Source organism: Solanum dulcamara, chromosome 3 (genome assembly GCF_947179165.1).
Source record: "Solanum dulcamara chromosome 3, daSolDulc1.2, whole genome shotgun sequence".
Lineage (NCBI taxonomy): Eukaryota > Viridiplantae > Streptophyta > Magnoliopsida > Solanales > Solanaceae > Solanum > Solanum dulcamara.
In genome coordinates this window covers 4510439-4582527 of record NC_077239.1, presented here as the reverse complement: position 1 = coordinate 4582527, position 72089 = coordinate 4510439, and the positions used below count along the sequence as shown (strand labels likewise).

At 31.7% G+C, this 72089-nt stretch overlaps 6 protein-coding genes across 6 annotated transcripts; 5 read left to right on the top strand and 1 right to left on the bottom strand.

The window, feature by feature from the left end:
• The first annotated feature begins 906 nt into the window (after positions 1-906).
• On the top strand, positions 907-2001 carry LOC129881988 (uncharacterized). The gene is made up of 4 exons (XM_055956098.1): positions 907-911; positions 1042-1268; positions 1490-1638; positions 1720-2001. Exons 1-4 carry the CDS (start codon positions 907-909, stop codon positions 1999-2001), a joined length of 663 nt encoding a protein of 220 aa, XP_055812073.1.
• A 15717-nt stretch (positions 2002-17718) lies between these two features.
• Positions 17719-18717, top strand: LOC129881478 (uncharacterized). The gene has a single exon (XM_055955673.1). The coding sequence runs from the start codon at positions 17904-17906 to the stop codon at positions 18513-18515; it is 612 nt and encodes a 203-aa protein (XP_055811648.1). The 5' UTR covers positions 17719-17903; the 3' UTR covers positions 18516-18717.
• An 11646-nt stretch (positions 18718-30363) lies between these two features.
• Positions 30364-34229, top strand: LOC129881477 (uncharacterized). The gene is made up of 7 exons (XM_055955672.1): positions 30364-31983; positions 32111-32201; positions 32298-32455; positions 32888-32939; positions 33031-33110; positions 33197-33290; positions 33383-34229. Exons 1-7 carry the CDS (start codon positions 30364-30366, stop codon positions 34090-34092), a joined length of 2805 nt encoding a protein of 934 aa, XP_055811647.1. The 3' UTR covers positions 34093-34229.
• Positions 34230-35703: 1474 nt separating this feature from the next.
• LOC129882236 (uncharacterized) lies at positions 35704-48137 on the top strand. Its single transcript, XM_055956440.1, has 5 exons — positions 35704-36377; positions 37307-37364; positions 37442-37559; positions 37660-37777; positions 47625-48137. Exons 1-5 carry the CDS (start codon positions 35793-35795, stop codon positions 47679-47681), a joined length of 936 nt encoding a protein of 311 aa, XP_055812415.1. The 5' UTR covers positions 35704-35792; the 3' UTR covers positions 47682-48137.
• A 1348-nt stretch (positions 48138-49485) lies between these two features.
• LOC129882237 (uncharacterized protein At3g17950-like) lies at positions 49486-52352 on the top strand. The gene is made up of 3 exons (XM_055956441.1): positions 49486-49969; positions 50411-50536; positions 51811-52352. Exons 1-3 carry the CDS (start codon positions 49958-49960, stop codon positions 52297-52299), a joined length of 627 nt encoding a protein of 208 aa, XP_055812416.1. The 5' UTR covers positions 49486-49957; the 3' UTR covers positions 52300-52352.
• A 3351-nt stretch (positions 52353-55703) lies between these two features.
• On the bottom strand, positions 55704-59884 carry LOC129882235 (putative E3 ubiquitin-protein ligase XBAT31). Its single transcript, XM_055956439.1, has 8 exons — positions 59559-59884; positions 58960-59019; positions 58716-58787; positions 58515-58636; positions 58192-58332; positions 58008-58115; positions 57656-57914; positions 55704-56477 (listed from the first exon to the last, which is right to left on the bottom strand). Exons 1-8 carry the CDS (start codon positions 59745-59747, stop codon positions 56055-56057), a joined length of 1374 nt encoding a protein of 457 aa, XP_055812414.1. The 5' UTR covers positions 59748-59884; the 3' UTR covers positions 55704-56054.
• Between the last annotated feature and the right edge of the window lie 12205 nt (positions 59885-72089).

Below are 72089 nucleotides of genomic sequence, written 5' to 3'. Positions count from 1 at the left end.
TTGCTGTGTGTTTTTTGAAAAAATTATCTTCATTTTGTAATGTTTCTATTCCCAAAGCATCAGAATAGATAACTTTGTAATTTCTTGTTTGTGAGTTAATCGAAAAAATTCCATTTTTTTAATTATTCAGTGTCTTTTTTTATTCAACAAATATATATGTAGGGAGATATGTATCTGTTTGTATATGTAGGGAGATATGCCACTTCTATCAGGTTTAAATATTTTATTTTTTTTCCTGAATAACTTTTAATCTCATATTTAAGGTAGACTTCTTTTGGCATGTAGACATTTCTTTCTTTCTTTCTTTCTTATAGAATATTTGAGAATAGTCTTTTGCCTTGTGTTATAATGACAAAAAGAGAAAAGAAATCGCGTATATGAAAATCTAAAAATTCAAACCTTGCCAAAGATACTTTTTTAAGAAAATAATTTGAACTAGCCTCGACACCAATCCCTTATGGGCAATAAAATATAATCGGTCAAAATTGGTTTTATCAATTTTCTTTATTCAAGATCTCTTTCATTAATCTCAGCAAAAAAAAGGGACAGCTGTTGATATTCAATTGTTGAGCTTTTTCAATTTTAAACAATCTGAAATAATTACTTTTAATAAAAAAATATATATTTTCAAGTGTATTTTTTTTAAATAAAAATTTAATTATTTTTATAATTATATAATATATATATATGTATATATATATATATATATATATATATATATATATATATATATATATATAATTATCAATATAATTATTAATTTCTATAAATATTCAAAAAAATGATATAAATCGGGTAATTATTATATAAAAGATACCAAAGAATAAGTTATGGGGGTAAATTAAAATTTAATGCAAAATTAAAGTGAGAAAGGAATTGTTAACTTTATAAATAAATAGGATAACTATGAGGTAATAGATGCTAATTAACAAAATTGAATGTGAAATTGATTGTTATCCAAATCTTTGATCGTTTGTGAATACATAATCATGTCGTCGCCGCCGCCATCGCCGCTGCCATCTAATTATGGAGGATCCTCAGCGAATCAGATTGTCCGCCGTCGTTGAAGAAACAAAAAGTGGATGAGGAAGAGGGAAAATCCAACGATTACGAAAGTCTGGATCCTTTATCCCCTCTTTCAGATGAAAGTTGTCCCAACTATGATTTAGAAGAAGCATATGAAGATTGTTATCGCCCCATCGATCCCAATAATAAAAAGGTGGATAAATCTGTTTGGGATAGGTACTTCCAACAGATCTGTGAGAGTGAGGTATCTTTTTTCTCCATTGATGGATAACTATTTATGTTATGGAGAATTTCAGATTCATATCTCTACTTGTTGCTTCTGTTTGTTGCCTTTTCACTGATTATTTTATTGTCCGAAATACTTTATTGGGAAAAATTGTCCGAAACACTTTATTGGAAAAAATACCAAGCTTACTTCTTACCAGAACAGCCATATTTGTTTCTAATTGATTGAGTTTTTGATAAGGATTTGACATTAAATATTATCCCGGTTCGTGTCCACTGACTACCATATTCCCCATGGTAAACTACTTAAAAGCTCCTGCTCGTGTCGAAAATGAAATGTTGAAGGGTTATGCTGCAAAGGCACTTGAGCAGTACAATAACAAAAATGTAAGCTCTACTCACACTTGCCATTGTTTTTCTTTTTCCTTGTTTTCTCGCTGATAAGGTTCCTCTATATTCATATTTTAGGGTACTAAATATGAGGTCGACCATATTCTCAAGGTTAATGTATGTCCCGGTCGATACTGCATATTTTATATTACCCTTTCGGTCAAGAATGGCGAGGAGGGATATTTTCAAGCTAAGGTGGTGCGGGATATAGATCAATCTTTGGATTTTCCAGTCGTTAGGCGTAATGATATCTTCCTTCTTGTTTTCTCTTTAAGTTTCTTAACTTTAAATATCTCATATTTCTCTTCTTCTAGCTTTGTGTCTATCTTGGTGACTCAATTTGACATAGGATTCAGTTAAAGATATTAATTTGATTAGATGTCATGTATTTGTGGTCTCCTTACTCTCCCCGCTTTTAAAAGATTTGATAGATGTCTTATAACTTTATTCAAGAGCTCGCTTTCCTATTAGGTAACATTTGAAATCTCCATGGATCGATAGAATGTTTTTGTGTTTTCAGATAATTTGTACATGTTGTTAACCTCTTGATTTTCAATAAAACACGGTCCCAAAATGGTTTTGTTAACCTATCACATTATGAATGCTCATTTTTGCTTTGTCATTATTAATTTGTTATGTAACTTTCATGTTGGCAAATTAAATAATTTGTCATTCTTCCTCTGGTTGTTGTTTTTCCACGTGTTGTGCGAGAAAATAAATATAAATACAATATTGGTTCGAATTAAGCTTAAGAAAGGAACCTGGAAATTGTTTTGGAAAACCTGATCTATTTCTTGATTGCTCAAAAAATGATTAAGTTTCACCATTTGCAAGTTACTAACTCTCTTGTGTGCTTTTATGTAAGTGAAGGGAGGTTTGGCCATATAGTGATGTGAAGTCTCTGCATTCTTTTGGCTTTGTGTTAACTTTTTTTGATTTTGGACAACATTAATAGTAAATTGTCCTCCTTAGTTAGTTTGTCGTTATGGTTTAGTGCAAAGTTGTAGTGTTTTAGTTGCAATTTAGTAGCTTTAGACAGCAGAAGGGTGATTCTAACAACAACTCAGGTTGGGTAATCACTTGAGTATAAATATTTTGACCATGCATTGATATATGCCCTGACCATTTTCTTGGTTTTGTTGAAATTGTTGTCAAGTTGTTGTCCTTTTGTTGCATGTCAGTGGCTTTCGATCATTCACTTATAACTGGTTCTCGACCCGTTGTTTGATATTTGGTTGACCCTTTTCAATTCTATTGTTGAGGCTGTTGCCAAATTTTATTTTTTTAGTTTCTGTAGTTTAGAGCCGAGAAAGCTAAATTTACCCTTTAGTCTAAGCAACAAATGGTGGTGATAAACGGTTAGAAAGCTTATGTAAGCATGCTTTGAAAGGTGCAAGCTTTACCATTTACAACATAGATTATAGTGCAGGTCATGATTATATAGGCCAATCGCGTGCACCTAGTGGTAGAAACAAGATTTTAACATCTACATGAAAAAAATTAACCTTGTATAAGGTTAGGATGAACCCCCTTCCGTCCCTCTAGCTTTGTCTGTGGGTGCATTAGATAGTTGGTTCATGATATACTGGATCTACCGCTAATTGGGTAGGAGTATTTGGAAATTTGTACTATCCAAATACAAAAAAAGATTATTTCTATTTTTTTAACTGATTATAAATGTGTTTGGTATGAAAAAAAATATTTTTAATTATTTTTTTCATGATTGGTCAAATTATTTTGAAAAAATAAATAAATTCTTTCTATAAAATAATTTTCTTAAAAGTAGAAAAGATCGAGACTTGTTTGATGAAAATAGGAAAGCCAAGAGTTTCGTAATATGTGACATTTCAAGTCATTGTTTCTTTCATTCCTAGGGGCAGATCCGCAATTAATTGCTTTTGTCTAGATCAAATTTATTCATTAAGAAATTTTCTAAATATCTATAATTATTTGATTTTGAACTTAGTTATTATTATATATTGACTTAAGATCATTATAGAAATTCATGAATTTCAATTTCTAAATTCGTCTCTATCCCTGCTTCCCGACCCCACGACCCTGTATGTGCCCACTCTCCCCATTGTGGCCCCCATCCCTTACATCAATTTCCATCCAATCCTACTCCCACAATTAGTATTTATATGGATTATGTGTTCGGTATATTTTCATGGGAAATATTTTCTTGGTAAATAAGTTGGTTTCTAACTTTCTCATTTTTAGTTTGTGAATGGAAAAATATTTTACAAAAACTATTTTCAAGTATATGATTGTTGAATGAAAAATATTTTCCATAAATTATCTTTTATTTTTTTCTAGAGAGTAAAAAATACTTTTTTCGGAAAATAGTTTCTATTTGGAAACCAACGATAATCGATTTGGGATCCGATCTCGATATTCAAATGGGAACACCACCCAAACGACCGATCAGGGATCTGACTCCGACATCAAATCTGAGACCTTATCCTAATACCTAAGTTGAGACCTGACCTCAACTCCCGACCTAAGATTTGAGCTCAACTCCCGACCTGAGACCTGACCTTAAACTAGGACCCAATTCCGACATTCGAGCGGGGATACGACCTCAAGACCCAACCTAGGACCTGACTGTCACGACCCAAGCCTAGGGCCTAGACGTGACATGGCGAATGAGAAACCCGAAAGTACCTCAAACAAGCCTCTTAGCATTCTTTTAGCCTTTCATAGGTAATGATGATAAATAAACAAGCGGAAATCATAATAAATCTTCAACTTACATATGTCCAACAATACCTCTAACTATTAGATTTAACGGGGCTAAGACAAGTCCCTAGCTCACCCTCAATCATAATAGAAGAAATTCCATAGTAAAATATCTTAACATATCATAAACTAGAAAGATAAAGGAGTATTGTTCCCGGAACATGGGAACTCACCAAAAGTAGTCTTCAATGGAATATCAACTAGCCACGTGGAGGAGAATGAGGAGGAGAACTGATCCCTACATGGTGATATCATGTAGGCAAAAGAGTATGCGTTAGTACTTTGAATGTACTAAGTATGTAAGGATGCATGAACATTGAGAAAATATTAAAACATTTATGTAATATGGAACATAATTTAATGTATGCATAATAAATCATATATATATCCTTTAAAACATTCATTTTGTGGGAAATTAACCATAACCGACATTTAAGACCATGCGAGCTATTACATGGAATCCAACATAACCCCCTACGTTGGCCGGGGAGACTACTTGCCAGGTAGAACTCCGTCAACTTCATTCATTTCTTTAACTTTAACTTTAAGGGCTATTTATGGATCCATTAGCCTAAGCCTACAAGGGCTCCTATGTTGGCACATAGTTAATGAGACAAGGGGTTGCTACTAGGATTCCCTTATCGAATCCCACCTCAATGCCTCATTCGGTGCTAAGTCAATCCCACGGAATAGTTTAATACTTCAAAATATTTATAGCATATAACTTGAGAATTCAAACATCATATTCGGTAGAATAGCTCATTAAAACATTTGATAATTCAAATATGCAAGAATTGTCCTTATTGCATAAAGAATCCATCATTCATTTCATCATTCTTTCATTTCATAAGACTCCCTTTTTGATCATAGATATTGCTTTCATAAACATTTATTTGGAGTCAAAGCTTTCAAGTCAAACTTTATTAAAAACATAGTAAAACTAGGTGGGTTCAAATCACTTCAACTTGCAAATATGTATGTAAATAAATATACATAAATACTTTGAAATCCATTAATTAAAAATCATGCTTTTAAACAACTCACCATGAATTTCAAGAACCTTTAAATAGATAAATAGAGGAATTACTTGTAAACCATCAATTCATACATATATAATTATGTTGCATCAAAATAGACCAATAATCATTAGTTTAACCATGATTCATACTATTAAGTAAAAATAAGAATTAACATAAGAAAATATTACTTGAAATCAAGATATTTAATTGAAAGAATTTTTGGACTACATGGGTGGAAGAACCCATGGACAAACACTCACATAACTTAGAGTAAAGCTTAAAGAAAATAAACATAATTTATCATATAATCAAAATAATTTAGACATGAGAGTAGAAGGAATACTCTCATTGAAACCTTATATACCTGGAAACCGAAGCTTTAGTTGGTACCGAAAGACTTAATGACCACTCTTGAGTCCTAGCTTCTCTCCTTGCCGGAACGTTTTGTGTACTACCCGGAATATATGAATTACCGGAATAGTATTTCTTCACTACTAAGAACTAAAACTATATTTGAGAATGTGTAAAGAAGTGTATAGAGAGAAGATTTGCTTGAGAAAGCTTGATGAATAAAATGAGGAAATAAGGTGGGTATTTATAGGTGAAAAAGAGGACCTAACAATAAATAAAATAATTATAAATAAAAATCTGAAAATTTAGTGGAATATATTGATGTCATGGATGATGTTAAATGGAGGACAATTTATGTAATGAGTGATGTCAAATGTATCTAGATCTTTCTATGGTAGGTGAAATGAGTTATCTTTGACAGAATATTCTTTTTGGGAGCTACGTTTAAATAAGATAAATTCCTTATTAGGATTTGGTGTCTCATAAGAATTGTAGATATGGAAGTCTAGTTTCATATCGTTCAAGAATCAACCAATTTGGATAAACCTACAGTGAGATATGATTTTTCTTCTATAAACACTCATTTCCGTCACAGCATCCTACCTTACAAAGATTAATTTATTTGACCTACTTAACCTCCGAATCTTAAAATATGCTTTTCATAAAAGTTGTAGGTAATGATCTTGTGGTTACTCAGAAATTTGAATCACTCAATTTGGATATTCCTATGAAAAGTTATGACCAAAATACAGAGGCTGTATCATATTTAGGCAAAAATTGAAACATCGTATACAACGTTTTTAGGGGATGTTACACTGACCCTGACTCTTGATCCAAGACACAACAATCGAACCTGAAACATGACCCAACCCCGACATCTGATCCTGAAACACGACCCCGACAATTGATTTGGGATCCTACCCTAAAATTTGACTCAGGACCCACCGACTCGAGACTCAATATTTGAACTAGACTAGACACGACACCCTACCTTGATGAATGATCCGAACTAGACTCGACACCGATACCTTACCTTGATGACTTTATAGTATAAGCCATAATGATTTTTAATTTAAAATATTTATAAGATATATAAAAAATGGAATTGTTTGAATCTTGAAATGCGAAAGGTGTCACATAAATTAAGACGAACGGAGTATTAACATGTAGGTCAAGTTTTACATTTAAAGTTGAAATTATGATCGCAAATCGCATGTCCACATGCTAATTTTATGTCTCATGTCCAAACACTGCGCAAGTTTAATTCTTGGGAAATAAGTATTAATGGTGAGAGTAAAATAAAGTAATAAGTAAAAGTAAAAAATCTATATTTCAAAAATAAATACTGGACAAATAAAAAAGTAATATCCATTTATAAGAATCATGCAGAGATAGTCCCTTACACCTTTTAGCGTAACGACATTTCCTTCACTTTAGGCAGACAGAAAAAGTTTTTGTTGGAGCAGAGTTCATAACTATTGTGCATCAGTGCACTGTCACTGCTACCAGATTTGAATAGTTTATTTTTTTCTTGAATAACTTTTAATCTCATATTTAAGTTAGACTTCTTTTGGCATGTAGATATTTCTTTATTTCTCTCTTGTAACTGTTTTTGGATCTAATGTTGACTTAAAAGTGAATATGGCAAATGTTAGAAAATTTTCTTTTATTTTATTGTATAGCATATTTGATAATAGTTTTTTGCCTTGTGTAGTCATAAGAAAAAGAGGGAAGAAACTACGTATCTGAAGGCCTGAAAATCCAATCCTTGCCAAAGATACTTTTTCCAAGAAGGTAATCAGAACTAGACGCGACACCAACCCCTTTTGGCACGATGAAATGTAGTCGATCAAAATTGGTTTTGTTAATTTTTTTCGTCCAGGATTTTTTTCATCGACCCTACCCAAAAAAGGGACAGTTGTTGACACCCATTGTTTGGTTCGAATTAAGCTTAAGAAAGGAACCTGGAAATTGTTTTGGAAAACCTGATCTATTTCTTGATTGCTCAAAAATAATTAAATTTCGTCATTTGCAAGTTACTAACTCTCTTGTGTGCTTTTATGTAGGTGATAGGAGGTTTGGACATATAGTGATGTGAAGTCTCTGCATCCTTTTGGCTTTGTGTTAACTATTTTTTGATTTTGGACAACATTAATAGTAAATTGTCCTCCTTCTTAGTTAGTTTTTCTTTATGGTTTAGTGCAAAGTTGTAGTGTTTTAGTTGCAATTTAGTAGCTTAAGACAGCAGAATGGTGATTCCAACAGCAACTCAGGTTGGGTACATCACTTGAATATAAATATTTTGACCATTTATTGATATATGCCTTGACCATTTTCTTAGTGTTGTTGAAATTGTTGTCAAGTTGTTGTCCTTTGGTTGCATGTCAGTGGCTTTCGATCATTCACTTATAAATGGTCTAAGCAACAAATGGTGGTGATAAACGGTTAGAAAGCTTATGTAAGCATGCTTTGAAAGGTGCCAGCTTTACCATTTACTACATAGAATATAGTGCAGGTCATGGTTATATAGGCCAATCGGGTGCACCTAGTGGTAGAGACAAGATTTTAACATCTACATGAAAAAAATTAACCTTGTATAAGGTTCGGATGAACCCCCTTCCGTCCCTCTAGCTTTGTCCGTGGGTGCATCAGATAGTTGGTTCATGATATGCTGGATCTATCGTTGATAGGGTAGGAGTATTTGGAAATTTGTACTATAGGGGAAGTGTGTTGTACTAGCATTACTATCTGCTGCATAATTGGAATCAAGATAACGCGGATGTGGTTGTCACTTGTTTGAAGTTAACCACAGGCTGATGTAAAAAGATAAAGCGTTTGCTGTTTACGAGCACTAAGTACTTTAGGGAGATGTGTACTGGTTTTAGAGACCCGAAAAAGAAGAAGAAATTAATAGGACTACGTATCAATTTCTTCAGAAACTACTCGAGACTGTGTTGAGTAAATCTATTTCATGACTCTTGCACCCCATATTCTAGGAAGAGTCAGCTGCTAAATCCAATCTTTGTTTTGCTTGGTAGCATCCCTCATTCCTTGAGGATGAATCTGTCTGAGGATTGAGTCGAGTCGGGCACGATGAAAGTTTGGAGGTTTTAGGAAGTAGTGTGCTTAGGCTTCAAAACGATGACTCCAATGATAGATAAATTAGATGTGAAACTTGATTAAGTAGGGTAGCAATTACAGAAAAAGGAGGATGGGGAGAAAAGATCTCCTTTGAAATTCTTGGAAGCTCAAGCAACTGTTTTATATATACTGAAACTTAGAAAATATCAACCATACATACATGTCGTATATTCTCACACTGCATCTTTACATCAACTGTACAAGTCCAAGTTACCCAAAGGGACAGACAAGACTCAAAGCTTCTGCCTGTTACATTTGCATGATGTACATCTTTCATTCTATACCAAAAGTTTTAACTATCAATTGTTGTCCTTTGTTTGTAACACTATCTGTTGATCCTTTCTAGCCATATATGCATACTCCAATTGTCCAAAAAAAGGTTTCATCTTTTGTCCTTGTTAGCTTAGCACTGCCTCCTTCAAGGTCCTAGGCGTAGCCCATTGTACCCCAAACAAGTTGAGCAGCATGCACTAGACTGCTAGACTTGTTTGAAATGCAAGATGGTGAATGTTGACTGGGAGACTTTTTCTAGAGTGTTTTTCTGTTTCAAGGACACTTTTTTTCATTGTCCCTTGGCTGTTCAACAATTTATAGCAAGAGTTAACTTTCTTGTTTTTGATTTCCACCATAGCTTATCTGTTTCCATCGATAAACTTTTCTCGAACTTTGGTCCAAATTGAAAAAGAAAATATGTTTTCATCCATATACTATTGATGCTTCCTCTGTTTTGAGTAGCCTCTTTCCCTGATTATAATATATACTCCCAGCAGTTGATTATATAGGACAACAGTTTTTCAGCAGAGCCTAAAGCCTACATCTGAAGAGCTTGCGTTGTGCTTAGATTACTCAGTCTTGGCACTCCCGAACCCAATTTCAGTGGTGGAGTTTCTGGAGTTGTTTTAGGGTGCCTAGCTCGTCGGATTCCTTTTATGTTGTTCATTCCAGGTTGTCATTATTCGTGTTATTTGCCTAGAATATTATTTTTGTGTGCTAATTTTCCCAACAAATGATGCTCAAAATCAAATGGAAACTGATAGCAAAGTTTAGGAGAAAAGATAGAGAGTTATGGTGAAGTGAAATGGAGTTTGTTCCTTCTAAACTATCATTTTTTTACGAGTTTCATATCGTCCCAAACAAAATGAATTTTACAGTAGCCTTTTCGTAACAAAGAGGATCATAAAACTGGAAGGTAAAATCTGAAAAATGTAGTGAAGTTACAGAAAGGATAGTGTAAAGTTTAGGGATTGGAACATGATTGCTGATTTTTTTTAGTATCTCGCTTGGTATTTGTTATCTTATTATCTATATCGTGGCCTAATTAAATTTGAATATGCATAATGACATCTGTATGATTTTTTTTGTAAGCGGAATCGATATTTAAAAATAAATAATTATATTAATAAAAATTATTTAAAGCATATTAATAAAACTTCAATCAAATAAACTATTACAACTCTCTTTAAGTTTAAGTTTATAACTTATTATTGTGTCCAATTCTTTTATCCTAATTAATTTGACTCACAATTGGAGGTTTGAGGTTCGAATCTCAACAACATTACGCTTGTTGAGCCATTAAGGGAACCAAGGAGGCTCATTTGTTCGAGAAGTGTCATTTATATTATTTCTAGTAATATACAATTTTTTTCATATATATAATACTAAAAAATTTCAATGAAATAGTGCCGATTTTGTCGGATAACACCTTTTTACTTAGGGTACGTATCGTAGGATTTATTTCTGAAGCAACACTCACAATATATATAAATTTAAATTTAAATTTTTTAATTAAAAGTGATCCGATCAATCCACCACCGCCCTTGCTATCTTAGGGATAGGAATATGATGGTTGGCCATAGGGGGGAAATCATCGTCCAAATAAATGCATAACATATAACGATGTCTTGTGAGTAATTTTTTTTTCTTTCTCTCTTATTTATTTATTTGTCTTTTGTCTTTTGAAGTCTGAACTTGTCACGATCCAAAATGGGATATGAGTGACACCCACACTTAACCCCATAGGTGGGAGAACCAACGATACATACCTCAACTAATAAATATGACAATAACGCGAATGTTTAATTAAATACGTTTTCCCAAAACCTGAAAGTCATCACCTCAAGGACATCTAATTCTAAAATAGTGGGTCTGAAAATATCATACACTAAAATAAATAAATAACATAATGTGTCTGAAAACTAAGGACATCATGCCATATTCGAGAAAATCCAACACGAGTTGGACTGAATAGCTCACCCTAGACCTGATGTGCTGGAGACTGACTAGAGCTGAGGTCGAGTCGAAGTCGGTGGAACACTCGCTGCACTCCACAAAATAAAATAAAGAAAAATACAAGTAGGGGTCAGTACATGACAACATGTACTGAGTAGGTATCATCGGTCGACTCAAAATAGAAATCAATATATATAAAGTAATAGCGGGAAATCATCCATACCACTTAACAGGCGGAAACCAACAAGATCAAGGTCAAGTGACAACAAAATGAACAATTACATAACCAATCGACAATATTAAGATCATACATGAGGACTTAGGCCTCCACATCACGCTCTTTGGGAAATGAGTTATTGGAGATTGGGTAGCATTAAGTCATTTTCAGTTGTTTTCCTTTAATATTATTGTGTCGGAACATGACACCCGATCCAATAATACCGTGTCAGAACGTGACATCCGATCCAAATATACCGTGTCGGAATGTGACACCCGATCCAAATATAATTAATTTATCATTCTTTATTATTACATTTCACTTCATTAACAATATTTCATCAAACCTTCTTTATTCAAGGCACCATTTTTGATAGAAAAAGTTCAAGATTTTAGATTTCACGGTCTTGAGATTTCAGACAAATCACAACAACATACCAACCATCCAAACAACAACATTTAAATGCATAGTAAACTTCATGCATTACTCAATGACTATCATTCACTATTAAGAGTCTATCAATGATATAGAATACACCATAACCTACCTCAACCGAAGAACTGAAGTCAAGCAAGCTAATTCTCCAATGCTTTTGCTTTTCTCAATGCCTCAAAATGTTTTCAATCTACCAAATATACAATATTCGTAAGCAAACGAGTCCGTAGACACCCATATTACAATATATCTAGTCTAGACCCAAAACTCACCTAATTCTATAATCAATTTCTTAAATCTCAAGCCTAGGGTTAAGTCTTAACTTCTACAATTAACATAATTCTAATGGTATTCATACAACACAATATCCTAATATTTAATTACCTATCTCAATATATCAAAACTTGAATTATAATGTGATAACCGAAAAAATTCAACCCGAAGTCCGATTATTGCACCAGTACCCTCAATTGTGAAAAAGAAAAGAAAAGAAGAAAAACTATATCACAAAACCCAATCCCAATAAAATATAATAATCATTGTTCTGCCAATGATTAACTCCTCCTTAATTTCACAATTAATTTTTCACCCGTGCAACAATTAGTACACCTATAAAAATTAAAGCTTCCAAACTAATATTGTAATATTAAAATACCCATCCATGCAACCATCAACATATGCATGCAGAGGAATATAATTAGGCGAAAATTTCGCTACCTCAAGCCGTTCTCGTCGTTCTTCTCTGTCGCCGCACAAGTAAGGTTTTCTCTTTGTTATTTTATTTTTTTTCTACTTAATTATGTATCAAAATTAATAAACCTTATCCTTTTCCTTTAATAATTGGTATAGAGTGTTAAATAAATTATCAACTTAGCCTACTAATTAAATTAGTTATTTAAATTTACCCCTCAACTAAATAATTATAGTTATCGAATAGTCCAAATACCCATTAAAATTTTACGGAATGAGTCTTTTATAAAATAAAAAGTTTTAGTTCTCAAAATGACCTAATAGGTCGTTACAGAACTACTCCAAATAAATGGATACAAACTAACATATATATTATTTTAATATATTGACCTCTTTAGTCCTATATAGTTGGAGTTTCTTGGTGCCTATTTGGCTTAACTTGTGTAAAATAGCTTATAAGCTAAAAAAAAATAATAAGTTGGGATAGCCCAATTTATTTTTTGGAGGCTTATAAGCTGCTTTAGATAAGATAAGCCAAACAAATTTAGTTTTTTTGGACTTATTTTAAGCACAAAATAACTTTAAGTTGACCAATCAAACACTCAAAAAATGTTGAAAACAACTTATATCTCTATTATTATTTAATTGATTTGAATATGTCCTTATTACAAATGACTCCATAGATGGCATAGGCTTATACGCATTTAAATTAAATATGTATTTACAGTACGTGTGGTGATGCATCACTTCCCTAAAAATGTCGATTATAACAAATACGGTAATTAAACTACTAATTAGACTTCTAATTATGATCGGTTAGGTTCCTTGTGAAATAAGGATATTTAGCACAATAAATTATCAATGAGGGCATAGGTAGATCAAATATTAAACGATGGGCGAATATTATAAATTTTCAAGTACTTTAGAGGTATAGTTCTGATCTTTTTCTCAATTTTCCATTTTATCTTTAATCACAAGTTTTTAAAATAAATTTTACATAGTGATTCTTCCCAATTACATTCTATCCCTACTTTTTAAAAAAAATTACTCAAAATTCTATTTTTTGGTCACTTCTGGATACATTACGTACGTCCAGTGGCGGACCCAGGATTTTTAATAAGGGGGTTCAAAATCTGAAAAAGTAGACACACGAACTAGTCAAAGGGGGTTCGACATCTACTATTTATACATAAAAAAATATTTTAACCATGTATAAATAGTATAATTTTTCGCCGAAGGGGGTTCGGATGAACCCCCTAATTACATGCTAGATCCGCCCCTGCGTACGTCCTGATGTATCTGACTGATACATCGCATAAAGTGATGTATCCGGCATTCTTGTACATCATGTAAATGATGTATCCGACCGATACATCACGTAAAGTGATGTATTTGACGTCCTGATACATCACGTAAAGTGATGTATCCGACTGATACACCGCGTACAGTGATGTTAAGAATGCCGAATACATCACATAAAGTGATGTATCAGAATGCCGGATACATCACATAAAGTGATGTATTTGACGTAAAAGTGATGTATCCGACTGATACATCGTGTACAGTAATGTATTAGAGAATAAGATTTTTATAATTTTTTAAAATGATAAGCAATTTTAGAGAATATTGTAATATAAGTTCTATATTTAGGTAATTTTTCCTTATTAGTAATACACCAACATTATGACATATATAAAAGTTAAATCTATGCTTATTTATTCATAAAATCATTTCAACATCTAAAATATTTTTAAAAAATAATTGTACCTACTACTAGTATTAGCAAAGAAAAGAGCTGGGAAGGTATACCAAATATTAACGGATTCCATTTTCATCGCAGAATCCTATGCTTTATTTCAAATAAACGATAGGTCATAACTACTTAGGGGCGGAGCTAGAGTAGACGTCTACCGATTCGATCAAACTTAGCAGCTGTAGTTTAAATTTTAGGAAAAAATGGGCCTCAAGCCATTTCTTTCGTTGCTTATAGTTAAGCAAACCTTGATGTTGTGTACATAATCTTATTTCTATCTTGTGAAGGTAGAAATATTATTTCTGATTCCTCGACTTTAGTAATAAAGCATATCAAAATCAAGTATATGGAAAAGAAATATAATAGTAATTAAAAAGTCATGTTAAAAATAAAAAAAAAGATACCAATAACAAACAATATGGTACCACATCGAAATATAAAAAAAGATATGTACATACCAAACAAAAAAAAAACGAAATTCATCATATTACCCTATATGTTTAATTGAAGGGGAGCCTTGGAGTAACTGGTAAAGTTGCTGCCATGTGACCAGGAGGTCACGGGTTCAAGCCTTGGAAACAGCCTCTGGCAGAAATGCAAGGCAAGGCTGCGTACAATAGACCCTTGTGGTCAGGCCCTTCCCCGGACCCCGCGCATAGCGGGAGCTTTAGTGCACCGGGCTGCCCTTTTTACACTATATGTTTAATTATTTGCAAGTTAGGACTTAGGTACACCATTTCCACATATTTTTCAACAGTAGGTGAAATTTTTTAATGACAGCTAAAGACTGGTCAGTAACATGCATGATTCAAGATGTGATCAATTATTTATATTACTCCTTAATATGCTAGTTTTTGTTTTCTTAAAAAAATAAATCCTTTTCCATTCTTCTTGTTACTGGAGATACACCTTCTTCTTTTCGGTATGAAATGATGTACAAGAAATAAATGCTCAATCTGAGATATTTGATAATGACATTGAAATAGTGAATCTAACGATACCCCATATCATATTAATGGTATATAATTTTAGACCTAACAAACGATCTAGTAACCTTTCGGAAGGAGAGATCGATCCTCATTAGCAATAACCACGATAGTAATTGGGTTTACTACTAGCCATGAGAGAATAACAAGTTTTCACTTTGTTCGTACTGAATATAGGTAATTCCCCATCACTTGCCAAACATTTTAATAGAAAAATTGATAAGCCTAACCAAAAATCTCCATTCTTAATTAGAGATATTAAGTTTGAGACTTTGAAAATAAATAAAAAAATCTTATTGAGAGTGTTGTCCCCAAAAATGAACCCCACAATATATGAATTTAGATCTAATTATATCTCAATACGAATATCGAAGATCAAAAGATCGAATGGGAAATAAAAGCATAAACAATTTTTTTTGGATAGATCAGTTTAGGTGGAGATCTAAGGAAACAATATATAGCCAATTGATTGACTTCCATTTCAATTATTTGGGCCTCACAAGGCATTCTTACTGTTTCATTCAATATGTAAATTACTCCTATTCTTCGTTTTAATATATTTGACAATATTTTTTTAGTTCATTTCAAATAAATAGCTTTTAAAAAGTTGAAAACAGTCTAACTTAGAGCATGTTTGAATTGATTTATTTTAAGTGTTATTAAGCCAAAATAGCTTATAAACACTTAGTTTTAAGCTAAAATGGTAAAAATAAATCAAAAATCATAAGTTAGAATTTCTAACTAATGAATTATAAGTCAAAAGTCAATCCAAATAGACTTTAAACTCTTCATTTTCCCTTAATGACAAGTTTTTAAGAATCACACAAAATGTTATAATTTTATGACGACAAATTTCAAGAGTTTAGTCACATAAATGTCGTTACATATTTAAGATCACAATTTTAATGATTCTTATTTTTTCTTATATTTCGTATATATTCAAATTTTACCACATAAATTGAAGCGGAAAAGGAAGGAGTATATATATATATATATATATATATATATATATATATATATGTATGTGTGTGTGTGTGTGTTTTCAAATGGTTGAACGGTCTGTTTTTTAAATAAAGAAAAAAACAGCTAGTTCCTATGGGTCAAATGCAATGAAAAGTTATACTATTTGTAACTCATGATGAGCAAATGCATTGAAAAGTTAGAAAGTACGTTACTAAAACATTTAAGTCGTAGTAATGACTCATAAAAACAATTAAAAAATAAATTATTTATTCTTCTTTTAAAATTTGAAAAGATATATTAAAAGGAAATTTCTCATGCTATATTAGCCAATCGTTGTATGAAATTATCATTCACAATGATCTTATTAATTAGTACTACTAGATTCAATTTCTCATGCTCAAATCTAATGCGAATGTTGATTATGGTAGGTTTGATCAGGAGAGGTAGAGGTAGATCGAAAATATATTGAAAAGAAATAATTAGACAAGATATGACACGTGTATATTTACTGTAATTTATCGAAGACATGACTCCAACATAAAAGGTTATAGAGGTCGAAGATTATGATAAAAATTTATAGATAGTCGAGTGTCGTCTAATTTTTCTAATTCTCTGTATTATTAGTAATACTTTTTTATTATCTTATTTTTTGATTTTAGTATTATCCCGAAAATCACGTGCCTACTTTGCATCAAAGTGCGTAGCAAATCAGAAAACCAAACGAAAGCTACCTATCAACCCTCTTTCTCCAAATTAAAATAAAACTACCTGTATTTTTATTTGTCATATTTTTATTTACAAGAATTAATTTAATTAATTTTTTAATTTAAATTTAAATTAAATTAATTAGATCAATACTTAAAATATAAAACTTAGACGTTTGAAAATTATATGAAAAATATTATTTCTTTTGTCTCAATTTATATTATTAAGTTTGACTCTACACAAAGTTTAAGAAATACGAGAAGATTTTACAAATATTTTAAAACTATCTTAAAGTAAATGAATTTTTAAATAGAATAATATATGTTTGTGGATATTTTGCCAAATAAGTGAGAAAGTAAAATATTTATAGAGTCATTAACTATTTGTCAAATAAAAAATATTTCATTTTATTAGGACCAGCTAAAAAGAAAAGTGTCATAATTTAGAATGTGGAGTATAAATTATAATTTTTCTCATGTTAATATATCATTAAGAAAATATATTTTTAAATATTAATTGAAATTTATATAATTTGAATTTCGAAAATAAAAAATATAAGGTAAAAGTGGACGAAAGGAGTAGAGGAAGTAGTACTATGAAAGAGACTACTAAAAAAGAAGAATTTTATGAGAGTTTGTGTGCATTGGATCCTTCACCCAAAACTTCAACATTATACACCTTAATGTAAGATGCAATAATTAATTTCCTTCTTTTATTTTCCCCCTCCTTTTCTTTTCTTTTCCCTTTCCTCTTCAACTTATGAAACTATACACACAAATTACAATCATAATATATTTAGACCTACTAAAAGGTAGGTCCAAAAAATTTGGTGACTTTTATTAAATCAAACACTCTTCTTTTCTCCTAATTCTAATGTAACTACTACACCTATTCCTATTCTCCTCCTTATAATACACATTAACAAAAAAAACCCTATTTTTAATTCTTTGAATAGTTCTTCCCTTTCTCTCTCCTAACTCCTCTAATTTAACCCCACGACTCTTTCTTGTTCAAGATTTCATCTTTGAGTATACATGGATATGTCAAATTCTGATGAGATAAATTCATGTGAAAACCAACAACTACCCACTTTTAAAGATCCAAAAGGGTGTCTAGATATTACAACAAATCATCAAAAAGATGATGATACCAAGAAAATTGTAATATTGAACCAAGATCCAAAAGGGTGTCAAGATATTACAATGGGTCATCAAAAAGATGATCCAAAAGGGTGTCAAGATATTACAATAGGCATCAAGAAAATTGTAATATTGAACCAAGATTCAAAAAGGTGTCAAGATATTACAATAATGGATCATCAAAAATATGATCATGACACCAACAAAATAGAAATATTGCAACAAGATCATCCAAAAGGGTGTCAAGATATTACAATGGATCATCAAAAAGATAATGACACCAACAACATAGTAATATCACACCAAGCACTACAACCAGAAGATGATGATGATGGATTTAGGACACCAACTTCTTTGGAATCGAAAATTCCAATTTTGACAACATGTCCACCAGCACCAAAACACAAGTATAGTGGCATTAAACGAAAAGCTTCATCACCAAGAAGAGGGAAAAGAAATATAAGAGTATGGATCGATTATCGCCGCCGCGATACCGGTAGATTTTGACCGGAAAATCAAGAAACCAACAACACCATACCAAGAATTTGAGGAGGTGAGAATTATTACATATAGCTTTTTGTACAAAATTAATCTTTAGTTAGCTATTTTTATTTTAATATGTCGTTTCTTAGACCATATACTAGTCAATATGGTATAATCTTTAATTTTTTGGATAGAGAAGAAATTAAACGTATTCTTTCATTTTATATGATACAATTACTATTTTGAGAGTTGCACAGTTTTTTTTTTTACGTCTTTTAAATATTTGTTAATTATATATTGTAATTTCATTACTTTTTATGTAAAAATTTTTAAATATGTAAAATTTGTTGCAAAAAAATTGAAAATTGTATATCTAAATTCATATCAAAAGTGAGATAACTCAAGCCTTCGGAGCCTGAGTATGGATAAAATTTTGTTGGGTAGGCCATCCCGAATGAACCTATAATGTGCAATCCAAATTTAGTCGGGACTCCAATATGGACACCGAGTGAAAAACTAAAAAAATTAGGAAAAGAAATGTATGAGGGGGTGGGGGGTGAAGTAAAGACCAAGAAACTATAAAGAGGTAGGCATAAACATACAACTTTATTGTATTGTCACCTGTCTTCTTTTGTAATCAAGGTGTTATGCAGTTTTATTAAAAGAAATGATTCCCAAAATATAACGACTCTTTCTCCTTTTCACTTTTCATTTTTTCTCTAAAAGGTTTTCCTATAGAAGTAAGTAGGGGTGTCAAAAAAATCTAAAAAAATCAATTGAACCGATCAAATTGAATCATATTGAATTAGATTAGTTTTCCATGATATATATTTATTTTGTATATTCAATTATAGATTATTATTATTATTATTATTATTATTATTATTATTATTATTATTATTATTATTATTATTTTAAAATAGTTGCTTTGGAAACCTCTATGGCCAACTATATATAATAAAACATTTACAATCTTACTTGACAGAATAATAATCATGTACGGTCAAAACAAGCTTCCACATTACAAAAGATGTCAAACAGTCAAAGTACACAAACTTAATTGTTCAAAAAAATTAGTTAATTATAATTTTCAGTTTAAATCTAATACAAATTTTCATATGCCTCCTCTTAATGAGAGTAGTACATCATGTGATTATGATAAAGATAATGAGTATATTGCTTCTACTAATTGACATTGTAGGATATTATAAAGGAAAAAAAAATCATTCTATGTTATTGTAACTTTTGAATTTTTAATTCTATTAAATTTTATAAGTTGCAATAGACATACATTTGTATATAGTGAAAGGGTAGTCAAAAGTTAAATGACATTTAAAAAACTAAAAATTAACCAAATCGAAGAGAAATTGAGACGGTTTTGAAAAGCCTAATTTTGATTATACATGATAGAGAAATCATCAAAAAAAATGATATGGTACAATTTTTTTAAAAATAACTGATTGAATCTAACCATTGACACCCCCTAGAAGTAAGCTTAGATAACGTAATTTAAAATATCTTAATTAATATAAAATGTCATTTATAGTTGATTGACTCAACTCTTAAAATTTTCTTATTTTAAATTTTTTTTATCGAAAATATATGTTTGGAGGTAACGGTTTGTGTTTGAATAATCAACTAAAACTACTTTTTTCCTCATATTAATGATTAGAGCACCAATATGTGCTTGATAATACGAAAATTCATTATTTAATTCTTTGACAACATGAAAAAAAATCAAAAGTTCTGCCCTCCCTTTCTATCTATCCAAAGAATGGATGGATAGAGGTCTTTAAAGTCTCAAGAATTGAGGCTTCAGAATTACTAGCTAACCAATATAATTTTCTCTCATACCTTTTCTTCGTACATAGCATATAGGAAGGAACCACATCAATTCGTTCCAAATTTGATGGTTAAATTCTACTGCAATAATAATACTATAAGAAAGGTCCTATGGAAAAATAATTCAACGTTCGAATGATAAAAGCTTAATATCTCTCATTTTTATTATTTTTTCAATATTAAAATAATTTTTTCTTAATAATCATCTTATTTCATAAAGCATTTATTTCCTTCATAACAAATTGATCAAACACCTAAATTCTCTAAAATAAGTATTTTTGATTTTCAATATGCTTGCTAAACATGTCATTGGCCATAAACAAGAAGTCAACCTAGCTAGTTAGCTAGTTCTTGTGAAGAGGATTTTTTTTTACGCTATCCGATATGTATATTAATGAGATGTAATACATATTTGGTGTAATTTGTTTAAGGTACGAATACAAGCTAATCTAGATAACATAATTATTGAATAGTACAAAAGTATATTTGACGCTTTTCCGTTTTGAAAATTGTGAATGACAAAAGCTACATATGCTGGTGTTTCTTTCGTGATCTTCACATATGCATATATTCTAATTTCAAAAACTTGCACTCTCAGTTTATTTTATTTGTCATGTTTTATCTTTTGATAATTAAATAATATAAATTTTAGTTAATGTATATTTAGAAATATATTTGTTATCATATTAATACGAAAAAGGTTATAATTTATAATATTTTTTATATAATTTTAAAATATTTAAATTTTAAACTTTAATTTAACTTGAAAAGTTAGTTAAATTATCTATCATGAAATGAAATGTGACAAGTAAAAGTAAACGAAACGAGTCCAGAAAGGACAAACATCCTTCATGATGATTCTTCACTAGAAGATAAATATAGATAATTTCAAATAAATATTTCTAGGAAAGACAACCCTAATGTCCTCTTATTACAATGCTACATCTGGGAGGCCTCCCAGGTTTCCTATTCTTCTCAAGAATTATTTTGTAGTATTATAATATTTCCTACTAAATATTAATCCTGTTAGTTATTTGACTAAATAATTTTGTCTCTTCAAATTACTTTTACATATTATTTATTTGAGAATTAATGGTAAATTTGAAAACATAATTTGATTAAATTATTTTTTATTTCCATTTATTATTATTTTGGAAAAAGTGATTTGGCAGAGCGTAACACATTTTTAATTTAACAGGAATATGATCTTAGACATGGAAATATGATTTCAAAGTAGGATATAAGATTAATTTATAGATAGCGCGAGTTGCGAAATAGATTTGGTGCACCATAATTTGATTAAATTATTTTTTTATTTCAATTTATTATTATTTTGAAAGAGGTAATTAAGCAGGATATAATATATTTTAATTTAACGAGGATATGATTTTAGGCATAAAAATATGATCTCAAATTAGCTAGGATATAAGATTAATTTATAGATAGGGAGAGTACTTGTCTCGCTTCCTTGTGAGATAGACCTGGTGTTGGAGCACCATATATACATATTTCTTTTTTTATATCAGTAATATTAGCATTATTCTAATAATGTCTTGTTCTCCAATTTTTGTTACTACATATTATTTCTTGTGATTTAATTATCACATTATATATATCTTCTCTATTTTTGCTTCTCTGTCTTCTATATAGAGCTTTTCCTATGATCTGTTATATATATCTTCTCTATTTTTGCTTCTCTATCTTCAAACAGCTTGCTTTGATATATGTTATTTAAGTTGTAGTCTTTTGAAAATAATTTTTTTATGAGGCAAAAATAAAATTTGCATATAATCTAAATTTTTTTAGATTTTATCTATGAAATTTCACTAAATATATTGTTATTATTATTGATAAAACTGAAAATTTTAATACTATATATCTTGATTTTTTTTGAATGAAAAAAATTTTGAACCAATTATTTTTAATAATCACGATATGTCGATAACTTTTTTTTTTTAAAAAAAGTGAGGGAGTAGCATTTTATTCATGGCATGCTTCCGTAATTGGTGGCTTATATAGCATGTTTATCATGACACGTATTTTACCAAGAGTATTAGAAATAGTCTAAGAAAATGGAAAAGGTTACATAGGTGTATAAACAAGAGCTCATCGTATATAAGTTTAAACGTAGAGACTAGAAAGAGTTGTTCAGGTGATATATATAAGGATGTCGTCACGATTCAAAATGGGTCATGAGTGGCACACACGCTTAATCTTTTAGGTTGGAGAATCAACGATACAAACCCAACTTATATTACTTGTTCAACTTATGAAATACGATAATAATGCGAAAGCCCAACTTACGGAAGTAAGAAACAACAAACCACTGGGGTCTATTACATACGTTTTCCCAAAACGTGAAAGTCATCACTTCAAGGACATCTAGTTCTAAAATACTAAGACTGAAAATATCAAACATCAAAATAAATAAATAACATAATGTGTCTGAAAACTAAGGACATCATGTCATACCAGAGAGAATCCAATACGAGCTAGAATGAATAGCTCACCCTGGAAGCTGATATGCTGGAAACTGCTAGATCTGAGGTCGATTCAAAGTCGATGGAACACTAGCTACACTCCACAAAATAAAACAAAGAAAAATACAAATAGGGGTCAGTACAGAACAACATATACTGAGTAAGTATCATTGGCCGACTCAAAATAGAAATCAATATGCGTAAAGTAATAGCGGGAAATCAACCATAGCACTTAACAGGTGACAACCAACAAGATCAAGATCAAGTGACAACACAATGAACAATAACATAACCAGTCAACAATATCAAGATCACACATGAGGACTCAGGCTTCCACATCACTCTCTTTTGGAAAATGAGTTATTGGAGATTAGGTAATATTAAATCATTTTAAGTTGTTTTCCTTTAATATTATCATGCCGGAATGTGACACCCGATCCAATAATATCGTGTCAAAACGTGACACTCGATCTAAATATATCGTGCCAGAACATGACACCCGATCCAAATATAATTAATTTATCATTCTTTATTATCATATTTCGCTTCATTAACAATATTTCATCAAGCTTTCTTTATTCAAGGCATCACCTTTCATAGGACAAGTTTAAGATTATGGATTTCACAGTTTTGGAATTTCAGACCAATCACAACAACATATCAACCATTCAAACCACAACAATCAAATGCATAGTAAACTTCACACATTACTCAATAATTATCAATCGTTATTAAGAGTCTATCTATGATATAGAATAAACTATAACCTACCTCAACCGAAGAACCAAAGTCAAGCAAGTTAATTCACCAGTGATTTTCCTTTCTTCGATGCCTCAGAACGTTTTCAATCTATCAAATATATAATTTTCATAAGTACACGAGTTTGTAGTAATATCTAGCCTAGACTCAATAACTCATTCAAATCTATAATCAAATTCTTACATCTCAAGCTTAGGATTAAGCCTCAATTCCTCCAATATCATAAATTTGATGGTATTCATATAATACAATACACCTAATATTTAATTAATTAGCTCAATATATCAAAACTTGAATTATAATGTGATAATTATAAGAATGAATTAAAACAAAACTAACTGAAACTAATGTGCAGGTGAGAACAACTGGTAACCCAAGTCATAATATATAATCATTATGCAATGATCACATCACCACTAATTTTTCAAATCATTGACCCAATCATTTTTCTAATTAGCCACTACATATAACAACTTACCCTATCAACTATATGACCACGTTGGTAGGAACCAATTCTAATTTTTAAAATCATCCAACCTATACCATTAATAATTATACAATGATTACTAATATATATACAACCTAACCTAGTAACGAATATGCAGAGCCAACAAAAAAAATTCAGCAGTTACCTGAAGGACTTCGTTCCTCTTTGTTCGTTGCCCAAGTTCCGTCCAAATCCTTTTCTTTTTCTTTTAAAATTCTTAGATATTGAAAGTGATAAATACCCTAAGCTTATTTTAATACTATGAGATAAGTTGTATAGGATATTAAATAAATTATAAATTTAGCCCACCAATTAAATATCTAAAGTTACTCCTCAATTAAATAACCATAGTTGTCAATTAGTCAAAAGTACCCATTAAAATTTTATGGAATAAGTCTTTTATTAAATAAAAAGTTCTAGTTGTCGAAATGACCTAATGGGTCGTTACAGATGTTCACGATTTGATTTTGATTAGGGGTGTTCTAATTTGTAAAAAAATTGATCCAAATCAAAAAATTAATCTAAATCAAAAATCGAACTACATCAATTAAATAAATTGATTTTATTTTAGTTTTTCTTTTTACATTTTTAAAAACCAATAAATTTAATTTGATTTTGATTTTTGTTTAAAAAATCGAAGAAATAATCGAACCGAACCAACCGACGAATTACAAATTATATACATAGTTTTTATAATATATATATATATATATATATATATATATATATATATATATATATATATATATATATATTGAATATATTATATATGTTTCATTCAAAATTTATTTATAATCTAGGGTGGTGCTGGGGGTTAATGGAATCAATTTGGGGGCATGATCTATTTGATGGCTCTTTCGGATTTTGATTTCATTTTCTCTACTGTCAGTGAAAATTCAACTAAAAAGAAAAAAAGTACATTATGGTGGATGATGTTGACAGATGTCTGTTTGTTAATTAATTTGTTTTTCTATTCCTTCGCATTACTTTTTAATTTTATTTTTTATATAATTAATAATCAAATCGGATCAAAATCAATAACAATCAAATTAATAAATTAAATTAGTTTAATTTTAATTTTGAATATGACATGAGTGAATTAGGGTTAGTTGAGATTAGGAACTCCATTCAAAGATTGTGAAAACCACTTAATAAATACCCTTGCAAACTTGCATTATTCATTAATCTGCACAGCATCTTATTTATTTTTATTTTTTTCAAACGAAGTCTTCTTTGATCTTTGATGTGCAAAAAGTTACAATTTTGAGTTTGGCATCCCAAAATTTGTACATATTTACTGAGTAGAGACTAGAGCTCTAGATACTATCAAAAGGGGAAAATGTACTCAACTCATGGGGGATCATAGACAATATGAGATGGTATGATTTTTTTCTGTCTAAAGGCAAGGAGACACCATTTGTTCATATTAACTAACCCTCGAATGTTGCTAGGAAGACTAGAGAAGAGGGTGAAGACCTTGATTTCCTCAATTATGTGACTTGGCGAGGCTAAAGCATTAGTTGGCTTGTTAGATTCCCTAAAACAGTGGACAATGTTAAATTTGTGGACATCTTATTGTCGACAAACAATATACTCGTTTAAACAATCAATGGGTTCGAGCTATTACAACTATAATTTACATGGTGATATGCCTCTATATATTATAGCTATAATAGCTCCTCGATTTCTTTCTAATGGATCAAGAATAGATAGTTGTCTCATCAATAGATAGAAATAGCAGATTTCCCCTTATTCTGGATTGACTCATCCACCAACCTCGGTAGCAAGATCGATCATTACGGTGGCATCGAAAACAAGATGGTCGTGTGCGAGTAGACTGAGAAAATCCAAGCTTAACACGTCTTTCTTTTATCTTTTTCATATCTGAATGTCTTTATCGAAGCAGGCAGGGTGGTGACCTCGTCTTAAGATAATAGATATAGGCAATAAGACTTTAAGTGCACTTGAGCGCCTTTGCCATAGAGAATATTGGGGACGAAAGTCTTTGGGGGGGTTCTATGGAGCAAGTCTCCCATGGCTTTCGCAAACTAGTGGGGACAACCCCCCAGCTCCGTTGATTGTTCATATGAGTATATTCTAGGGCTCTCAAAATGAGCTCAAATACAAGTGACTCGCTCACTCCATTTATCATTTTTTGGTGTGGTCTTAAGATAATTTAAAAGTGCGTCAATCTCAATCCATTCAATCTCTTATAATCCATTTTAAAAGAATCTTCAACTGAGCTCAGTTTAATCTCTAAGCTCAACCCGTTTTTGGAACTCTTTATTTATATTGGTGCATTATATATTACCATAATGAATGTATGAATTACTATCTATTTTATATTTTCTAGGATTTATCTATTCATTCTTTCCATTTGTAAATTAAAATTTTTCTTTTCTGGGACTAAAATAACTGAAAGAAATTAAAATGTATTTTTTTATTGAATACATGTTGAGTGACTAAACTTAAATATATGTTTTTCTGGTTGGTATAATTAATGTTTGGTGGCTTTCCTCTTTAAAATCAAGAACTTATTTTTTATTTTCTTAAGTTGAAATTAATATTCTTGAGATTAAGCAGGTCAAATTGAGCGAGTCATAACACAACTTGATTTTTATTTTATTTTAGCCCAAAGTAAATTTGGATGGGTCGTGACCCAATAGTTCAACCCATTTTAATCTCTCCAATTTCAGTTCAACCCACTCATTTAACACCCCTAATAAATTCTTTGTCGACATTAATCAAGAAACCATATTAGGCTGATAAAATTACGTTGAGTTGTTGACGGTGTTGTATTAGAAAATGTATAATCTTTTTTTTTAATTTCATGTTACGTGATATTTTTCTTATTAGTATTAATTTGTAAAGAAAAAAATAACACCTGCATTTTTATATTTAGAAATAACGTAACTTTGTCACATGACATGTGCTTACACTTATACGCAAAGCGCTCTTCGTTTTATTATCACATGTTTACACCTATGTTTATCTTTGAATCAGTTGAGTAAATAAAAAAAATACTAAGGAGGCTCATGGCCAAGCGGAAAAATATTTGAGTAACTGTGATTTTGGAATGTATTAATTATGTCAGAAACAATGTTCATAATTATAAAACATCAAAAGATATATCCAATATTTCCTTTTTTTAAATAAAAATAAAAATATATCCAATATGTTGTTTAGAATATTGAAAAACCCTTCTTTACAATATGATACGATAAAGAATAAATAAATCTGGAATAATCAAAACATTAAAGGAAAATAATAAGTTGACAAAAGTACATGTATCGATTATATGGATCGTTCAAAAAATCAATATTACTCACATATTAGAATGCAGAAGTAACTTCTAACGACGAAATATTTATAAAGCTTAAAGAGGTAATCCTAATTATGTTCGAATTCAGTTTCCCTAAAAATTAAAGGAGCAAATTGTCCCATAATCCTAATTCTGTTCGAATTTAAATTTAAAGTCTTTTTTTTATTTTTTAAACTATGTACTTAGTTAAAATCAAATAAATAAATTGAAATGAAAGTTTTTTATTTTTTAGAGGAAATCATTGTCTACAACTTTACATAATACAACTCCATATGTATCTTTACTTCTTTATTATTTGCCATTATTTGTGCTTTAATGTGAACAAATATTTGCATAGTTGGTGTTGCCCGTACTCCAATGGGTCTTCTTTTACGTTGCCAGCGACAAAACTTGAAACAATAGCCATTGCGGGTAGGACTTTAGCTATTGTTTCGTAGTTATTTTATAATGGAAAACCCAATTGACTGGCAATAATAATTTCTAGATCTCTGTGGAGATCAAAAATGGTGTTTCATCTTCCTAATCTTTGCTAATATGATTTATGCATCTTCAATGATATCAGTAAGCTTATATCTATTTTGAAGGTCTTGGTAAATGATTTTTCACTATTAAAATATTGAGTTGAAAGATTTAAAAGTAAATTGATAGGGGTAAATGTATAATTTACTATTTTAATCTATGTATAACTAATACCCTCATAACTTATTCCACATTCTACCCCAAATAAAATTATACATAGATTTTATTATAAGTTATGTGAATATTAGTTATGTAAAATTACAAAAATACAACCAAACACTGTATGAAATCAATACAAGAATAACTTTTATACAACATTTGGAAACATACCAACCAAACATTGTATAAATTTAAAGCATGAAAACCAAACATGGTATAAAATTAATACATGAATAACTAAGTTATTCATGTATTAACTTTGCCCTTATACAGTAACCAAACGGCCCCTAAATTTATTAATTTGATTTGATTTGATCTTAAATTTCTACCTTATAGGGATAAGGTTTGCGTATATAATATCGTCTTTTAGCTTCACTAGTATGAATTATATGGAGTATGTTGTTGTTAATTCAATTTTCGATTTTTAAGAAATTTGAATTTTCTCTTTCATCCCCTCCCCCTACAATTACAAAAGAATTTTTAATCTTTTTTCAACTTATAATCAGTCACCTAATGGTGGTTATAACTTTTTTTTTGATTTATGAAGAAATGTCTTAAAATCTACAAATTTTGATTAAGTAAATGAGTGAACGTGTAAAGTTCACTACATATTAAGGATAAATATAATTTTGATAAAAAATATACAAAGTATTTAACTTTTTTTCTCACAAAAGTTAATTAATATTACATATATTGTACATAAAGTTGGGCAATTTGATTGGAATTTTATTTTTTATTAAAATCAAATCAAATCAAATATGGTATTAATAAGCTGATTCTATGTAAGAATATTTGAACGAAAAATCGCCACATAGTTTAGTTATAATCACAAACTTTTATAATACATGCAAATAATTCTTTTGTCATTTGTAGACTTTTCCATTAATTTATTTATTAAAAAAAAAATTGTTAAAACTTCGTGGTACAAATTATGGCATCAACACTTGGACAGCTATATTAAGCTAATAATACAATTATTGCCTACATCACTACCAACATCTTCTTCTTTCTTTTTTTAAACAAAAAAAAAACTTTTTTAATGCACGATCCTTCCAATTCCCCATATCCTAGGCACATCATATAATAAAATAATAAATGGTATATGATTGGGTTGGAATAAAAAGAATGTCAGAAATTTAAACCCAAAAAATCAACAAATGCAAAGACATGAGAACCTAAATGCCAACGTGAGGAGATGTAATCCTATGTTTTAATTTATTTATCTGAATTTTAATTTGATATAAAAAAAATTTAAAAATAATTTTAAATTTTATGATCTTAAATTAAAAAAATTAAAGAGATGTTTGATAGCTAGTTAGAATTATGTAAATATTTATAAATGTAAGAAATTAGTTATGCAGATATTAGTTATTTCACCTTTTATCATGTATAAAATTATATATAGCCCTCATAATCTATACATGTATTAGTTATGCAAATTTCTAAATTGCAAATGAAATACCGTATTAATTTTATGCATGAATAATTTACTTCCTAATCAACTATCAAACATGGTATTACTTATTCAACAGGATTTTCACCTAGATAACTCACCTCTAAATCAGCTACCAAACGATCCTTAAATGTTCTTTAATCTTATACTCTTAAACATGTCAGGTGGAGAATTATAATTAAATAGTTATACAAAAAAGAAAGTTTTTTTTAAAGGAAAAATTACCTAAATATACAACTTATTTTATCATATTCTCTAAAATTCTCTATCACTGCACGCGATATATTGGTCGGATACATTACTTTATGTGATGTATCAGGACGTCAGATACATCACTTTATGCGATGTATCGATCAGATACATCATTTACGTGATGTATCAAGACGTCGGATACATCACTTTACGCTATGTATCGGTCAAATACATCATTTCAGGACACCGGATACATCACTTTATGCGATGTATCAGTCGGATGCATCACTTTACGTGATGTATCAGGACGTATGTAATGTATCCGGAAGTGAACAAAAAAGGGATTTCAGATAATTTTTAAAAGAGTAGGGATAAAGTATAATTGAAAAGAATCACTTTGGGATTTATGTAAAAAAAATTAAACTAACGACAAACAAATTGAAACGGATGATGTAATTGTTATGGAAATTGACATTTCATTAACCGTTTTATTTTCCCTCTTCACAAGAGTCTCTCTTACCTTATTTTTCTCTTTTCCACTTCTCTGTTTTTCTCTCTTTCCTCTGTCATTCCCCCTTAGAGAATAAACAACAACACAAAAACACAAGTTTCTTTGATCATGTTGATGATATTTCATTGATTATTTTCAATGTGCTACGATGGATCGGAGAACGTTAACGATGAACTGGGATGGTCTCGGAGAAGATGATGATGATGACAATTTCTTTGAGTCCCGTGATCGTCTTTCCACAGCCATTTCCCTTGACTTAGGATCATCGGGATCAGACGATGATGATGAATACGATGACAGTCGTCTCTCTTTTGTCTCGACCCTTTCCTCAGCCTCCATCAAGAAATTCCAAGGAATTGAAATTGAAACAATTTCTGATTCCTTTAGCAGTGCGGATTATGGTGTGTGGATGGCTGAACCAGGGGATATCAAGGAACGTCGTAAACGTCTCTTGCAAGGGATGGGATTGTCAAGTAATAAAGACCTCCTCAAGCTGAAAAGTGCCAAGATTGTACGAGCCATTTCAAGAAAAGTCGAGAAAATCAAGGACACCAAACCACCTAAGACGACTGATTCTTCACGTGCAAAAGTATTAAATCAACAACGACAGTCTTTATCTATACAACCAATTAAGTTGGTCAGGTCGAGATCAGATGGAGATATACAATCCTTTTCTGTAAATACAAAGAAAAGGAAAAAAGAGTTAATTGGTGACATTTCTAAACAACGTCTCACCAGGACATTTTCGGGTGTTTTAGCACCGAGTATAGGAACATGCCAATTAGCAGGTTCTGTTCGAATGTCACCCAAAAAAAACATAAATGGGAGTGATATGTTGTCATCCACATTGTCGAATGGGAGTCCTGATGTGGGATTTGCTTCATTTTTCTTGATAAAGAATTTGGACACTGGAAAGGAATTCATCGTCAAAGAGTCTAATGAACAAGGAATGTGGAATAAGCTAAGTGATATTCAGACAGGGAAGCAACTTACTATGGATGAATTTGAAAAATATGTGGGATATTCTCCTGTTGTCAAGGAACTGATGAGACGAGTAAATGGATCAAGAAATCATGACGATGAGAGGAAGCTAAACACGAATTCATATCTTAGTAAGAGTTTCAGAAATAGCAAGAGAAGGGGAGTTGCTCTTTTGAAGAACATAAAAGGAGTAGCACATAGTATGAGTGGAAAAATTATTGATAAAGAACGCGAGCAGCCTGTACCTGAGGAACAGCAGAAACCGAATAAGAATTCCTCCAAATGGAGTAAAGTCCGTCAGCATGGGAAGTCCTGCAAAGAATTCACAGCTTTACACTTAAGCCAAGAAATCCATGCTCACGAGGGTTCAATATGGACGATAAGATTCAGCTCGGATGCACATTATCTAGCAACAGCAGGAGAAGATACAATGATTCATATATGGGAAGTGCAAGAATGTGAAGTTATGAATGATCTAAACTCCGTTGGTGGTACAATGTCAGGTGTTGCGAGTGCCTTACCTATTCATCCAACGGCTGGCTCTCTCAACGCCTCCCCTGTTCATATAATCGCCAGGTCCAATTCAGACCGGCCTCCACTTCCGGAGACTGCACATATTACATCAGAAAGAAGGAAGAAGGGGAAGGTCTCCCATAAGAAAAAGGGAAACTCAGTTCCGGAGTATGTCAATGTACCAGAAACTGTTTTTGCTCTTTCAGAGAAACCAATATGCACTCTTAAAGGTCATCAAGATGATGTCTTGGACTTGTCTTGGTCAAGATCTCAGGTTAGTTTCCTCCACTTTCATTTCAGTTAACTAGCACAAATTCGCGTTGTTTACTGCAAAAAAAGCAAATAATATCTACTATCATGTTTTAAACATACATAACATGCAATGTGAAACTTGGATGCAGCTACTTCTTTCATCGTCGATAGACAAGACTGTCAGGCTATGGGATGTTGAAACTCAGACTTGTTTAAAAATGTTCGCGCACAATGACTATGGTGAGATGCCAAAATTTCATTTATAGCTAGTCTATATAGACTTAAGATGATGATTCCTTCGTGTTATTTGCATCTGATGAGCTTATGGTCTGGCAGTAACTTGCATACAGATCAATCCAATGGATGATGACTACTTCATCAGTGGTTCTCTGGATGCAAAGGTTCGGATTTGGAATATACCTGAACGGAGAGTTGTAGATTGGACTGATCTTCATGAAATGGTCACTGCTACTTGCTTCACCCCTGATGGCCAGGTAGATATGTCTATATTACTTGTATTATATTGGAACATTGACTAGACTAAAGCCTACTCCAAGCACGCACCATAATACTCTAATTTTACATGAACTCCTGCTATTGCATGTTCCTCCATGTTGAGTAATTGTGTCATTAAAGAACATTTTCAAGCCAAATCAGCTAGCAGCTGTATCCAGATACCCTCCCTGCTATACACAACAACAACAACATACCCAGTGTATTTCCACCGGAAATTTTCCAACTCCTTAGAATTCAAGGATACAGTGGTACGAGCCTGTAGAATAGATCCTGTTCAAGTAAGGTCGTCCTATACACACACTATGTTTCAAGTAAGGGAAAAAGGAAACAAGAGCAACAAATTATGATCTTGAGTATTTTTACAATGTTGACAGTATCAATGAATTCTTTGTTTTTTTCCGTTCTTGAAGGGTGCTTTAATAGGCTCACATAAAGGAAGTTGTCGTATGTACACTACCTCTGGTATGTAATGCATCAAATACCTTTTTTTTGTTATATTGATTATTACCAAGGAAATCAGTAACTGATTTTCAATGTGTTTATTATTATTCAGACTGCAAACTGGAACAAAAAGACAATATTGAAATTCAACCTAAGAAGAATTCTCAACTCAAGAAGGTCACTGGTTTACAGGTATTTCCCTCTTCTAGATCTACTGTTTCTATGGACGGTTTTCTTTTCTTCAAGATCTATTGAAAGCTGAACACATTTATTTCCAGTTTGCCCCATGGAATCCATCAGAAGTGCTTATAACTTCAGCTGATTCTCGTATCAGAATTTTTGACGGATCAGATATGATCTATAAGTTTAGAGGTATTTTCTCTATTATACTCTTTTGGAGAGTTCAAAACAACATCATACATGTGTTCTCTAAACCACATGTTCCATTTTTGTGGTAGCATCAGGTTTCCGAAATACAAGCAGCCAAATTGCAGCTTCATTTAGTTCAGACGGAAAGTATGTCATAAGTGCAAGTGAAGACTCTCATGTCTACATATGGAAGAGAGAAGAACCTAAGAGCCCCAGGGGAAAAGTTAGAACTTCAACCTCAGTTCAAGCTCACGAGCGCTTTCACTGTAAAGATGTTTCAGTTGCCATGCCGTGGCCAGGTAGTGTAAAGAATGAGCCACCACTTGTAGAGATGCATTCAAAAAGGCATTCGAAACGTTTCCTCCCACCCCAATATCCCACTGTTGGTTCTCCTACAAAAGAAAACTCGGATGTGGCAAATAGTAAAAGGCATACACCACCTCTACCTAACAAAAGTAATGCATTGGAGAGAGTCCCAGGTAGTCAGGAAGAGGAAGAATTAGCTCAACTCTCCCGGACAGATTCTGGTAATGGTCCTAGAGAATCATTTACATCAGGTTCTTCATCAAATAGATTTGGTGATTCACCTTCTATATCTGCATCCACCAGCTCCCGATCACACTCTTGGTCCTCCTCTTGGTCTCAGGATGGTAGTAATAACCACGGAAGCAATGTTATCCAAGCAACAGCATGGGGAATGGTAATTGTGACAGCTAGTTTGGGAGGTGAAATCAGAATCTATCAAAATTTTGGGCTACCACTGAAAGCTGGACGTCAGACGAATCTCTTTAGAGACCTAACATAAATTGTTGTTAGGAAACAAAACGATATTATTCTGTTCTTGGGCTTCACATTTTTCTATAATACTTAGTTGTTTAAGACTTAATCGAGCTCAAGTTACACTGAACAAGGCAGAAGCCATCGGCTTCCCACTGTTGATAAGTAAATGCAGAAACAGGTAACTTTTTTTTCTTTTTAGTACCATTTACATTAGAAAAGACCAAGTAGAGATCATAGTGTTCAATGTTCCAACAAATTGAGCATTTTAATTAGCATTGTGCAAAAGCTTTGTTTATTTAGCAAGTGTCTCACTGGTTAGTACTTAACAATTACAAATCTCGAATAGATGAGAAATTTCATTGGCACAGTTACTTTTAGAAAAGATATCAATCAACTTTACCGTTGCTCCGAGGACAATGGCCTTCCTAAAATAGAAGACAATGGCCTCATGATATCCATGGTAATAAAGTGTTGAAAGATTGCAGAAAAGCTTTTTTTAGCTATGAGCATCGATAATTCCTCACTCTAGTTTAAATTTTACTTGGAAAGATGATGACTGTTAACCTTTTTATTAGCCAAAAAGAATGACCATTACCTAAAACAATGATAACTAGAGATGTTCAGTGATAACTGAAGCAATGAAGTGTCATAAAAGGAAAAGAAAGCACAAACAAGCTTTAAGGTCCGTTGGGGCATTAAGCGCAATGGTCAAAGCGAAAATAAAGTGAGGAGTTTAATAAAGAAAGACAAAAATGGAGAATAATTAAGTATGTATTTGTAATCCGAGACTATACCTGTTCGGCCATAAATTTTGAAGTTGAAACTTGAAAATTTGAGTCTCTGAAGTTGTGATTTTTGGAATTTGAAGTTGTGTTTGAAAATAATTATTTATTAAAGCACTTTTTTTTGGTTACCCACCCGGTATCTCGGAAAGTCCAACATTGGGGGTAAAGCGCTCCCTAACAAAGGCGACTCCGTACCTAAGGAGACTCGAATCTGAGACTTCTTGGTTAAGTATGAAGGGGTATTTACCACTCCACCACAACCCTTATTGGTTATTAAAGCACTTAGGGGTCGTTTGGTTTGAATACAAGTTATGATGGGATTAGTTATGGCGTGATAAGTTGAGATGAGATTATTTCTTATTGAGTGTTTGGTTTGTTGCATTCAAAATAATATGCATTATATAAATTTTAAGAATAAATTATTTGTTTACAAAAATACTCTTTATGAATGCGAAAAGTGATGTATAAGAAGGGTTTAAAGGGATATTTTTGTCATTTACCTACTTTATTTCGAGATAAGTTATCTCAGTATTACTATACTACCCAAGAAGAGGGAGAACATATCCAGTATTAATTATTAATTCCGGGATAAGGTATTCCGGACTTACCATTCAAATGACAAATTAAGTGGCATTATAATTTAATTCCAAAACTATTTGATGTTATACTTTACACCAAACGATCAATCGGCAAACAAGTGGGAAGTCTGTCACACCAACCCTTGTTGAGATAGGGACTACAGCGCAGCGCTAAGAAAAAGTTACTTAGTGATAAGTCTCATTAATTTGGGGTAAACACGCAAACTTTGTTACGATGTCGTATAACATATTTAAAATTTGAATTCTAGCACAAGGCGGTAAGGTTCTTCCGCTCACATTTACCAATCCGGAAAGTTCAGCAGAAACTTCTGGAGAAGGTTTTACAACTCTGAAAAAGAAATATGGATTCTCCGATCAATTACGCAATCGACGATAAGGACCTAGACGACGCCGCATTATGGGCTGTGATTGATTCCGCCGCCGCTGCCGCCTCTTCCTCCACCACCACTGTCTCCAAGTACAGTAAACCTCAACCTTACAATCACTCTCCAATTAGGCCTTATCCAAGCTCAAATCCTTCTCCACAACCTAAGCTCCTCAAAACCGCCAGAAACTTCCACAATCATCACCATAACGGAGAGGTACTAAATCACCGGCCGCAGAAAATCTCCAGGTCAAATAATAACTGCGTTTCGGAGCTCAGCGAGACGAGTCCGAATCCGAATTTGAATCCGATGGCGGTAGTTAAGCACGTGCAGCGCGCTCCAGCTGTGATGAATTATTCTTCTCCGGTGATGAGGAGGTCTCCGGCTCCGGTGATGGAGTATGAGCACAGGTATAACAGTCCAGTTGGTTCGGATTGTTCGGCCATGACTACGATGAGTCATGGACAGTGTGAGGATAGAGATGGTGTCATTAGGCATAGCTTGGCTGGTCCATTTCCATCCGTTTCTCTGTTCAAGGAGTATCAAAATGCAGCGATGGCGGTAAATTGATCATATTTGTTCTAATTCATGTAACTTCAAGCATTAGATAGTACGTTTATCAATAGTTCAGCTAATTGTTTAGATATAAGTGTATCCAAATTGCTTAAGAGCTGCACAGCTAGAGTGTTTTGGCATGATAAATGATGCTCTTCGATCTGAAATTTAATATGAATTTGGTATGTTACCTGTTGTTATGCGAGCACAATTTATTGATTCACATGTAAAAATTGGCAGTGCACAATAGCCTCTTTCTCAATGTAGTTGTCAGTTGTAGCTTTACTTTCTACTGATTGAGCTACTTTAATGCACTTGAAGAGAAAGCTCTCTAAGTGCATGTGTCCTATTGTTTGTGACTCTCGTCTTCATCTATTTTGCATTTAGGACGCTAGTAAGATGTATGCTATTCGTAGATTTATAAGGTTTCATTCCCATTTTCCCATTAGTGCTTTCTTGGTAACAGACTTGTCCAATTTCCTCGTTGAACATTACGCTTTGTTTGCCATCAGAAAATGTATCTATCTTCTCTTCTAGTCTTGTGGTGTCAATTTTTTAAAAATGGTAATGGAAGTACTTCAGCCTCTTAAACGAATTTGATACTTGGTAGTAATTGAAGGAAAGATGAATCAAGAGAAACTATGGATAATTACCAGGAATTGATGAGGAATCAGAATTTTATCCTTAAATTGAATCAGAAAATCATCGTGCAAAAAGTTTTAAATCTCTACCCAAAACTTGACTATCTCTCAAAATTCAGCAATGTCTGCACCTTTAACTTGTTACAAGTCCCCTTCATGATAAATAGAACTACACTGCCAGTCAGTTTTTGTTAATGTTTATAATCAGCAATTACAGCTGTTGTTTCGTCATGAATATTTTTTTGTATACATGAATGTGATTTCATCAGGGCTTAAGCAGTAAACATTTCACAGATTCTGGAGAAAAGTGACTACACTATGATTTCTGGACATCCCTTCATCAAAAAAACTGGTTTGTTATTAGACTTGCGTCATTGGTTTCTTCTACTCTCTGTTAAACTGCATGAGCGAAATCTATTTTTTGTGCAGGTTGGAGGAAGATATCTTTTTACTTCAATCTATCATATGAAATTAAAGACAAGACCATTGAGTTTGATGAGAACCGTAATGTCCTGCGTGCTGAATTTATAGTTCGGGCGCACATGCAGTATGTTCTTTTGGTTCACCAACTATTGATATTCAAATGTGTTGCTATGCTAGATTTTTTCATCTTGTTCCATCTTTCCCTTTCTTTGATTCATTCGTAGGGGTGGTAGGTTCTCAGATGGATGGGGATCATGTGAGCGGCGGGAGAAGAAGTTTCTAAAACCAAATCATGACATTCCCAGCACAGCAGAAACCAGAGCCAAAAATAAAGCATGCCAGGTACATAGATTTCCTTCCATAGGAACCCTGTAAAAGATGAGTTACTTTTCATCGTTTAATTCAATTTATTCGTTCTCACTCTTGCTCATTGTTTATTTTGTTGGTGGAACAATTTCTTTGATGATTTTAAGCTTTATTGTTGTCAATTGCCTGCAAATGTAGCTTGCACTTTTTTATGTGGAACATTGTTCTTTGTGAGTAGGGTGTGTTGTTTCTTCCATATAAGGTGCATAGATCAGCTAGAGTAATTAAACTGCTTTGAGGTTTACTTAAATTTTTGGGCCCTCATGATGCTATGAAGGCATAATATTGTCATAGTGGTACTTGTATATGTTAGTAAACTGTATTGTAAATATTAAAACCAGTAACAACAACTAAAGGTAATAAAACACAGAATCTGAAAAATTAATGCAGAAACAGAATCGAGCCCACTGAATGCACAGTGTGTCCTTAAGGAAATTATTCCCCTCAAAGTACCCGAGGTTTTTGGAATCTTTCCTCCCAGGATAGAACGATTACTCACCAAAGTAGAGGTACTGCAAATCTTTGATGACTGCGAACCAGGAACGTTCAGAGGATTAACAGATATATATAGACTGTTTACACCTTTTAAGAAAAGGCACCTGTTGGGAAAAGATTTGCCTGTTGAGAAAAGGTTTGCAACTTTTCGGACAAGGTTGCAACCTTTCAAAAATCCGTTGGAAAAAACAGAGGGAAATTTTAAATTAATCCGGGAAGAAACGGGTCGCGGGTCAGGATTTTTTTCACTTAATTAATTAATTAAATAAATAATATTAATTAATTAAAAATTTAAAGAAAATTTGGTCCAAAAAGATTATCAATCAATCATATCAATTGACCAAATCCAAATCCAAATTCAAATCCAAATCCGAAGCCGAAGCCGAAGCCGTAGCCGAAGCCGAAGTCGAACCGAGCGAGCGACGACGACGACGGCGCGAGGGGAGACCCTCTTCTTGACCCTTTAGCAACATGAAGGAGTGCTTCTATTTTTAAATAGGAGACTTTTCATTTCCACCACCTATGTGGGACCAAAGCTTATTTAATAAAATAAGAGAGAACATATCATTTCCTCTCCACTTCTTTTTCCCTCAATTTCCCATTCAACCTATCAATTAAACCCAACAATCCCCCACATGAATGGGGAATGTCTACAGGATAAAGGAATGCACGGATAAGTGTGTGATATACAAGCGAAGATTAATTGCATCTGGATAAATAGGTTTCCCTTTGAACTTTCCATAGTCAACTTATATAGGATATACTCGATCAATCGGTAGATGCGATATCTTTGAACCGTCGAACTTTGTTGTATAACTAGACAACATAAGTCACACAATCAATCATCAACCATCTATGGTTCTCACGGTTGTGTTCGTTTCAGCCATGAACACCGCCTGGTTTCGTGAATGCATAGAGAATGGGCCTTTACTGTCATTCCCCTTGAAGCGGCTTATACTTCACATTCACATAGGTGATTTCTAAACGTGTAGTCCTATAGACACACTATCTAGTCATTTTCCGTCAGATTTAGATAATCATTAAAAAACCTTTAAAGCTTTATTAACTCATTAAAAAGCCTTAAGGTTTTATCCTTTGTTTCTGAACATTGTCATCATCACGAGAATGGGTTGAGTTATTTGACAATGTTGAACCGTCAATCATAACTTTGTTTGATCTCTTTGAACCTAGTTCTTGGGATCTCCAGTCTACTAGGTAGAGTTACCGCCATGTTGACTTGTCCTAGGCCTTAACCACATTCCCCTCGATGATCTTTCAACAGCCTCTCTAGATAAGCCTTTTGTTAGTGGATCCGATATATTATCTCTTGACTTTACATAGTCAATAGTGATAACACCACTAGAGAGTAGTTGTCTAACAGTATTGTGTCGCCGTCGAATGTGACGCGATTTTCCATTATACATAACATTTCCTGCCCTTCCTATTGCCGCTTGGCTATCACAATGTATACATATGGGTGCCAAAGGTTTGGGCCAAAATGGAATATCTTCCAAAAAAATTCGAAGCCATTTAGCTTCTTCACCAGCATTGTCTAAAGCTATAAATTCAGACTCCATTGTAGATCGGGCGATGCATGTCTGTTTTGATGATTTCCAAGACACTGCTCCTCCACCAACGGTGAAAACATATCCACTTGTGGATTTAACTTCAGATGATCCGGTGATCCAGTTTGCATCACTATATCCCTCAATTACTGCGGGATATTTATTATAATGCAAAGCATAGTTTTGGGTGTGTTTCAAATACCCCAGGACTCGTTTCATTGCCATCCAATGAGTTTGATTAGGATTATTCGTGAATCGACTCAACTTGCTAATAGCACATGCTATATCTGGTCGTGTACAATTCATAATATACATCAAACTTCCCAAAACTCGTGCATAGTCCAATTGTGAGTCACTTTTACCTTCATTCTTTTGAAGTGCAAAACTTACATCAATTGGAGTTTTTGCAACATTGAAATTTAAATATTTAAACTTATCAAGTATATTTTCAATATAATGTGACTGTGATAATGCTAGACCTTGTGGAGTTTTATGGATCCTAATTCCTAAGATTAAGTCAGCAACCCCTAAGTCTTTCATGTCAAATTTGCTAGCAAGCATACGCTTCGTAGCATTTACATTGGCAATGTCTTTACTCATTATCAACATGTCATCAACATATAAACAAACAATGACTTCATGATTTGGAGTATTTTTAATGTAAACACATTCGTCACACTCATTAATCTTAAATTCATTTGCCAACATTGTTTGGTCAAATTTTGCATGCCATTGTTTAGGTGCTTGTTTAAGTCCATAAAGTGACTTAACAAGTTTGCACACTTTCCTTTCTTTACCTGGAACTACGAAACCCTCAGGTTGTTCCATATAAATTTCTTCCTCCAATTCTCCATTTAAGAAAGCCGTCTTAACATTCATTTGATGAATTTCAAGACCATATACAGCTGCAAGTGCCACTAACACCCGAATAGATATTAGTCTTGTTACCGACGAGTATGTGTCAAAGTAATCAAGACCTTCTTTTTGTCTATAACCTTTGACCACAGGTCTTGCCTTATATTTATCAATAGTGCCATCAGCTTTCATTTTCCTTTTAAATATCAATTTTGATCCTAAAGGTTTATTTCCAGGAGGAAGATCAACCAATTCCCATGTATGGTTATTCAAAATTGATTGAATCTCACTATTGATTGCCTCTTTCCAAAATGCTGAATCAGAAGAAGACATTGCAGCTTTAAATGTTTGAGGCTCATTTTCAAGCAAGAATGTCACAAAATCTGGTCCAAAGGAAGTAGATATCTTTTGACGTTTGCTACGCCTTGGATCCTCTTCGATTGGTTTACTTTCCTCTTGAACTTCTCTTGGTCGTTTAGATCTTTCACTTGAGGATTCACTTTTAGTTTTATACGGATAAATATTTTCAAAAAATTCAGCATTATCTGATTCAATTACCGTATTAACATTAATTTCAGGATTGTCCGATCTGTGAACCAAAAATCAACAAGCTTTGCTGTTTGTAGCATAGCCAATAAAAACACAATCCACGGTCTTTGCTCCAATTTTTACCCTTTTGGGCAAAGGAACTTGGACCTTTGCTAAACACCCCCACACTTTGAAATATTTCAAGTTGGGTTTTCTTCCTTTCCATAGTTCATATGGAATAGTTTGTGTTTTGCTGTGGGGTACTCTGCTGAGTATTCGATTAGCTGTAAGGATAGCTTCCCCCCACAAGTTCTGCGGTAAACCGGAACTTATTAATAAAGCATTCATCATTTCTTTTAATGTTCGGTTTTTCCTTTCCGCAGCTCCATTTGATTGAGGTGTGTAGGGGGCAGTAGTTTGATGAATAATTCCATATTCTAAACATATCTTTTCAAAAAGAGATTCGTATTCTCCACCCCTATCACTTCTAATCATTTTTATTTTTTTATTCAATTGATTTTCTACTTCGTTCTTGTATTGCTTAAATGCATCAATTGCTTCATCCTTACTATTAAGCAAATATACATAACAATATCGAGTGCAATCGTCAATAAAAGTTATAAAATACTTCTTTCCACCACGAGTTGGTGTAGACTTCATATCACAAATGTCTGTGTGAATCAATTCTAAGGGACTAGAATTCCTTTCAATAGATTTATAAGGATGCTTAGCATACTTAGATTCAACACATACTTGACATTTTGATTTATTGCAATCAAAGTTAGGCAATATATTTAAATTAATCAGTTTTCGCAAGGTTTTATGATTGACATGTCCTAAACGTGAATGCCATAAATTATTTGACTCAAGTAAGTAAGAAGAAGCTTGAACTTTATTATCATCAACAACCATTACATTTAGTTTGAAAAGACCCTCAGTGAGGTAGCCTTTTCCTAGATACATTTCATTCTTACTGACAACTACTTTGTCTGAAACTAGAACACACTTGAATCCATTCTTGATAAGAAGGCCGGCAGACACCAAATTCTTTCGCATTTCTGGAACATGATACACTTTGTTCAGCGTCACCACCTTGCCGGATGTCATTTTCAGAAATACTCTCCCATATCCTTCAATCTTTGCAGTTGCAGAATTTCCCATATAGATCGTCGCATCAGGTGCTGCAGGGGAATAAGTAGAGAAGGCTTCTCGGACTGCACACACATGCGAAGTAGCTCCCGAATCAAGCCACCATTCTTTGGGATTACCTACTAGGTTGCATTCTGATAGCATTGCACACAGATCATCAATACCTTCTTTATTTTCCACCATATTGGCTTGTCCCTTTCTCTTATCCTTTTTCGGAAGACGACAATCTGGAGCTTTGTGTCCAACTTTCCCACAATTATAACAATTGCCCTTGAACTTTTTCTTGTTCTGCTCCTGATTCTTTCCAAAAGGTTGCTTCCTTTTCTTATTCTTTGGAGTAGCATCTTCAACGATGTTCGCTCCCATAATTGTTGAATTTCCACGCAACTTCTTTTCTGCTGTTTTGTTATCTTCCTCAATCTTGAGACGAATTACAAGATCTTCCAACTTCATTTCCTTACGCTTGTGCTTTAGATAATTTTTGAAATCTCTCCACGAAGGAGGCAATTTTTCTATCATCGCAGCCACTTGAAATGCTTCATTAACTACCATACCTTCAGCAATAAGGTCATGAAAAATAAGTTGTAGTTCTTGAACTTGGGTTCCAACAGTTCTGCTATCTATCATTTTATAGTCTAGGAACTTAGCAACCATAAATTTTTTCAAGCATGCGTCTTCAGTCTTGTACTTCTTCTCAAGTGCATCCCATAATTCTTTAGAAGTTTTCACAGCACTATAGACATTGTACAAATCATCATCCAAAGCACTTAGGATGTAGCCCTTGCATAGAAAATCTGTCTGTGTCCATGCCTTAGTAATCATAAATTTTTCATTGGCCGGCATATCAGCAGCGGGCACAGGAGGATCTTCGTTAGTGAACTTCTGCATACCAAGAGTGGTAAGCCAAAAGAACACCCTTTGCTGCCATCCTTTGAAGTTGGCTCCAGAAAATTTTCCTGGTTTTTCTGCCGGTGGCACAGAAGTGCGGCTTGTTGCAGCAACAGTCGCAGAAGTAGTAGCAGTATCACTTGTCATTTCTTTTCACTGTCAAAATAGACGAACTGTCTTAATATTTCAGAATATCAGACTTTTTACAAAAACAACGACGAAGTTTTTATACTCTTCAAATCGTTGTACAAGTATGAACTTTAATATTCCAATGAAGTTTTTATACTCTTCAAATCAGAATATTTATTTCATACGGAGTAGAAAACCACACAGGTTTTAGTCTCCAAAGACAGAATACAGTTTGGTTAGAAAACAATAATAATAATAATTTCCTTAAAATTGTTAGTAAACTGTATTGTAAATATTAAAACCAGTAACAACAACTAAAGGTAATAAAACACAGAATCTGAAAAATTAATGCAGAAACAGAATCGAGCCCACTGAATGCACAGTGTGTCCTTAAGGAAATTATTCCCCTCAAAGTACCCGAGGTTTTTGGAATCTTTCCTCCCAGGATAGAACGATTACTCACCAAAGTAGAGGTACTGCAAATCTTTGATGACTGCGAACCACTTGAAGGATGTATATCACACGATTTTAGGAAGTGCAGAAAGAAGAAGAAGAAGATGGTATGTTCAGAATTTCGTATGGAACGTTCAGAGGATTAACAGATATATATAGACTGTTTACACCTTTTAAGAAAAGGCACCTGTTGGGAAAAGATTTGCCTGTTGAGAAAAGGTTTGCAACTTTTCGAACAAGGTTGCAACCTTTCAAAAATCCGTTGGAAAAAACAAAGGGAAATTTTAAATTAATCCGGGAAGAAACGGGTCGCGGGTCAGGATTTTTTTCACTTAATTAATTAATTAAATAAATAATATTAATTAATTAAAAATTTAAAGAAAATTTTGGTCCAAAAAGATTATCAATCAAATCAATTGACCAAATCCAAATCCGAAGCCGAAGCCGTAGCCGTAGCCGAAGCCGAAGTCGAACCGAGCGAGCGACGACGACGACGGCGCGAGGGGAGACCCTCTTCTTGACCCTTTAGCAACATGAAGGAGTGCTTCTATTTTTAAATAGGAGACTTTTCATTTCCACCACCTATGTGGGACCAAAGCTTATTTAATAAAATAAGAGAGAACATATCATTTCCTCTCCACTTCTTTTTCCCTCAATTTTCCATTCAACCTATCAATTAAACCCAACAGTATATGCAGTGCCTAACGGCTGTTTTTGTCTTTCCTATCTTCCTCTTGCTTTTGTTAAATATGCAGATGGATGTACATATATTCTTGTTCTTCAGTTATGAAGTCACGTCCTGGGAGGGTACCCTAGACGTGGCCTACACTCGAAAATCATTTCTGGCCTTAAAGCTAACCACTTGGTCCAATCGCACTTTCATTCAGTCACATTCTATCGGCGGAAGACTCAACTCACAAGAATACTATTCATAAATAAGGCCAAAGGCCAATCACATATCCAATCAACAACTAATAAGAATGAAACTAGTCAAAACGAAACAAATCAACATCATCCATACTCTAGTCTATGAAGCCTCTATCAACAATCTAAGAGGTGCCAATGACAGCTTCATGGCTACCACAAATCAAATAAAGAAAAACTAACTCAAAGCTGAAAAGATAACTGCGGTATCCTCCGGAAACATGGAGGACTCACCAACTAGCTGGAAGCGAATAGATCCTCAACGGTGCGCCTGTTGATGATCTCTAGTACTTGTATCTGCATCATGAAACGATGCGGGTCAAATGGCGTCAGTACGTGGAATGTACGAGTATGTAAAATGGCAGAATGAAACATGCATTAGGGTAGGATCAAATCAACTCAGAATCTCAGCTCAGAAGAAGTAACAACTAAATCAAGATGTACTAAGTTTAAATAAGAATATGATTTAGACAAGACCAATCATATACAACTCAATCCAATCCATTCCGATCCGACTCAAAGTACTATCAAGACTTATAAGGGAGTTTCTCTTATCCGACAACTATCACTTATGAGCCAGTGATAGTACAACAAACCGACGTTGTTGCCACGTCCGTTCATACCTTGCAAGGGTAGGAACGAATCAACAATCATGGATCCATAACCAATCAAGTCCTATCATATCAGGACAGTAATTTGGGAAACATCTGACTTTAACGGTTCAATCCTCTCCTACGTTTGGCGACGTAGTTATTGGATTCGAGTTATTACTTACTCTTACCCAATTCGGTGCTCGATACTCCTCCCAAGACTCAATGCTCATAAAACTCTATCCAATCAGTTCAATCTAGTCATTTCGACAAGTCTCATTTGGACCCTTATCAATTCATCAATCCTATTACAATCAAACCTCTCGATCGATCATACTATCAAATCAATCCCAATCATATTTTTCAAGAGTAGTTTAGATATGCATTTATGACAACGTTTAATCCTATCCAATCATTTCTCCATTCATTCAGCCAATCTTTTAGGGCTAAATCATGACTCGTCAAGACTCCAAATCAACAATTAAGGAGAATCAAAATATTTAAGTTTATAACAAAAATATGTATAACAACTCATACCAATCAACTCTTAGACCCAACCATAGTATAAGAATATTGTAATATAGGGATCAACTCAGGTTCACGGGGATGAAGACATGAAGCATTTATCAAGTTCTCAACTCATCAACATCAACATAACAAAATCAAGTTAGTAGATGTAAAAACTCATTAGGACATGAATCTATCAAGAAAACTCAATTCATATAAACATTCAACTCAAAGAAGATGTAGGGCACATGGGTGAATTCAATCCATGTTATGAGGAGCCTTACATACCTGACTTGAAGAACAAATCAAGGATTTGATGGCCTTACTTGAAGAACTTGAACTCTAGCCCTCCTTCTCTTCTCCAATTCTTGCTCTCAACGTTCTTGGGTGTTTTTGGAGAGAAAACTCCTTGGAAACTGATATGGGGGCGGAAATGGTGATCCCTAATGTAGTGGTTTAGATATAGGATGGATGGGAAAGGTCCAGAATGCCCTTTTCTCAAGAAAAATTTGAAAAATCGGGTCCAGGGGCCTGCAGGCGCTATAGTGGCGCGCTGCGCCATCACCCAAACTACTGCAGCTAGTTTTGGGCGCACTGCTGGCGCGCCGAGCCAAGACCCACTACAGCGATAAACTTTGGTAAAACGGTCATAACTTTTTACTCCGAACTCGAAATGAGGCGAACTCGGTGGCGTTGGAAAAAGGATTCAAAGACCATTAATTTGATAGGTCATGGGACATTAAACCTTAATATTCTGAAAGTTATGGTCGTTTGAAATTGACCCTTATATGGACTCATCGGAAAACTTAGCCGATAGAAATTCTTTGGACTTGGCTTGGTGTTAGAGATCCCTTATAACCATAAACCACATCTAATACATCTTAAATACTTAGGAATTGATCATATCTCATATATACAATTTGAAGTCTTCGTGTTCAAGCCTATACACCTACAAAGAACGGTCCGAATCTTAGCGTAGATATTTTCAAGGTGTAACATATGTATTGCTTTAGGTCACTTAATTTTAATGTGCTAATCCTAGCACTATTTCTAGAGTCAGATTATCTCCACCGTGGCTCATTTTCTCTGCAGTTCATCCTAACAAATATAAAATTATTCCTCCAACACCTTTATCTGAACAAGCATTATTCCAATATCAAGTTACTGTGTCCCACATTAGTGTAGTAAATGAGTTGTTGTCTCCTTGTTTTTACCTCTTGAACTAGTTTTTTAGGGTTGAATTAGGCTCAAGATTCATCCTCTTAACATGATATAAGAGCCTTACCCATTCATATTCTTGGTTTTACCAATATTGCTATCATATTGCCCATGCACCAATATGTCCAACCTAGGATGCTGGAAGAAGGGGTTACTACTTGTCCCAAATTGGTGGAGGAAATGAGCCATTATCTGCTTGTAAGGTCTTGAGTAATTCACCTCATGAGCTAATTTTTGGGATTTTGTGAAGCCCAGAATCTATTCATGAGTTTGACTCTGAAAATCCCATAGGAAGAAGAATATGGTAGTCTTTTATCAGTGGTTCTTTTCCACAAAACATACAGGCATTTTGCATATTGAAAGTGCATGGGCTGTGGCATACTAACCTTATCCTTGTTCTTGTTCTTGTTCTTGCCAGTCATCTATGTTTGTACTATTCACTTTCTGCTGTTCAATAAAAATCAATTCTCCACTATTGTAAATTAGTTTGTTAAGCAACTCAATTAGTTTAAAATTTTACAGGACTTGCTTGGAATTGGAGAATATCGGCCTGGTGTGAGCCAGAGTACTAACGGGTAAATACAGTAAGTATTCCGAAACGTACTCTATACTTAAGTCATTTGCAGTTCCATTAACCAAGAGGAGAATTCATAACCAAAATTGAGTATGAGTTATATGAAAAGCCATGGAATCAAGTACAGAAAGAAGTCGCATGTACTGTAGTACACTCCCAGTGTGCTTGTAATATCTAAAGTCAACCATGTACTTCCACTTGTAATATCTTTAGTAGGCAGCAGCATGAGCTTCCAAATTCTATCGCTATACTTTTCCAAGTTTGATAATATGAAAATGACATTTTTATTTGGCATTATATACCATAAATTGACAGTTAGCTTGTCTTCATCAGACCCATATTTTCTTCACCTTTTGACCCAAATAGTCACATTGTTTCTTTAGAGTGGCAATGTGAGAATGGGGCAAAAAGGTCCTTATGGGCTATGGGACTGCAGTAGAATAGTTTTTTAAATCTGACACACCGACACTAGCTCTTGTTAAATTATTTGGAGTATTGTGTCTATTATTGAAATGTTGATACTTCTATTTATGATTTCTGTTGACATCGCCGTTCTTCAAGACTCTGATTTATTTGGCCCATAATAGATTCTTTTAAAAATGCATTTGGGGGCGTAAAGGGGCAGATGCAGGGGCTCGGGAGAGTGTTCGCCTGAATTTTTCGATAAAAATAAGACATTGTATATATAAGGTGATTTTTTTTATGTAGAATTTGCATCTTCCTAAACACAAGATCAGAAGTTGTCTTAGTGGTTTAGGAGGTTCAAAATTTACCTCGCCACCAGGCCGTAAGGTTTTTTTTTTTTAGAGTTAACTTCGAAAAATAGGTTGGGCCATAAAATTTCAAAATTTGGAAAACATCAAAAAGTTGTTTTCACTTTTTTATACTAAATTACTCACAAAAAATCAAAAATAACTTCAATTTATATTTATGGCTGTGTAAACACAACTTCAATTTTTAAATAGTAATATTATTTTCACTTTGAAAACAATTTTTTTTTTCTAATTCTCAATTTTCATGACTAAACGCCTCCAAAAAGTCTATTGAGGAAGTGCAGACCATATGTTTATGAACTTGAGATATTTACATCAAATCAATAATTATTGATATGAGTATGTGGATAAATTATCACCTTGTTGAAATCATTTAATCATAATAAATTAGAATATTTTGATATAAATAACGGGTGCAGATAATTTCAGTCGAATGTGTATTTCTTAGCATTCTTTAAAGTTAATTTTTTACTTCATTTTAACCTTCGCATTTTCTAATTTTTTTTTTGTCCTCTATTATATGGACTAAGCTTTTAAAGTAGAATACTTTTGATAAGCTATTTTTTGTTTTCTTTCGAAACTTTTCATCATTGACAATTATTTTCTTGGATGCTTTACTTTGAACTAATACTTAAGTAAAATCCCATTAAATTCTCACTTTAGTAACTGTGTCAACTTTGACCATGTGAGTTTAGCCAAGTATAGTTAGTCTTAAATTGGGATAAAAAGGACAAATAGCAATAGTTTGGCAGCAAATGTAAACACTTTCTTTGTTATAATGAACCCTATATATGCTTTAATAACAGATTGTTGGATTGAACCAAAAAGTTTCTTAACCGAGGGGAAAGGGAATGCAACTATGTATGATTTTTATAATTCAAAATAGCAACCAAGGTGACACCTATTAATTAACAAAGTTGACACAAATAATAAAGATTTAAAGTTTAAATTAAATGATTTTTATTCAATATGTTTATGTTTTAGTGGATAAAATTAATCGATAATTAAGATTGGAAGGAGATAATATGAAGATTAAAGATTTAAATTTTGTGAATTCTAAGTTATAGGATAATGATGTCAACCATTTGTACATATTTAAAGATATGTATAATTTGGACTATATATATTGCAGTGTCGAACCCATAACTCAAAACCTACATCCATTACCCAAGAGCTCACATTATAGATAGATATCTGTTAAAAGATCGAGGTGCACCAAGATATTCCCTTATAAAAAGATTGAAGAAATTAAGGGGTAACTTGTACTAACCATGGCCCTCAGACCTATAAGACAGAGTTATAGACCAAATTTACTTTTCTTTGGAAGATGCTATTATTATTATTAGTTCCCATTTCCACCACATTCTTGTATAAATACTTTGCTTTTGTTGTTCAGAGAAAGAAAGGATATAAACTAAACCGGTGGAGATGACACTTAATTAATTCTTTCACTCTCATCATCCCCCTATTTTTTAGTTAAGTTTTGAAGCCAACAATCAGGGAAATCTATGGCTCAACAGGTACTCCTTTAATTTGCCCTTAGTTTTTTCTTAAAATTATTTTCCTGCTATAATATGAGTGGAAATAAAAAAAGGGAAGGAGAAGAAAACGATACAGTGAGAATCGAACTGACACCTATTAGCCATTAGGTATGATTCTCATTAATACTACTAGACTATAAGTTTGTGATAGTCAATGAAAATCGAACTGACACCTATTATGCATGATTCTCATTAATACTACTAGACTATAAGTTTGTGATAGTCAATCTCCTTTGTCCTCAATTTTTTATTATGAGAGTATAAATGACTTTCATTGCTACTACTAGACTATAAGTCGCGATGGTCTTTCTTTTTCCCCTCATTAGCATCAAAATCAGATTTCGTAACATATTTCTTCTTACTGTATTTTGGAGGTTTTTGTTTTAATTGAATGTGAGTTTTGGTGATATGATGATGCAGGAAGAAGGTTGGCCACTTGGGCTTCAACCATTAAATGTGAGAAATCTTGGATCAATTTCATTCAATACTTTGATCACTGCTTCTCCTTCTTCTTCATCTCATTCTTCTTCTGATCTTGATACTGAGGTTTGTAGTCTCTCTTTTATTTTATTTTTAAGAATATTAATCTATATCCAAAATTAAAAAAAAAAATATTAAATGAACAAATACTAGTAAAAAGAAAAAAAAATATTGGCCTTGAAAACACTCTGGTTGGTTGAGAATACATCAACAATTAATGGAGCAAAAGAGGATGATATGTAAAAGTGTCCTTTCCTTTTTATTTATTTAATCATTTGACATCTGAAATTTATTAGATAAATCATTAGAACATTCATATCAAGATTTCATTTATATTTTTATTTTTAAATTTAAATTTTTAATTTAGCGTGAAGGAATCCAATCATATTTTATTACACCACTTTATGGTGTTGTGTTGCTTATTTTTTTATATTTTTTTTAATAAAAGCATGCAATATTTTTTCATGTTATATTCACAATGGGGTGGGTCAATGTCTTGTCAAAAAGTGGATGGGGGAGATATAGCACTTTACTCTTTACACATGGCCTTACAATTATTATGTTTCAAGTCCAACTCAGGTTCAGAGAAAAAAAATTGTCTGTTCTATAATATTTACACAAAATATCTCTTTCTTTTTCCTCTATATTTTCTTTAAGACAAAATATATCGAAAATTTCTTAAACTTGTCGGTAAATATGATTTAGATATTTGAAGAATACTCTCTCTTAATTGAATCCAATTAATGATGAAATATTTCGACTTGACACTTTTGACTCATTTAAGAAAAGTTATGAGTATATTCTCAAACACTTATTACATAAATAAGTTGTAAAATATGCACCTTCTTTCAGCTATACACATCAATATCAATTGAAAAAAGTTTGAAGTTTTACAGCTTATTGAAGTTAATATATATAATTAAGGAAATGACATATTTGAAGTGGTTAACTCATTTATATTATAGGCGGCTGAAACACGTGTGGAAGCTTCTTCAAAATTTTAAATTGAAAGTGTCTAATAAAAATATTTTCTCGTGTTCAAGTGACAGTCAAAACATCCCGTAATTCGAGTATATAAAATAAATTATACCAACAAGTTTAAGGGGCTATTAATATATTCAATCTTTCTTTAATCTAGATGAATCTCATAATTTAAGTAATAGATTTATCATAAAGTGAGCATTAGTTTTGTGGGTCACTAATTACAAATTTGTTTGTAGTTTATATTTATTTTAATACTTAAAAGATCAAAATAAAATTCATTTTATAAGTGATCAAGAGATCTTAATTCGTCTGACGAAGAGTCAATAATATCCTTTCATTTTCTTTGGTTGTTGCAGTCTACTGCTTCATTCTTTCATGACAAAAGCATAACTCTAGGAAGCCTCATTGGAATTACAAGCATTCTAGAGTTTTCAAGAAGATCAACAAGAAGAAGAACAATAGTAGAAACCAAAATAAGGGACAACAACAACAACAAGAATCTTACTAATAGTAACAACAAATCAAGAACTTGGTTATTTTCACTTTGCTCAAAACTAAATACTGATGCAGTGAACATGAATGACATTAATTCTGCCCCATCTTTAGGCCATTTTCTTGAAGAAGAGAGAAAAGCAGCTGCAAATAATAATTATGGACTTGATGATTTTAATCAATTATCAAATCAACATTCAAATGTGAACAATAATTCATTGTTCATTGATAGCCAAATTGCTCCTCCTTCTCATCTTCATGATGATGAGTCAAGAAAAGGGCTATTCGAGCAAGATGGTCATCATGGAAGTCCTTTAATTTTTTCATGTTTATGTGGACATTTAGTTCATTGATTGATTTTCAATTGTTGTGAAATTTTATGAGAAAATTTTATAATTGACATATATAAGACTATGTATTACTAGTTATGACATTATTTTTTATGTTTCAAATTTTAACAGTAAAATACTTATCGGATATAATATTTGATAAATTAAAATTAAAAAAAAAACGTAAAACATACTAACAAAGATGTTAATTGGCATAAAATAAGGAGAGTGTAATGGAAGTAGAATTCTCTTCCTTAATTAACTCAAAATAGTTAGTATCATTTTCTCCCACCTCTTTAATTATCTATCAAAATGGATTATTATTTTTCCTCAAATATTCGTTTGTCTTCTCTCTCAAATATTATTTTTTTTGGTATCCTTTTGTATACTTATAGAAGGTGGAAGTTTAATATCAATATTGGTAAAATATGATAGTAGATGAGATTGTTCAGGTTAGTATTTTATATTGTTATGTAATATTTTGATTTAAAATAAGCCGTATATTATTTCGAATGTATTCGTCTCTGTCTCTATAAAAAAAAATCATATTAATTGTATATCAAAAAAAGGACAGTTACTTAATAGCTAAAATGGATAGGGACAACATGCAAATTTTGCTCTAAATTCCTTAATAAATATATATGTTGTGTGTAAAAATACAATTTGTAATTTGAATTTCAATGTTTAATATTTTGATGGTTATACTGTTATATACAAATATTTAATTTATGTAATTGAATTTCAATTTTTAAGATTTGTGATAAACACATGTTTTGATGTTATCATTGGTATCTTTTTGGTATGAATATGATATGAATCAGTGTTTAATTTTGGCATGAAATTAATATAGAATTTTGCATAATACTGGTATGAAATTTATATAGATATTGACAAAAAACTTGTATGTAATTGGTATACTATTTATATCACAAAATTTTTGAAGATGTATATGTAATTCTTGTTGACCTCTCCCATGCGCGAGTACGTGAAATATACCATGTTATGTGTCAGAGCCTAAAGTGTTGTCGCCTGGTTCTAAAATAAAGGTAGGGAGACTACAACTTGAACGTTGGAAGGGGTTTGTTGATGTGAAATTCAAGAGGTCTAAAGTTATGTGCAACACATGTCGTCGGAAGGAACACAATAGGAAGACATGTTCAAATTACTCTGTTGAAAATTAGTCATAATTTATTTTTATTTTTATTTAGGTGTTTAATTTTGACAAACACATATTTTGATTTTCTCGATCGTTTAATTTAATGAATTCTGATTTCAGAACATTTATTGTGTGTACTACTTACTCCTTTGTGTTATTGTGTATGCAGTGTTTTTCAAATATAGAGTCAAAAATTAAAACTGAGTACGGTTGGTAACCATTTGGTATCCACATGGTATCCACTAGAAAAATTAAGTTCATCAGTGCATGCAATTGGTATCCAACTGATATCTCGCTGTAAATATTAAATCTAATCATATATGCAATTTGATATCTAATTAATTAGTATCCAGTTGAAAAATACAACATATAATTAAGATTTCAACCGAGTAAGCCAATCTAAAACTAGTTAATGTTGCATCAAATTGGTATCCATTTGGAACGCTTAAGTGTAACAATGTATGCAATTGGTATCTAAATAAAATTTGAAAATGATTAATTCTTACAACTTTGTTTATGCAGTGTTTTTCAAAAGTAAAGTTCCAATCTAAAACTGGTTATTGCTGATATCCAATTGGTATCCAACTTGAAAAATTAAGACTAACACTGTATGCAATTGGTATCCAACTCAAAAAAATAAGTCTAACAATGTATACTTTTATATTGAACATAAAACATACTTTTGATTTTCAAAAAACATGAAAGAAATCAATAAAATTTATTTAATACTGCACAGTAAAAATAATAAAATAATGCATAGTATATATTGTTGTCAAAAACTGAAGCAAAAAATATACAGCATCCTAAAATCAAACACATATAATTAAAGTCTAAGTTAATCATCTATCTGAGAACTGCTCCTTGATCTTAGTGTAGGATAATTGGTAATAAAGGAGCATGTTCTTTTGCTATACGTGGTCCACTAAATTTGCTACATTGCTAGTTACTTTGCTCTCACTAATTGCGTCATAGAGGTTCTTGCTTCTTCCATACTCCCAGAGGATTGTGGCGTACCTTTGACGATGGTATTTTGCATCAATGTCAATGTGACCCATATTAAAAGCTCCACTGCTAATATATTCAGCAAAAAGATATGTGTACCGACCGCAATCACTGAAATAACATTGAAAAAAAATTGAGAAAGAAAGTGAATTAATTATTATGAACAAATTACAATAAGTTAGGAATACATACTTTGACACTTGGAAGCTCTATTTCAATATTAGATACATCCTTTACAAATTTCGGGAGGTTTTCGTTTGAATGGAGAAAAAGAAAACAAGAAAGAACATGAAAGAGAAAAAGTAATCATGGGTTGAAATTGAAACGTGGGTATGTGAGAGTGGGGGTGGGGGATGGCATGTGATAAGTTAAAAAAATTTCTTAAAAGATGTAAATTGATAATTATCAACTGATTCTCTCTTATTAATTCTCTCACCTATTAATTATAAAATAATATTATATAATTAATTTATAAAATGTAATTAATTAATTTATTAAAATTGATAGGTTAATACTTGTAATTAAAACTTTAAAAATAGTAATAAGAAAAAAATAGATATAAAGGTTGTAATATTAATCTTTAAATAGATGTATGGCGTGATTTTTTCAAATTTTATTATTATCATATTTTTGTTGTCTTCTTGGATGGAAAATTTGAGTTTAATAATAGGTGATTGTTAGTTTTGATTCATGATGAGGGGTTGATGAAATCTTGATTCTTGAGAATTTGTTATTGTCATTGGGATAGTGGTAAATTAATTTTCTTTCAACATTTTGGTTTATACAACACTTGTTTCCTATTCAAATAAAGTGGGTCTAGAATTTGAACATGATTTCTACGGCAATTTCAAATTAATATTAATAATAAGTGACTTTACAATCAAATACTACTTTCATCCAACAATAATTATTCATTATTGACTTGACACACACTTTAAGAAATAATAAATAATAAAGATAGTATTATTATATTGCCCCTTGAATATATTAAATTTAATGCTTTGAAAAAAATAAATTAGCTATTAAATAATATCTAATAGCAGAGGTACAATGGACACAAATGGGGGTAAATAATTTATTGATTTTCCAAACTGAACAATTATTGTTAGACAACTATTCTTAGTATAATAAACAAGTAAAAATGAACGGAAAAAGTATTTAACACTCGCTCCATTTGAAAATAAATAAATTCTTCAAAAGAATTGTTGAAAATTTCGTCCTTAATAAAAATAGTGAAATTTCAATCTTGGCTGCTGATCATATAAGGGGATGGCATAAACAACTAGAGGCATTTGTTTCATAGATCCAACAAGTCCAACAACATTTCTCTCAAAGATGGAATTACTACAAAAGTTCTTCAATCAACTGCCAATAGGCAGCAGCTTCATAATCTGACCCCCTTTAATTTATAAAGGGCTAGTTGAGCACAACTTATAAGTATCCCCCCATCCCCAACCCCATCCCTATAGTTATATAGATATACAATATATAAGGTTATACTGGAAACATGCCTCCTTGCTAGCTAGAATGTTTAGACTGTCAATAGTCTAAATCTATGATTGAGCGGAGGATGTTCAAGATTTAATATATATAAGGGAATAGACGAATAGTTACTATCGTCTTAAGGCTTAGCAAATGCTTCAATGCATTCAGCGCTGATTTTGCCTGAATGGCGACAACCCAACTTCCCGAATGAGGCTAAGGGTGACAAAACTTTAAAGCTGCTGCTACTGCTGCTGCTACTGCTGCTGCTGCCGCCGCCGCCTTCAGCAAGACTGAAAGATGTTCTTGATTTTCTTGGCCTTGAGGGACTCAATACCTCTTCGTAAGTGTCTATTTTATTCTGGACCACGACTAAATGAGTGATATCACTCCGGCAAAAGGGGCATACAGGAACCTTCTCACCATTATTACCAGCTGGATTGGGTTTGTTGTGACAGCATAAGGCCAGAATACAATGAGCACACATCTGATGGCCGCATTTTCGAATCTCAATCGTGCAGGCCTGCTCAAAGCAGATGCAACATAGCTCAAAATCACTGCCCTGTTCAGAAACAAAGAAACACAGAGTTGTTAAAAGCAGATTTGTAGTAAAGGTCAACCATAAATGCAGTTACTTAAGCTCCATTATGTTCATCTATAATTAATCTAGATGAGTTCCTGATGCAAGATAAAAGGTAATCACCGATACAAATGTGTACACAAATTTATGACATTGATCTATCTGTTTTTTTCTTTTTGAAGATGGAAATGATTATATGGATCAACAAACAAGAAGCGTGCAAAAAAAAAAGTCTATTAACATTTATCCAACTACCAAAGAACATATATTCTATGACATTACCAAAAAGAAAAAGAAAATGACATTACGTTAATCTCCTCTGCAAATGCCTACCGATAAAACGGCAGTCTGGTGTACTAAGCATCCCGCATTAACGCAGGGTCTGGGGAAGGGTCATACTGCTAAGGGATGTGATGTAAGGCAGCCTACCCCTAAGCATCAGTGATTGATTCCATGGCTCAAACGCATGACCCATAGGTCACACGGACTTTACCATTGTTCTAAAACTCACCTTCTGAATGCCTACACATTCTAATAAGATATCTCCTAAGACACCAGCCTAGTATGTTCTCCAGAGGCAAGTTATATCATTATAGAGAGGATTTGTAGCTATTGATACTAATATCAATCAATCTGGATATGTTGTTGTTTGTATCACTCAACCTACAACTACATCACCCCCACTTCCCACTACATAATCACAAAACTTTTGGCAGCCTTTGTCTTACTTGTTTTCCCCTTCCAATATTACCCCTCCATAGCCTCCTTGGATGACTCCACATCAGCGCCCAACTCGTCAGTACCATCAGCAGGTTCATTTTCTGATTCTTGGTTCACAGTATCAGTAATGTTGTGAACCCAGAATCAGAAAATGAACCTGCTGACAGGGCTGACAAATTGGGTGCTTATGTGGAGTTCATGAAGGACAACATGATTGCATATAAGCAACAAATTTACAACCCTATATGTACAATCATTTATTTATTCTCCGACGAAAACTTTTTCATTGTACCTGGGCAACATGTTACTCATATCAACAATCTGCTGAACATATCAAAATATTTGACAAGCCCAGACAAACGATTGCAGCCGCCAATGCAGAGTAATTTCAATTGTTTATATTATAAAACTTTTTTCCTATAGGGCATGAGACTTATCACCTCAAAGTCATCACTCTCAAGGCCAGAATCACAATGCAAAGGTGATATTTGCGAGACAGCTGTCTTTTCCAATATCAACTTCTCTCTATCTTTGTTGGCCTCAATCAGAGCATTTTCTAGTAAAGCTTTTGCCTCGGCGTCAAGCTCAGTAATGAACTTCAAAGGTGATGGCCAGGTCAGAGGCTCCGGAGATGATGGATTTAAGAGAGCAGCACATGCTTCATGCTTGAACTTAAAAGCAACTATGTATGGAATTCGCCTGTACAGATCCCATTTACAACCGATCAGTTTCACATCAAAAGACGGATTACTTACAGAGAACTGAATAATACACAAGGAACTATGAGCTCACCCAGAAGAATCTCTATAAAGTCGATCTGCACCCCAAGCAAGTAACTCACGTACACAGTCCAAAGAACCTTCTCGGGCTGCTAAATGCAGTGGTGTACTTCCTGGACGGCTGCAAAATCTTTAATGTCAATTAACCTTCAACATACAGTACTGAAGTAAAAGCAACTCTGAGAGAGTTTTAATACCCATAGCCACCAGTAGAAGCACAGACAAGCGCCTCATTGCTTAGAAGAATTCGGACGCATGCTGGCCTACCATGACGTGCTGCTAAATGCAATGGGGTTGCACCACTTCCATCTCTTATGTTCACAAATCTCGCAAATCCCCTGCCCTCAAATTGACATATTACAATTCACTAATAAAATAGTGTAATGCACCTGATATTCAAATTGGGGACTTTGACAAGGAAGACGGGAAAAAAACCTGGTTTTAGCAGTAAATCTCACTAAGCTAGAGTTGTACACACGAAAAGCAAAGGAGAGCAGAGTCAAAGGAACTGGAAATTTACCAAGATTGAGCAACAGGAGCCGAATGAGCTGATGCAAGGATAGATTGTAGGCAGTCAGAGTGGCCATGGTAAGCAGCATAATGCAGACAAGTTCTTCCATGTAGTGAATCAAACATTAATATCTAAAACATACGACGAATTAACCAATTAATAACCCATCTCAATCAGTCAAAGAACTATCAACAAACGAAATTCACATACATTAGCACCTAGCTGAACTAGCCTCTCCACGCAGGACACATTTCCATGCATAGCAGCTAACATTAATGGAGTCTGAAACAATTCACAATGACACAGATCAAAACAGCAAAAAACACAAAAAAACAATTTCAATGATTATCTTTCCAATATGCTATAAAGTTGACATTTTTGCAATCAAATGAACATCACAAAATAAAACTTCTTGAGAACACATGAATCACAATTCACAACAACTACAAAATACCTGTTTGTGGCGATTTAAGATGTCTGGATTAACCCCACGATCCAAGAGCATACAAAGAACCTATCCAAAATCAAAACCAAGAAGCAAAATGGGAAATACCCAAAATCACTCATCAAAGATCAAAAACCATTAACCCCACACCTTTAAAAAAAATGGAAAAACAAGATTGTAAAGACTATATTTTTATCCTCACAAAAGGAGTGGCTCGGACGGTAAACACCCTCCACCTCCTACTCTAAGCTGACATCATTCATCAAAGATCAAGAACCATTAACACCCCACCTTTAAAAAAATGGGAAAACAAGATTATAAAGGCTACATTTTTTTTCCTAACAAGAGGTGTTGCTCAGACGATAAGCACACTCCACCTCCCACTCTAAGGTTACATCACTCATCAAAGATCAAGAACCATTAACAACCCACCTTTAAAATAAAAGCATAAAAAATAAACAAGATTGTAAAGACTACATTTTCATTTCCTGACTAAAGGGCTTGCTTGGATTGTAAGCACCCTCGACTTCCAATTCTAAGTTTGTAGATATAAATCACGAAGGAAGCAAAAAGACTACATTTTTTTTTCAAGAAAATGAAAAGCCAACCTCGATCTGGCCATTAACAGCAGCTACATGAAGTGCAGAGAGCTTCCCACGAACAGTTTTAAGTCGAAGCACATTTGGGTTTTCATCAACCATAGCTTCAACTTTTTCAATCTCACCATTTTGTACTGCAATGAACAATCCATCTTCATGGGGTTGTTGTTGTTGTCCACAGCTCAATTTCTGCCCCATCACCACCTCCCAAGCATTGAGATGAAGTACCCACCGGCGAGTGAATATCACGCGCCACCCACCACAGCGGAGGGGCACGGTAGGGGTGTGGTGGGGGGGGAGTGAATTGAATAATGGAAAGTGTTAAAAGAGAGGTAAAATGGTAATAAAAGAAGTGGAGAAGTAACCTCGGAGTTTGTTCCTGCCCGGTAATAGTATGGGCAACTGCCCGTTGCTATTTGGTAGATTATCAGGCAATTGTCAGAACTTTTGTTTTACTTTTTTTTTAACTTTCTGGACTTTACTTTTACTGGAGCTGAATACTATAGTTATCAAGAATATTCTGCTTCAATTATTGAAATAACCATGACAAAAATTCAGTAAAATTTCACATCGTGGGTCTAAAAATTATTGAAATAATATCAAAAAAAAAAATTACTAAAAAATAAAAAATTAGCAATGGAAAGAATTTTATAGTTAAATAATAAAAAAATCTATGCTAATACTTATTAGCCATTGACGGAGTCATTTTAGGTGAAGGATGATCGAATGCACATTCTTCGCTTTATATGGTGTACAAATATAGGCAGATTTATTATTTTGAATTTTTAGGTGTCACATTATCTTAAACAGTAATCTATATCAAAAATTTCAGTATAAAATAAGATAATATTTAATATTTATTAGCAAATATGCATATAAATTTTAGATTTATTTTGTTGGTTTAGTTAAGATTTTACTTGCAAGAAATGTAGAGTTTTAATCTACTTATTCACAATTTTTTTTATAATAAATTCGCAAACAATGTCTTGCATGATAAAAAAAAGTTTTAAGAAAATACACTCCATAGCGGAGCTCAAACTTGCATCCCTACTATGGTAAATTTGAGTTTTAACCACAGACACGACAAATTCATTATTTTTAAGAATGTCTGTTGACACCGAATTTTGACCTGACTTTTGTAAAATTAATACTTTTAATTTTTATTTTATTAAATAGTTCAAAAGTGCACTTTTACAATTTTAAATCAATTTTATCGATAATTATCCTTAGATGAGGATTTTAGCAGTTTATTTTTTTAAAATTTTAGTTATAGCTATTTTTTATCATAGTTCGTTAATTTGCATTTTTACATGTCATTTGTTATATTTGTTCATATTCATTTTTAGTATTTTTAGCACAATCTAGGAATACATTAAAATACATAAATATTAAATTTTTTTCACAATTATACTTACCCTACTAATCACACAAATTTTTCCCACAATTATACCTACTCCACTAATCACACAAATTTTTCACACAATTTTACTTACCCCACCAATCACACAAATTTTTCACACAATTTTACTTACCCCACCAATCACACAAATTTTTCACACAATTTTACCTACCCCACTAATCACACAAATTTTTTCATAATTTTACCTACCCCATTAATCACACAAACTTTTCCATAACTTTACCTACCCACTAATCACACATAATTTTCTACACATATAAATCATTTTCAAACTCTCTCTCTCTGTCCTCTTTTATTCTTCCTAAAAAGACACACTCATCAACAACTAGCACAAAAGTCCAACACATATACACTATAATTTTCTACACCTATATAATCATTTTCAAACTCTCTCTCTCTCTCATCTCTTATTCTTCCTAAAAAAACCACACACATCAACAACTATAACAAAAGTCCAACACTTATACACTATAATTTCTTACACCTATACAACTATTTTCAAACTCTTTCTCTCTCATCTCTAATTCTTCCTAAAAAAAAACTCATAATATTTATTCTTTTTCTCTACTCTCCCCCTTAGCCTTACTATAAATAACACCAATTTTAACTCTTATTCACTACTTTTATCCCTCTCCTTCACAATTCTCCTTTAAAACCAACCAACAACCACCAAACCACCAAAATCCTCTTCTTTTCCAGCCAAACATACTTCATTTTTTTTGAGGTTTGAGCTTTCACTCTCAAATCTAACTAGATATAAATGTTGTTTCACTTTGTTTTATGACTTGTTGTTCTTGTTGCTGTGTTTTGTTGCATTCCCAAATATATTTTGTTTTGTTTCAAATCTGGACGAAGGGGTTCAAACTTCAGACATTGTTTTCTGTATTTTCATGTTTTTCGGTCATTATTCATGATTCTTCGTTAAGTTTTTTTTATTTACTATTTTTGTTTGGGTCATTTTTTCGACATTTTTAGTTAATTTGGACGTCTTTAATGTTATACTTTTACCTCAATTTTATTTGTTTCCGTTTTAAACTGTTTGCAAGTCCCTGACCAATGAAAAAATCTCTCCATCGATTTTTTAGGCCTCCCCATTTTAAAAGATGGAAATTTAGTTTAAATTTATTGTTCGAACGGACTAATTTATGTTTTCATTTAGTTATAATTTTTGTTAGTGGACTGATTTTAAATTTTCTTCTTTTTCTAATGAATTGCCTAGTTATAGAGCATTAGTTTTGTTTTATGTAAAGTGATATATTTAGTTGGTAAAATTATTAATTAATTCATAATTTCACATATATGATATTTTTATTGACACGCATTTATTGTATCATTGTTTGTTCTTATTTTTTTATACTTATTGTTATTACTTTTCATATTGTTAGATTATTTCTTAAAGGGTTTTAAATTATTATTATTATTGTTGTCCTACCATTAATGATATATGTAAATTTTATTGCTACGACTAATTTTGGGTTGACCCACTTTGGTTATTGCTTTGTATTTAGGAAATTGTTTATCCTTTGAAATTTTTATTTAAATCAACCGTGAATATATATTATATTTTGTTAAGTTAACATTGGCCAATGAAAAAAATCTCACCGTCGGTTTTCAAGGCCTTTCCATTTTAAAAGACAAAAATTTTAGTTTAAGTTTATATTGCATATTATATATTATAAGCTGAAATTGGCCGATGAAGAAATTACCGTTGATTTTCAAGGCCTCCCATGTTAATAAGACGTGATTTATTTTTGTATTATTATTATTATTCATATTATTATTATTATTATTATTATTATTATTTATTCATTATTACATGTTTACTAAGTGTCTTTACAGGTGTTGTAGCATAAACTGACTGATATACAGTCCATGTATATCTTATATACAAGAAAACTGGTGGTTGTATACACTGATGTACAGTGTATATACAACTGCGATATACAGTGTATATACAACTGCGATATACAGTGTATATACAACTGCGATATACAGTGAAATTGTGCTTAAGGCCCAAAACGCAGATGACCCAACAGCTTAGTCCAAGCGTACAGAAACTAAGTGTCGGGCCATATTTTCATGTGTTATTTATTGTTATTGATTCGGGTTGTAATAATTTATTTACTTATGTTATTTATGCTTGCTTAGATATTAATTTTAATTTATTTTAACTTAATTAATTTCTCCTAAAGATAAACCAATTCATGTTAATTTATTTTTTAAATGATTTTCTACCTTTACTTAGTCATTTGATTAAAAAAATTCTTTTTTTATATACACATATATATTATTTTCAAATGTTTAAGTTTGATCATTTTTCTAAAAAAAAATAATAATTTTAAAAGTCTTCGTTTCCTTTTAAATTAATATTTTCAAAAAATTAGTCAAATAATTTTTTAAATCGTCGGATAACCGCGCGTTAGCGGCCACTTTGAATGCTTAACACCTTCTCCAAGTGGAAATAAGAACTTTGTACCTTTCTCTCTGAATTTTTAAGACTTAAATTTGTTAGAGTCTTTTAAATTAAGTTTTCTTAATTTCTTTAAAAAATTAAGTGGCGACTCTTGTTTTTCTAAAATTGATTTTTTCTCTATAAAGTTGAAATACATTTTAAACCGTCTTTTTCCGACATAACAATGTCATATTTAATATACATATATATTCCTTACAAATATATACACAATTTTCAACCGAGACAATGGGGTGGTGTGGCACCTCCTCGGATGAACATAGATCCGCCCCTGTGTACAAAGGTTAAATGTTAGCATTTGAATGTATAATTAATTTTACACACCTTTAATAAACCTGAGAAGAAATTGTGTTCACCCTTTATCAAATTTCTAGCTTTGTCATTGATTTAGCTATGAATTAGCAATGAATTATTTTTTAAAAAAAATTAATTAGCTTAGACCTTGCTAACAATAAATTAATTAAAAATTATCGATAAATTTTATAGCTAGATTCATACTTTTTTTAAGTGAAAGAAGAAGAAGAAAGAAAGAAGATCAATCTTTTTGGTTCCATATAATATCAGAGTGGTTGTATACTTGTATCATATGGAAAGAAGAAAAACCTAATTGCATTAATAAAGATTTAATAGACAAAAATTGTTAATTGTATTGTAATAAGGGGAGTATAATATTGAAAAATAAACTTTTATCTTCTTTTCACTGAGTTATTGTTGTTGTTGTAAACTTTTATCTTCTTTATGAATAAAATAATAGTATCGTATTATGATTTTGACTAAACATGATATGATGCCTCTTCAGCTTATTGAAAACATAATTTTAGATAAAATGATCTGGAGATCGTGAACCAATATATCAGGTTAGTAGACGGTTGAGCATTGTCTCAATTTTCCGAGGATTGAATTTGTGGTAGTTTGGCGTCCGCACCTAGTTCTTCTTCCTTTATTCCAACAGTATTAGCAGTAGTTCATAGTTCCTTGTCTTGCGATTTACATGTTGCTACTGATTATGTTTTGATTTGTGTCGTTACTTTATTATTGGTGTTATTTTTTCTTTTTATGATAATGATGTAGACATCGAAATCTTGTAGGACTCTACAAGGCGAGTTTTATTTTAGTTAAAATTTCTTGTAGGCTACTCTACCCTAAATTCTGATTCATGCTTATATAAAGGGTATTATATTCTCTTGAAAAAGCATCTCAAAAATTTCACACATTAATGGAATATTCATAAAGAGATCAAAATATGTCAAATTCTTCTTGATAATCATATACTTCAAGGAGATTCACAAATCTTTTCATGGAGATCAATTCAAATCATTCTGGCTGGTGCGAGAAATATGCCACTAAAGGCCCTCGAATCACGATAGAGATCAAACTCAAATCATCCCAATTCGAGAAATACGTCACTAATGACCCTCGAATCACAAGAAAATTCAGAGAGAAGAATAAAGGGAGAAATAGATTTGTACTCACATTGTTTATCAATACAATTATGTTTTTTTATTTTTTATTTGTGATTACAATTTATTTTCTACCACATTAAAATTTATTGTAAACAAATTGGCACACCCGGTGGGACCAAATCTGTCTTTCATCTCTTCTCTCACGAATCGAATATGCAAATCTAAAGCCACAAAATCACAAAGATGGAAGAATGAGTACTTCAAGGCTCGTCGTTAGGCTTCGTCAAGTCTACACTCCGACAAGCCATGAATTAAGGGCCATTTGTGGATATCGAATTTTTGTAGGACACTACAAGATAAGTTTTATTTCAGTTAGGATTTCTTGGAGGATACTTTATCCTAAACTCTGATTCATGCTTATATAAAGAGTGTTATATTCCCTTGAAAATGTATCTCGAAAATTTTAAAAATTCATGAAACATTCATAAAGAGATCAAAATATGTCAAACTCTTCTTGATAATCATATACTTTAAGAAGATCCACAAATTCTTTAATGGAGATCAAGTTCAAATCATCATGGTTAGTTCGAGAAATACGCCACTAAAAGTTCTCGAATTACGATGAAAATCAAATTCAAATCATTTTAATTTGAGAAATACGCCATTAACTATCCTCAAATTACGGAGAAAATTCAGAGAGAAGAATTAAGGGAGAAATATATTTGTATCTACATTGTTTATTAATAAAATTATGTTCTTTTTTCATATTTTATTTGTGATTACAATTTATTTTTTATTATATTAAAATTTATTGTAAACAAATGCTGTTAATTATTTCTATAATACTTGTTATATCTTTTTTCTTCGATATGTTGTTTGATATGCGTTATCAAGGCGAATTTTTTGAAAATAGACTTTCTATACCTTCATGCGGCATGAGAATTTCCATACAATTTAGAGCTCGTTTGGATTGACTTTAAGTTGGTCAAAACCAACTTAAAACCCCTTTTTAGCTTTTGGATGTGTTTGCCTAATGCTGACTTTAAGCCATAAAGTTCTTAAAGTCAGTCAAAAATGAAAAGGTAGGATTCCTAACTTTTTTTTCCAAAGTGCTTAAAGTCATTTTCTTTGACCATGAAAATTACTTTTATATCCCTTATATTTTAACTAAATTCCCAAACTACCCTTTTTTATTCTTTAAACCCTAAAATTCATATCATAAGCACTTTTATCCAAACACTCAACTGCTTATTTATAAAAATAACTTTCAGCACTTCAAAGTTCTAAAAATACTTCATACATAAAAGTTACTTTTTTAAGCCCATCCAAACGGGCTCTTACTTTCTTCAGATCCTATCATGTGTTTATTTTATTTTAATTAAACTTATTTCTATAGTGATTTTGCTGCAATTAAAAAAATAGTTTATGGTAGTAGGCACATGGAGGTGTAAGGGGTAGGAATTAATTCAGATCTCAATAATTTAAACCTAGTTAATTCGGTCAACCAAAATGTCCAATTAATTACTCCCTCTGATTTTTTACTTCACTTTTTTTAAAAATGAGTCTAAAGTATTTTTTCTAAGAAAATAATCAGGCATTAATTATGTTTTCTAATTTTATTCGTACTAATCTATAGAGTCATTACTCATTTAAGAAAAAGATAAGAATAATCTCAATCAATTTGGTGTTCAATATTTGTACTGGAGCCTGATTAATTTGAATTTTTGCAGGATAGAACCCCATTCAAGGATAGCGCTCCCTATCAAGGTTTATTTCATATCTATGACTCGAATCTGACACCTCCGGCTAAGGGAGGAGCAATCGCCTCCACTGCACCCCTTGTTTTGATGATGTGGTGATAGTACTCCATTTGTTCTATATTAGACGGACATCTTGCTATAAATATCTATTTTTTATTATTTGATCACTTATTAAATCAGGATAAAATTAATTAATTTTTTTTTATTTTACCCTACAATTAATATGACCTTTGAAAGTTTAAATAAATTTTGAAGACCTAAAATTTCTTTTTCAAGAGGTTAGTTAATATGAACAAAGTGCAAAATAATAAAGTTAATCAATCTATTAATGATTTTTTAATCACCATATAAAATAGAAGTGTCCATCTTAAATGAAACAGAGGAAATATTGTTATTGGAAAAATATATTTTAGTTCTCAAAAAGAAAAATTATATAATTATTCTTTTGAATATTTTTTATGTCATTAATTAGCTTATTTGAATGAATAGTTAACGAAAAGATATCAAAAGCTCTCAAACGTCTTTTTTCCAAAATAAAAGTCCCTTATAACCTCTTTACATAAATGTCAAAAATACATATAGAATATCTCTTTTTTGAGTTTCATACCTAAACTATTGAAAGAGTGAATTTATTATTTAAATTATCATTTATTAGTTTGAGAAACACATCTCTCTCGTTTATTCCACTCTCATCATGGTATGTGTACTACACTCTTGTAAAAAAAATTGTGACATCACAATCCACATGGACAAAAATAAAAAAATAAATATTACTTAAAGTATTAAAGTATTAAAATTAGTTAAATTAAATATTAAAGTATTACTTACCCCTCCCCCCCGCCAAAAAATATATAAAATAAAATATAAAATATTTTTTTTCTCTCACTCCACTACTTTCTCTCATCATACCCCATCTAAATTTTTAGTTTTATTCTTATTTTTTTAAAGTTTTTTAATAAAAGTTTTTTTTAAAAAAATCGTATTTCATCTCCTCTCCCCCTCCCCCCTCCCCCGGCGGTCAAATAATAATTTAGATGTTACTTTATTTTTAAAAAACAAATTCTACCCCCGGCCTAACCCTCCGCTTCCAAAATTTTTCTGCTTTTGTGTTAGATATATATATATATATATATATATATATATATATATATATATATAGGATTTTAGAAAAATATTTTTTACATTCCGCAAGACTTTTATTGCTATTATATTCGATACGCAAGTAGCAAAAAATGTTTTTCTAAAAATATATGTATATATCTAACACAAAATGAGAAAAATATATAAAAAAAATTAAGAGAGGAGGGTTAGTGGGGTGGGTATAATTTATTTTTTAAAATAAATAAAAATAATAACATTTTAAAAAAAAAAAATTTAAAAAATAAAAAATAAAAACCTTTTTTTTAGGAAGTGGTGGGGGAGGAGGTGAAGTATGATTTTTTTGAAACTATTTTATAAATGAAATGTAAACAAATAAAAGGACGGGGTATTGTCGGGGGTGGGGACGTGAGAAGAATATTTTAAATTTTATTGTTTATAAAAATAATTTCTTTTTTTATAAAATATTTTTTAGGCGGATAGAAATACTTTAGTCTTTGACTTTACTAATATTAATAATTTATTTAATTTTTATCAAGGTAAAATATTTTATCCATGTGTAATGCCATGTGACAAGATTTTTTCAAAAAATAAAGAGAGTAGAGAGAGTATATTACACGTACTTTTGAGATGTGTTTCTCAAACTAATAAGTGATAGTTTAGGTATGAAACTCACACTTTCAATAGTTGAGGTATGAGACTCAAAAAAATATAATAATTTAAGTGTGTTTTTCACCTTATCTCTTTATCTTTATCCTCTACTTATTATTGACATCAAGGTGCTGTTTAGCTCCAAGTTCCCAAATATTCTTGAAAAGTTATTTTTGGATGAAGTTTTGGTGAAGTTTTACTATGCGTATGACCACAAATTTTTCCAAATTTTCGTGAAGTTTCAAAAAATATTATTTTGTACTTGTAAATTCCAAAAATTATTAAAAATATCCATATATTTGTGTTATCATTTTATAATGAACATGTTTTGTTAAAAAAAATCTTATAACATAATTGATAACAATCAACAACAATAAAATAATAATATGGGCAAGAGTAATACGTTAATCGAATTAAAAACAAATTGTTCTTTTTTTCAATCTTGTCACTCAAATTATTCTTTTTCGGGGAGAAAATAACAAACTATTCTTTTATAAAATCTTCCCACATTATACGAACAATCTCTTCCCGACAAGTTTTCATTTCTAGATCAGACAATCAAAAAGACGAAGCAATTGAGTAAGTTGGTAGATAAATATTTACTTAGAATTAATAAATGATGTGTGTTTTTATAAAATATAAAAATTTGGGGTAATTTTTAAATTTATAAAACTTTTCAAGTTCTAGTTTTTTCTAAAACTTGGGAACTTGAGATTTTTGCCAAATAAATTTGCCAAGTAGTGATAAATTATATGGACAAACACTAGTCCCCCAAAACACTTCAAGTTTTTTCCAAAAATTACTTGGGCCAAACACTTACTAATACTTTCTATTCGTTGGATTGGAGCCTCCTAAAAAAAAATAGACTTATATTCTTCCTCCGAGATTATATTTTGCTGGATTTATTTTTATTAAATATTTATTAGTTTCTGTCCTCCTATTTTTAACCTAGAAGAGCTTGTTCATTATTGCAAAAATGTTATTTTTTCACTGAATTTCCATTTAAAGGTGTTCAATGACTATTTCAACTGATAATTGAATCGGTGTAAAAAGAAAAACTAGTAAATGTTTCATATGAAAAAAATAGAAAGCTTTTCACTATTTGAGTGAAAATATATTTTCCATCAAACATTTTTCAATGAACAGATTCAGTGAAAAATAAATTAAAAATTCATGTTCTATAACATAAAAATTTTACTAATTCTTGATGAAAAAACTTTTTGTTTCTAGTAAGTGTGAAGATTCCGTTGTGAGGAAATGATTTGATAAGATCTTTACAATTTAATAGAAGAGAAGATTTAAAAAAAAATTATATCTTGTTTTCAAATATTTTACGTATAATACTACATAATTCCTTAGAATTTTGACATAAAATTAAAATATTTTTTAAATAATAATTGACAAGATCAAATAACCATATTTGAATTTAATACGTTAACTTCTATTTTAGTCAACATTATACGGCTGTGAAAAGAGAATCTTGAAAACTAAAAAGTTGATTCCATATAATTCAAAAAATAATAATAGGAATGACACTTTTCTTTAATAATATTTTTAAGCTGGAGAAAACGATATTTAGCGGTGGAATTGACAAAGTTTTAATTAATTAAAGATATGTCCTAATTAGATCAACAAAAGTACACTTAATTATGTTGAAAGTTGGTAAACCTCTTAGACCTAAACAGTACATAATATTTGACAGCTAATCTAAGCAGTGAAACAGATAGTTCCTTTGTTAAAAAAATAATGACTTATTTTTTTAGTTAATTTTTTTAAAAAAATATCTCTTTTTTTTTTGCAATACTTTAATTTTAAATTTTTACATAGCATGTTTAAAGTCATAATATTAAAAGACATTTTATTAAATTTAATTTAAGACTATAAAATTAAAAAATCTTTTTATTTTCTTAAATTCTCTAGTTAAATTAGATCATTTTTTTAAAATGGTGGAAAAAGTATTTAATTAGTGACAATCATATCATCATGGGGACAAACTATCGACATGTTATATTATCCCAATGAATGTGTTGAGTTTCTCAATTTGGCAATTAAGATATGTGAAGCAATGAAGATCTCTATGATTTTAGATAATTTTACAATTTTTTGAGTTAATTTTTATAATTGAGTTATGTTCCATGTTTATTTTATCTAATGGTAAAATAAATAAATATTATATCTAACATATTGAAAATAGTTTAATTTTTTCTTCCTTTTCATTATTGAATCTCAATTATCCTTAGCGTTAATTTTTAAGTTAAAAATGAACAAGATGTTTAATGGATATATTTGTAATACAATGAGGAATATACATCAACGATGATTATAATTTATTACCGCTAAATAGGTTATGAATTTACAAAAATTCCATTTGATATATTATTTGAACATTATTATTTAATTTGTATTCACTTTTTAATCTTTTTTTTGTGCATATCTACAACTTTGAAATAACTTTTAAAATATGGTGTCTGAAAAATTATTTATATAGGTAAAGTAAAGACATTTTTGAGTGAAGTTCAAAGAAAAATGTCTAAACTTTAGTCATAAGTTCACACACTCCGTATATGAAATTATTTCGAAGGAATAAACTTATAAGTTTTCACGTATTACGAACGATTTAATAATAGTCAGACATCCATTTTGCCAAAATTTTTTTAGCGATGGACTAAATATATTAAGTGTCCGTTTGACAATGTATATTTTTAATTTTTTTGAAATATTACTTCGAAAAATTGTTTGGCCATAAATTGTTATAGTTTTGCAGTTTCAAAATTTTGAGAAATCCAAAATATTATTTTTCAGAATTTTCAGTCTAAATTGCTCACAAAAATTTAAAACTATTCCAATTTATATTTATAATATCCAAATACAACTCTAACTTTTAAATATTATTTAATTTTTTTTTTTTTTGACAATTTATATATTCAAACGCCTACTAAAATCTCTCTAAAGTAATCACCAATAAAGTGTTGATAGAGTTTTCGCTTTCGAGAAGAAGAGAAGCAAATTCCAAAATGACTATATTTATCCTTTCCAATTTTTAGTGCTTCTTATCTTGTTTTCCTCCTTTAGAAGATGCTCGGTAAAATAGATTTGTCTGTAAAGATGCAGATTATTTATTTTTAAACGAAAAGACCCTATGAAGTTTCACTCTCCCCCAAACAAAATTTACAAACCGCTACTTAGTTTTAATTTAATTTAATAATATAATTTATAATCACACTAATATTTAAAACTTATTTTAAATCACAATTTCTACTATCTAGTTAAATAGTGACAAGTAATTGATGATAAGGTACATGCTCTTTTGTGACTTGAACTTTATTCTAATTTTTAATAATATATATCTTAATCTCATTAGTTCATTACCAAATCATTAAAAAAGCAATTTTTTCAATAATTCACAAAGGAGATAATAGGAAATTACATAAAAGAAAAATCATGTAAATTAGAAAAACAAAAGCAACAATATTTGAATACTAACAGGATTAATTTGATATTTGTAATTGTACGTGAACAATTACAAAAGGAATTGAGTCTAACTTACATACACTGGTATTAATAAAAAGTTGTGGTAGAATACTAAGTATTTAATCATCCTTAATTAATCATATATCTTGGGGTCGAATCACTTTTATTAAAAAATGTTTTATCTATAATTCAAAACTTTCAAATACAAATTTGAATTTAATCAAGCCAGCATTTTAATTTATGTGTTGTTATTGAGTAATTTGAGAG

What these genes read in the sequence shown, in the direction of transcription:
- LOC129881988 (XM_055956098.1), top strand. An exon ending in CCAACAGATCTGTGAGAGTG is followed by an intron (nt 1,269 to 1,489) that starts AGGTATCTTTTT and finishes TGAGTTTTTGAT; the next exon opens with AAGGATTTGACATTAAATAT. An exon ending in AGCAGTACAATAACAAAAAT is followed by an intron (nt 1,639 to 1,719) that starts GTAAGCTCTACT and finishes TTCATATTTTAG; the next exon opens with GGTACTAAATATGAGGTCGA.
- LOC129881478 (XM_055955673.1), top strand. Translation starts at nt 17,904, where the DNA reads ATGGATATGTCAAATTCTGATGAGATAAATTCATGTGAAAACCAACAA.
- LOC129881477 (XM_055955672.1), top strand. Translation starts at nt 30,364, where the DNA reads ATGGATCGGAGAACGTTAACGATGAACTGGGATGGTCTCGGAGAAGAT. An exon ending in GTTCGCGCACAATGACTATG is followed by an intron (nt 32,202 to 32,297) that starts GTGAGATGCCAA and finishes ATGGTCTGGCAG; the next exon opens with TAACTTGCATACAGATCAAT. An exon ending in TCGTATGTACACTACCTCTG is followed by an intron (nt 32,940 to 33,030) that starts GTATGTAATGCA and finishes ATTATTATTCAG; the next exon opens with ACTGCAAACTGGAACAAAAA.
- LOC129882236 (XM_055956440.1), top strand. Translation starts at nt 35,793, where the DNA reads ATGGATTCTCCGATCAATTACGCAATCGACGATAAGGACCTAGACGAC. An exon ending in TCCCTTCATCAAAAAAACTG is followed by an intron (nt 37,365 to 37,441) that starts GTTTGTTATTAG and finishes TTTTTTGTGCAG; the next exon opens with GTTGGAGGAAGATATCTTTT. An exon ending in ATAGTTCGGGCGCACATGCA is followed by an intron (nt 37,560 to 37,659) that starts GTATGTTCTTTT and finishes ATTCATTCGTAG; the next exon opens with GGGTGGTAGGTTCTCAGATG.
- LOC129882237 (XM_055956441.1), top strand. An exon ending in CTTCTGATCTTGATACTGAG is followed by an intron (nt 50,537 to 51,810) that starts GTTTGTAGTCTC and finishes TGGTTGTTGCAG; the next exon opens with TCTACTGCTTCATTCTTTCA.
- LOC129882235 (XM_055956439.1), bottom strand. Translation starts at nt 59,747, where the DNA reads ATGGGGCAGAAATTGAGCTGTGGACAACAACAACAACCCCATGAAGAT. An exon ending in GCTCCTGTTGCTCAATCTTG is followed by an intron (nt 58,333 to 58,514) that starts GTAAATTTCCAG and finishes ATTTGAGGGCAG; the next exon opens with GGGATTTGCGAGATTTGTGA. An exon ending in GCTTCTACTGGTGGCTATGG is followed by an intron (nt 58,116 to 58,191) that starts GTATTAAAACTC and finishes AAGATTTTGCAG; the next exon opens with CCGTCCAGGAAGTACACCAC.